Source organism: Silene latifolia, chromosome 7 (genome assembly GCF_048544455.1).
Source record: "Silene latifolia isolate original U9 population chromosome 7, ASM4854445v1, whole genome shotgun sequence".
NCBI lineage: Eukaryota > Viridiplantae > Streptophyta > Magnoliopsida > Caryophyllales > Caryophyllaceae > Silene > Silene latifolia.
This window is the reverse complement of record NC_133532.1, coordinates 55041428-55113516: the sequence shown is the minus strand read 5'-3', so window position 1 is coordinate 55113516 and position 72089 is coordinate 55041428. Positions and strand designations below refer to the sequence as shown.

General features: G+C 39.6%; 1 protein-coding gene across 1 annotated transcript; it reads left to right on the top strand.

Moving 5' to 3' along the window:
* The first annotated feature begins 31446 nt into the window (after positions 1–31446).
* Positions 31447–32274, top strand: LOC141590100 (uncharacterized). The gene has a single exon (XM_074410712.1). It carries the CDS (start codon positions 31447–31449, stop codon positions 32272–32274), a length of 828 nt encoding a protein of 275 aa, XP_074266813.1.
* Positions 32275–72089: the final 39815 nt, after the last annotated feature.

The window sequence follows — 72089 nt, the reverse complement described above, 5'->3', positions numbered from 1 at the left end:
ACCTGTCTTAGATGAAAATTTATATATTCATTCAGTCCCTGTAAGAATTTGGCAAGATGATTTTGGCAGTTCGATTGGAAAATGCGGAAGTTGGACAAGTTAGGAGATTTCTGGTATATTATTTGGATTCTAAATTATTATTGCTATGATCCCGTTAACTATTGAATTTACTATCTTTATTGATGTTGCGGATGATGATTTTTGTGTCCAACCATGTTGGATGAAGTCACTGCCCTTACCAAAACTCAAACTTGGACTCTGGTCCCACTTAAACGTGACCGAAATTTGATTGGAAATAAATGGGTGTTTCGGATTAAATACAATCCCGACAACACAATTCATAAGTATAAGGCTCGTCTTGTTACCAAGGGTATTCTTCAAAGGCATGGTCCCGATTATTTAGAAACATTTAGTCTTGTGGTTAAACCCGCTACCGTCCGTCTTCTTTTGTCCCTCGCCGCCAGTAGTGGCTGGCCGCTTCGTCAATTGGATATCAACAACGCCTTTTTGCAAGGCACTCTTAACGATACTGTTTATATGTCAACCTCATGGTTTCCTTGATGCTACTAATCTTTCTCATGTTTGTCTCTTATCTAAAGCTATCTATGGTCTCAAGCAGGCTCCTCGTGCATGGTACACGGAACTCAAAACGACATTGGTCTAATATGGGTTTCGAATTTTTCCCGCTGATCCATATTTTATTTGTGATGCTGCTCCATCTCCTATTTACGACTGGTTTATGTCGACGATATTATCGTCACATGTTCTTCATCCTCCTCTCTTGATTCATTCATCACCCATCTTGCGGCTCGCGCTTAAAGACTTCGGTCCATTATCATACTTTCTCGGGGTCAAAGGTACTTCTAATGCCCACGGTATGCTTCTTACTCAAACAAAGTATTTTCTTGCTCTCCTTGATCGCTTCAAAATGCATGAGTCGAAGCCTTTGCCTACGCCAATTGCTACTCATCCTCCTTTGTTTCGCACTCTTGGTACTCCCTTGTCTACTTTCTCTTCGTCTGATTATCCAGCAATCGGTTTCAATACTTGGCTCTTACTCGTACGGATATTTCTTTCACTGTGAACAAACTTGCTCAATTTATGTCCTGTCCTATTGACCTTCATTGGCTTGGAGTTAAGCGACTTCTTCGATATCTCCATAGCACCTTGATTGTCAGCATTCAGCTCTATAGTGATACTCCATTGCGTCTCCATGCCTTTTGTGATGCTGATTGGCTGGGGATAAAGATGATTATATCTCCACTACGGGTTACATCTTATATCTTGGTCCTCCCGCAAACAAAGTACTCTTGCGAAGTCCTCTACGGAGGCTGAATTTCGTGCTATTGCGGACACCAATTCTGAGCTCGAATGGGTTTAAGCTCTTCTTGTTGATCTTGGTATTTCTTCGATCGGCATAGGCACCCGTTATTTATTGTGATAATCTTGGTGCTACTCATTACTCGGCATGTAATACCCCAAGATTTTAACAATCTTTTATAATTTCGTCCATTTTACGTTATATTTTAATGCATTTTTAAAGCATCCAGACCCCTTTCCGCGGAATGGACAAATGTTTCACATTTTTATTTTTTCAAAAATCATCGTATTTTGACCCTCTTCTAAATTCAAACATGTCATTTTGATTAATTATTTTAACTATAATATTTTTCACCCCAACTCAAGACAGACATAATTCTCTTACTACCTATTATAATCGTGCGCATTTCTAACCCAATGTCAGTACGACTATAATAAGTCGATCTAACTTCTAAAATAATATTGTTCGTATTATACTAAATCTTCAAGGATATTATTTTAAAACATAATATCTTATTTAACGGTAGATAACACGTAACTTTCTAAGTACGTTGTTTAAGTAATTTATGTATAATACTTTCTAACACCGTCTATTAATCCGGTTTAATTTATATAATATCCATAGTGTCGTTAATATTATGATTATTATTATTTGTAGTAATAGTATTAGATTGGTAGATAATAATAATGTATGTGAAACCATAATTAAATGAAAACCAAAATCGAACTTAGATTATTTTGTTAAGTGATTCAACCCGTTAATGAAAGTTTCGTCACCCCAAAACTTGTAAAATAAAAACTTGTTTTGTATTTCGTTTTTAATTTTAAATTATTTTGAAATTCTATGTATTAAATTTAATCCGTCTCAAAACCGTTATTTTCAACACGTTTATTAAAAACTGAGTCAACACTCGGCTCAATTATGTCCGATCGAGTTGATCACCTTCAGCATAAAACACATGGAACCATGCATGTGTAGTATTTGCATCCATTTAAACAAGTGTCCTATAAATCCTTCCCACCAATTAAAACACATGAAATTACCCCCCTCATTATTACTCCAATTAAGACAAAATTTGATCACAAAATTTCTCCATTTTGGCTCCTCTTTGCCGTGTGTTTTGTGTGGATTTTGCGCAAGGCGAAATCAGGTCAGGGTGAAACTGTGTAGGGGTAACTAGCTCTAGGTAGTCTGTTGGTCAGGTCGTCAGGGTACAATAACAAGACGTGAATGAAATAACAATAATAACAAGATAAACAATTTTGTACGTGGAAAACCCTTGAATGGGAAAAAACCACGGGCACCAAGCCAGGAGAGGATTTCCCTATGTAAATTGAGAGAATAATTATCTGATAATAACAATCTTTGTATTTCTCTAAGTATTGCGTATACTTATTCTTGCGTGTATGTGAGATGCCTTCTGAAATCTTCAAAGTGTTCCTTATATAGTCTTCTTCCCTGAACGGCTGCTTGATCTGGTATTAAAGGCAGAATATTCTCCATAATTGCCAGTAATAATCACCGAATATTTCTCCCTTAATTATCGTATTTACTGCATAATCTTCATACTTAATGCTGCGCATTTAATTCCTTTAATATACGCGAATATGGTCTGATATCGTCCTGATATTTTGACCGTTGTCCTCTCCATGACTTGGCGCCTATATTCATGTGCCCTGATAGCCTGGCACCCTGATAGCCTGGCAGTCAGGTTCGGTGAGATACTTATCAGGAAGGTCTGCGGATTTCCAGGCCTAACAATTGCCCCTTATCTGCTCATTTGCAGTGTGTCAGGACGAAAAAATGAGGAGATAACTTTATTATTGGTAAGATTACCCAACGGTAAAGTTTTTCCTGATTAGTTTCCTATAACGGCTCTTTTAATGCAATTGCTGACGCGTGGTTATTTACTGCAACTTGCCTTAATGATTTTGCGGCTGAAAGCCTAATCTTTTCCACTATAAATACTTGTGTGCTTCATTAAGTTGAACTCATCAACGCAATTTCTTCTTATCTTCTTTCTTTAACAATCTTTTTCTTCCGTTTTCTTAATTCCCAACTTCCTTAATCTTTAATCAATCTTCCATAATCCTTTAAATAATGGCTCCGAAGAAAAAATCTACTAGGACAGCGGTTCCTGCAACTCATCCTCCTCAGAATCCTGAGGAAATTTCTTCTGAAACCTTGCCTGCTTCTTCTGTTGCTCCATCTCCCATAGTAAGTAAGCCGAGTGATCCTCCATTGGAGATGATCTCAATATCTCATGGTGCTTTCCAGTTCAAGCCTACGAAGGCTTTAAATGAGGATCAGTCTCCTGCAAACCGTTTGAAGCCTGAGTTCGAGAAGATTTTGAAGGAAAAGGGGATAATCCTGATCGATTGAAGTCCGGATCCCCGAGGATTCTCCTATCGTGGCCGACCGGGCTTGTCTGGTTGGTTTCGCATTCATGACTAGGCCTTCAGGGCAGGCTGTAAGCTTCTTTTTTCTCCTCTTATGGTTGAGGTTATTAAGAAAATCAGTGTTCCATCTTATCAATTAATGCCAATGGTGTGGAAGGTTGTATGTTCTATTGAGAACCTCCGTAAAAAACACAATATTTCTTTTTCTCTTGACGATTTGAAGACTGTTATCTTTGTTAAAACAAACGATCCGGGCGTATAAGTTTTAAGGTCGAGCGTCTACTACTCCTCTTCCGAGTAACTTGGACAAAGTGACCATGATAAGGGTGGGTCTGCTGGCTATATGTTTGTCGGGACCAATTTTGTGGGTCCCGACCGGCGTATTTAAATCATGAGGCTGCGTGGTGGTGAGTTTTTTGGTTTCTTTCTTTGCCCTGCATGTTTTATCTGTTAGTAAAAAATGAAATGAAATTTATAATAAATCATACCTCCTATGTGTGCAGTTGATGACTGGGTTACCGAAACTGAGTATCCCACTCCTAATGTTTCTGCTTTCCTCGCTATTCCTCCTTTGGAGAGGTCCTGGCCTCTCTGTTGTGAGGTTGATCACCTTCCACGCTGTTTGAAGGCTGATGGTGCTCCCAGGGCGGCTAAAGTTTCAGGGGCTGCTAGTGCCACTACTTCAGGCAGTAAGTCCATTTTAATCTTTCCTTTATTTTTACCTGGGTTTCCTGATAATGTTTGGTTTATATTGCTAATACAGTATTTCGTGTTGCAGCTACTAGGTCATCTGTTCGCCTTGCTAGGTTTGGCATGGCTGACCTTTTAGCCAGGCTGGCTAAGATCAAGGAGGAAGGTCCCCAGGGAAGCGGGGATACTGAGCCTGTTATTGACTTGACTGAGTAGTCTGATGCTGCCAAGGTCACTACTATAGCTGCCGCCCCTGCTGAAACAAGTTCAGCAGCCCAAAAAAGGAGAATATAAGATGTCGATGTTTCTGCCCCGGTCAGGGAGGTGAGAGCCAGGTTGGATAATATGGAGGCTGCTAGGGTGAAGATCAGGGACTATGCAGCTTCTAAATCGGATGTCATGCTTACCCTTGACCTGTTGAGACTGCTACTCGGGTAGTTGCTTGATGGATCATTGATCGACCTCTTGGCCGGTGCCTGGTCTTTGTGAGGGAGGTAGGTTGGCATGGTTTCTAAATGTGTTTTGTTTTGGTAGTTTTCTATTGTTGGTATAAATTACTCATATTTTTCTCTGTTTTTGATCAGGGTGCTGCAACCTGTCTCCATAATGCCTATCAGGCTACTTCTTTGGTAGCCAGAATCGATTTGATGAGATCAGATTATGATAGGCTAAAATCGAGATTTGGATTTTTTGCGTCGACTCGGGTCGCTAAAGCCGACTTGACCAGGGTGCAGGTGAGAGGGATCTTTGCTAAGGCGAGGCGGTTTCAAGCAAGCGGTACATTGCAGGAGGCCTTGGATAGGAATGAGGAGCTCACCCAAGAGAGGGATGACTTGGAGTTTAAGCTGGATTATGCTTCCCTCTACTTTTATATCAAGGGAAGGGCGGCTGCTATGTCGGAGCCTATCGAGGCTAGGGCAAAATGGGACCCTACCGCTGAGATGGCTTTCGCTGTTTCAAAGTATCCTGACCTGCACAATTTGGAGAATGAACAGGAGGTCGACTCCCCAGGAGAGTAGGACGTTGAGGCTGAGCCGGCTAAGAGTGGGGAGCAGGTTGTTGATGTTGCAGTAATATATTTTATTTCTCAGTTGGTATTTTGGCCCATCCAGGGGGGATGTCCCTGGACAAACATTATTTTTATTTTCCTGTTTTGGGTCAGGGGGACTCTCCTTGGCCTTTATGAATATTTTGGCGCCTTTGCCCCAGGGGGTAAAGGTTTTTTATTGATATAGATATGGTGGCCTTCTTTTGGCTGATTTCACTTTTGACTTTGCTTGATTTGTGAGTTTCATCCTGTTGGGCCTGTCAAATATTTCGTTTGAATGACCTGCACATTATTTTCGTTTTAATTTGTCATGAGTATTTCAACCAAGTATAGTTTTTTGCTATAATGGTTGAAGGGGTGGGAAATCCGACCTGTTAGGAGGGCTTATGTCCCCTGCCTAGCTGGAGGGCTTGGTATTCGGCCTGTCAAGAGGGCAATTAGACTGATGGTCGGGATAAAACACCCTTGCACCTGTCTTGCTGCGTCCAGCCGGTTGTAATCCGTGGCAGTAAACCTAGTTAGGTCAGGCAATTATTTCATGCCTGATTGGTCCTGACACTTTACTGTATCTGGTGGTGGTTACCAACTCGTCAGGCACAGTTAAGTGTAGAATTTTTGTTTCAGGAATGTACAGTAGAGTAGCCCTCAATCCTGAATATTTATGCATATAATCTTTTATTGTGTATAATTGTTCAGGATTCAAAGAGTAAATAGATGGGTTAGTTGAACAGGTATAAAATACAGACAAGGCATGTAAAACACGTAGTTCATCACATAACATGTTGGGTTGAGTAGTGATTGAATTTATACCTGATTGCAGCCTGATCTTTACATATGGAATAATTTTAAATGAGTTACATTCCAGGATCTTGGGATCATTTCCCCTTCTATTTGGAGCCTGCATGCTCCTTGTCAAACAATTGAATCAATTAAGTAAGGGCCTTCCCATGTGGGAGCCAGTTTGCCTGCTGACGTTTCTTTTTTATTTGGAAATACTTTACGTAAGACCAGGTCTCCTTCTTTAAAGACCCTGATCCTGACGTTTTTATTGTAAGTCCTGGCGACTGCTTGTTGATATGATGCCATCCACGATTTTGGCGGCGTCTCTTAATTCTTTCCGTCGAACCAGGTTATCTTGCATCGGTCTTTGTTTGCTTCAACGTTGTTCAGCCGCATCCGGATGTTGGTACTCGTACTTCAGCAGGATGACGACTTTCTGACCATACACCAGGGAATAAGGTGTTTGGCCTGTTGCGATTTTGGAGTTGTCTTGTCGCCCATAGAACTAATGGAAGTTCTTGACCCCATCCGCCTCGTCTTCTTTTCGACTTCTTTTTTAGGCAGCTTATGACTACCTTGTTGCTTGACTCCGCCTGGCCATTAGCTTCTGGATATCCAGGGGTTGATGTTACCAGGTTGATATTCCATTCTTGGCAAAATGCTTGGGTTCTTTTCCCCACGAACTGAGTTCCGTTGTCACATACTATTTCTGATGGGACTCCATATCTGCAAATAATGTTCGTCCTGATAAAAGATATTACTTCTTTTTCGGTTACTTGCCTGAAAGAATCAGCCTCAATCCATTTGGAGAAATAATCAGTCACAGCTAGCAAGAAGACTTTTTGTCCTGGAGCTACAAGTAATTTTCCCACAATATCCATGCCCCACTTTATAAATGGCCAGGGTGCGGAAATTGAATGAAGGAGTTCAGATGGCTGATGTTTGATTGGTGCATGAATTTGGCAGGCTTCGCATTTTGAAGAGTATTCAGCGATCACCCTCGGTGTGGGCCGAAGAGTAGCTGTTTCGAGAACTTTGCTTGCCAGGCTCTTTCCTCCTTTGTGGTTGCCATAATGTCCATCATGTACTTCTTGAAGTACCAGTTTAGCTTCGTCAGGCTCCAAGCATCTCAGGTAGGGTCCAGCCTGCGATCTCTTGAACAGGGTGTTATTAATGATAGCATAAGATGAAGCTCTAATTTTAAAAGCCCTTGCCTCATGTCTTCCCTGAGTTAGTATTCCTCGGAGAAACCAATCATAATAGGGTTTAGTCCAAGAGTTATTGTCCTGATTGACAGGGTTGACCTGTTCAGGTTTGCTGATGGTTGACTCTAATAAGTGCACAATTGGTATTTTATCGAAAACAGTGGGGGTAAAATTTGAACCTAGGCTGGCCAGAGCATCAGCCTGGGTATTCAGGTCTCTTGATATTTGATCTATGTCAAATAAAGCAAATTTAGCGGTAAGGTTTTTTGCATATTCTAAATACGAAATCATTTTTGCATCCTTAGCCGTATAAATTCCCTATATTTGATTGGCGATTAAGAGTGAATCACTTTTTACCATTAGGTTTTGAACACCGAGGTCTAGACATACCTTTAAGCCTGCTATTAGGGCTTCATATTCTCCTTCATTGTTGGTAGCTTTGAACTCACAGCTTACAGCCTGAGCTATCACATCTCCTTGTGGTGATTTAAGTACTAGTCCTAACCCTGTCCCTCTGGCGTTGGATGCCCCATCTATGAATAGGGTCCATTCTTGGTCTAGGGTTTTATTTTCTAATTGATTAACCTCTTTTATTAGGTCCGGTTCCAAGTTAGGGCTAAAATCAGCCACAAAGTCTGCTAGGGCCTGCGATTTGATCGCTGCCCTGGGTTCAAAAGAGATGTCATATGTGCTAATCTGTACTGACCATTTGGCCATCCTGCCTGAAAGTTCAGGCTTACGCAGGACAAATTTTATGGGTAGGTTGGTCCTGACTATAATGGGTGACTTTCAAAATAAGGTCTCAACTTGGTACATGACATAATTAAAGCTAGAACGTATTTTTCAAGTAGTCCATACCTTAGCTCAGCATCTAGCAGGCTTTTACTTACATAGTAGACTGGATGTTGCTGTCCGTCCTATTCTTTCACCAGATCATGGCTGATCTTTGTGTCGATGACATATAGGTATCTTGTGACAGAGGTTCTCCTTTTTCGGCTTAGCCGATAAGGGTGGAGATGACAAATAGGATTTTAGATCCTGAAAAGCCGCTTCATGCTCATCCGTCCCACTTTGGAATTGTTTATTTTTCCGAGGAGGTTATAGAATGTTTTGCATCTCTCGGAGGATCTCGATATGAAGTCGTTCAGGGCAGCTACCCGACTGTCAATTTTGAATATCCTTGTGAGACTTGGGTGATTGTAGTTCCAGGATAGCCTTTATCTGTTCAGGGCTGATTTCTATGCCTCTCTTTGTGACCATATATCCAAGAAATTTGCCTGCAGAGACTCCAAAGTGGCACTTTTCAGGGTTTAACTTCATGTTATACTTTTCTAATATCTCAAATGCTATTTCTAGATGCTTCACATGATCTTCTGCATTCTTGGATTTCACCACCATGTCATCTATGTATACTTCCATGATGTCACCTATTTGGTCTTTAAACATCATGTTGACCGGGCACAGATACGTTGCCCCCGCATTCTTCAGGCCGAAAGGCATGGGCGGTAAAGATATATACCTCGATGGCCTCGTAATGAATGCAGATACTCTCCTGGTCGGCAGGTGCATCTTTATCCGATTGAATCCGCTGGAAACATCCATGAATGTTAGCATTTCGTGGCCTCTTTGTGGCGTCTACCATGGCATCAATATGAGGGGGGAATGGATCTTTAGGACAAGGCTTTGTTCAGTCGGTGTAGTCTATACGGACTCTCCACTTCCCGTTCTTTTTCGCACAACAACTACGTTAGCCACCATTCAGGTACATGACTTCCCGATCATCCCCATATCCAAGAGTTTTTCTACTTCCTCATTTAATATGGTGTTTCTTTGTTTGCAAACTTGCGCCTTTTTCATTGTACATGCTTAAAAGATGGGTCAACATTGAGCTTATGAGTAATTATATCAGCACTAATTCCAGTCATATCAAAATGTGACCAAGCAAACCAAGATGATTTATTTTTAAGGAATTTTACCGATTCAGTCGACACTATCTGGTGCGTCGAGATCCTATCAAAACATACCCGTCAGGGTACTCGTGGTCTAGGATTACGATCTGTTTTCATTCCGGGAGGTGCTACATAAGTGCTCCCGACAGGCATCTGTAATTGCTATGCCAGGGACTTACCCGCCTTGGAAGGCTTCAAGGCTCTTTGTGTGTAGCATTCCTGGGCTGTCTTGTGATCCCCTTTGATTGTGGCTATGCCCCAGTCTGTTGGTATCTTGATACACTGGTGATAGGTTGATGGTACGGCCTTGACATTGTGAATCCAGGGTCCGCCTAGGATAGCATTGTAGGATGACAGGCAGTCAAGGACTCCAAACTTCTCATAGGATGAGACTCCTTCCACGTAGGTTGGGAGGTGGATTTCTCCTAAGGTTTTCCTGGTTTCACCGCTGAATCCTACTAGGACACTGGATTTCTTGATGATTTGATCCTCGTTTATCTTCATGGCTTTCAGTACGTCAAGCATGATTAGGTTCACTGAGCTGCCTCCATCTACCAAGATCCTTCTTACCGTGGCTGTTCCAATCTGCATAGAAATGACCAGGCCATCATGATGAACATCAGGGATGCCCACCAGGTCACAATCATTGAAAGTGATTATAGGGACAAGATCCGGCTTGCAGGGTGACACGGTCCTTGGTGCCCTGACTATCTTCTTTGCTGCTGAACTTGTCAGGCCGCAAATCTCCGAACCTCCAGATATGAATTTTACTTCATAGATTGGTGGTGGTGGAGGGAGACTACGCTCGTGCTTGTGCTCCTGATTTTCCTTATCCAGGTTTGCGTTCCTGCCCTTCGTCTTGATCAGGTCCTTTAAGTACCCTGACTTTAACAGGTAGGCTACCTCCTTCCTCAGAGTGAAACAATCATCCGTGGTGTGTCCAATATCCATGTGAAATTCGCACCATTTTGAATTGTCTCTTCTGGGATTTGGATTTTTGACTTCAAGGGCCATCTAACGGTGATCCCATGTTGTCAAGTCTCTGGATTAATCCTGCAATATCAACACTGAAGTTATGTTCGGAAATAGGTGGATAAACTTTAACCTTACCTTGATACTCATGAGCCAGGTTAACTTCTGACTGGCCTGGCCTGGAATATGGGGTAGTTCTATAATTGTTCCCTCTGTTGCTTTTCCTATTGCTTCTTTCATGGTCCTTTGATCTAATGGGTGATCCAAGTTTGTAGCTTTTATCTTCTTCCAGCCTGATGAAAGCAAGAGTCTTGGCCTGAACATCTTTGAAGGTGTGGCAGGGATACTTAGTGAGTTATTTGTATAGGTCACCGTATGGTAGTAACCCCGTCTCGAATGCCTCCACCTTTGTTCCAACGTCACACGGGTATAGATACTTTCTCTTTGTTGAATCTTGCAAGAAATGTCCTGAGAGTTTCATCGGCTTCGTGTAACTCAAGAAAGATCATGGATCGTTTCTCCAACTCCCTGCTTTGCAAACTGCTGCTTGGTTGAAACTATTAATCAAGTTGGCAAAGAAATGGATGCCAGTTGACAAAGTTGATATACCATTGCAGTGCGGGGCGGTCGGGTCGTTCCAAATCCCTTGCACATGCAAACTTGTCTGAACTCGCTGGGAATAGATGCAGCCAGCATTTTCTGCTTGTAAAGAGCCACGTGATTTTGTGGATTCGTGGTCCCATCATAGACTCTCATGGATGGAATTGTGAACTTTTTTGGTAGGTCTACTTTTGCTATTTCGTCTATGAAAGGCTTAATCAAAGATAGCTGTCGGGCGACTTCTTCCATCTTTGGCGGTACTCCGGTATCTTATCGAATTTTTCGTTGAGTTTCTTGATCTCCTGAACTACTGTCATCATGATGGCTGCTGCAGATTCATCAGGTTTCTCTTTATCATCATTTTTTGGTTCATCATCACCATCTACGTTAACAACTTTAGGAATACTTGGGCTCCCAAAGCTGGAAAAATCAATGTTCTTAATGATTGATGAAAACGGGGTTCCTGGTTGGAATCTAGAGCCTGCCCCTTGGGTTTTTTCCAATTTTTGCTTCAGGGCCGACTCAGATTCTTTCAATTGCAGAATTTCTGATTCAGTTTGGGCTACTTTTTCTTTCAGGCTTTCCAACTCAGCGATTTTTTGGAGAGCTGCGTTCAATTGTTCTTGAACGGTGGGTTGGACCATTTTTATGGGATTTTTGAGTTTTTGTAAGATAAAAAAAGGATTTAAAGAGCTAGATGCCTCACGGTGGGCGCCAATTGTTTTGTGTAGATTTTGCGCAAGACGAAATCAGGTCAGGGTGAACCTGTTTAGGGTTAACTAGCTCTAGGTAGTCTGTTGGCCAGGTCGTCAGGGTACAATAACAAGACGTGAATGAAATAACAATAATAACAAGATAAACAATTTTGGTACGTGGAAAACCCTTGAATGGGAAAAAACCACGGGCACCAAGCCAGGAGAGGATTTCACTATGTAAATTGAGAGAATAATTATCTGATAATAACAATCTTTGTATTTCTCTAAGTATTGTGTATACTTATTCTTGCGTGTATGTGAGATGCCTTCTGAAATCTTCAAAGTGTTCCTTATATAGTCTTCTTCCCTGAACGGCTGCTTGATCTGGTATTAAAGGCAGAATATTCTCCATAATTGCCAGTAATAATCACCGAATATTTCTCCCTTAATTATCGTATTTACTGCATAATCTTCATACTTAATGCTGCGCATTTAATTCCTTTAATATACGCGAATATGGTCTGATATTGTCCTGATATTTTGACCGTTGTCCTCTCCATGGCCTGACGCCTATCTTCATGTGCCCTGATAGCCTGGCACCCTGACAGCCTGACAGTCAGGTTCAAGTGAGATACTTATCAGGAAGGTCTGCGGATTTCCAGGCCTAACACCGTGAAAACCAAAAAAAAAAACTCTCTTCAATCTTCATTAATTGAGAAAGTAATTACTCATAAAACCCAATCAAGCCATTTATACATATTATTAAGGGTAATTACTCATCTTTTCCTCTTTATTATTTCAAGTTTATTTCTTTGAATTTTTATTAGATTCTTTTACCATTCACAAGTAAGTATTATATTTTACCACTTTAAAACTAATTTTTCTAAATAAGTATATTTTAAAGGTGGAAAAATTTAAATTCTTTTTAGTTGTGACTCTCTTGGCCGAAAAAGAAGAAGAAGGGGGAGATGGTAATGACATTTTGGACACGCAAAACGCCGGATTTGATAATTTGCACTAGCTAATTTAAGTGAATGATGACTAACCCTTGAAGGTTTTTTTTGCAAAAATAAGATCTTCATTGTATTGTTTGAAAATCTTGCATGCATGATATGTTGGGTGAATATTTGATTTTATTATAATGAAAACTTATTACTAGAAAAATTTTTGAGATAAGAATGTGAATATTATGTTGCATGTTAATTTATGAGTTTAAAGATCTTTATTTTGTTGTATAAGGTTATAGTAGGATAAATTATAAGACTATTGACTTAAAACAATTCATATTGCACTAGTATTAATTAATTATAAATCCTTGCATCCATGTTAAAAATGATTATGGACATATTATTAACTTAAATAAAAATTGTGCTTTTGAGTTTGTAAATGTTCACTTTTATTGTATAGAGTTAGATCCACTAAAACTAATTAGGCCCTATTCTTTTTGACTTCTATTTGTCCTTTTAAGTTCAGTTTATTTCCTATAAGTTCAATTAAGTTCTTATAAGTTCAGTTCAATTCCTATAAGTTCAGTTCAGTTCAGCTCTTATAAGTTCAGTTTAGTTCCTATAAGTTCAGTTCAGTTCAGTTCCGTTCCTAAGAGTTCAGTTCAGCTTCTATAAGTTCAGTTTAGACAAGTTCATACAACGTATAATAACTATAAATTCATACCCGTTTTTTAATATTGACGAATTGAAAAAAAAATAGTACCATTTTCATTAAAATCAATGCAAAAAAAACCAATATTAAAATTATCCTATACACATTATTCTTAAAAAAAATACTTCCTCCCATCCAAACCAAAGGTAACACTTGCTTTTTGGCAATATTCATGGTCGTAGGGAATCTTTGATATTATTCTTAATCTATAAGACAAAATATAGTCATGAGAGATCTTGTTTGATTTATCGTCATGAATACTAAAAGAATATCAAATTTTTATAATTTTTAATAATGTGTAACTAAAGACATTCACGTTACAAAACGTATCTCGGCAAGTGTGATAAAGCGACTGTTACCTTTGGTTTGGATGGGAAGGAGTAGATGGTTAGAAAAAAAATAGATGGATTTGATGATGTCAGTGAAAACGAAGATGAAGATGAAAGTGACGAGTAGGATGATAATATGGAAATAGATGCTTAGAAAAAAAATGTAAAATGTAATTTATTTTTTATTGTAATGTATTGAAGTAATTGTAAGAAAAATTAATATATATATATATATATATATATATATATATATATATATATATATATATATATATATATATATATATATATATATATATATAAAGCATAAAAGTTTTATAAGTTCAGTTTGACTTCTATAAGTTCAGCTCTATAAGTTCAGTTCAGTTCCTATAAGTTCGGTTCAATTCAGCTCCTATAAGTTTAGTTCAGTTCTGCTTAGCTCTTATAAGTTTAGTTCAGCTTCTATAAGTTCAGTTCGGTTCCTATAAGTTCAGTTTAGTAAATAGAAGTCCAAAAGAACAAGGCCTCAATGGCTTAATATAACTTAAAACCATTTAATTTAGACTAATAAAAATTAAAATATGGGAAAATTATGAGACTAAAACATGGGGCCATAATAATGATATTATTATTCTTAAAAATTAAATTTGGGTCGAAAATTTAATAAAGGTTTGGCCAAAACCGAATTTAAATCACTAAAACCGATTTCCAGATTATAAATGAATCACTAAAAAATTAATTTATGGTGTTTTGACAATGAATAATTCTGAAATTTTATAAAATATTTGAGTATAATATGTTGAATATAAATATCAAAAATTAGTTTTATTAGAATTATAGAAATTTAAAAATGTATTTATTATTGAAAAACAAACCCTAAAATGAAAAACTGACTTAGAAAATTTATTTTGACATAAAATCTGGTTTGGGTTCCCTTTAGATAGCAGGGAAACCGCACAAAAACTTACATGAAAATTTAGTAATATTTGGGGATCATTTGTTGATTATTTCTCAAAATAGTAATTAAGACCGTTTTAAACAAAATTAAAAATGAAAAGCAGTAAAATACTTACTAAAATATGCTTAAATTCTGTTTTGGGACTTAAAATAATATATTTAATTTACACCTTAAGTGGTGTTCTAAAATTTTAAGTCTAGCTATAATTATTAATTAATAATAAAAAAACTTATTGATTACTAATTTACTATGGGTTTAAAACCGAGACTTGGTCAAAATGGTCAAGTTTAGCTAACTAAGTTCAAATGGGCCTATGACCCATCAGACCTAATGGTTAATTTTAGGGGCCAAATCCCGGCTTATAAATAAGGACAAAATCGACTTTAGAAAACCGTAAAAATTAAACTATTTGCTACGTGTCGGAACAAAAACTTTTGCCAAGGAAACGAAATTTATTTTACCAAGTAGAACTTGGTTATGGGAAATAAGAAAATGAAAACTTGTTTTCGAAAACAAAATGATATTTTGTTTTTTGGGCATTTTTATGAGGTAGTTCGGAATCTCTACGAGCGGGAAAGCATGTTTATACTATTGTAAACGTATAGACATGGATGAATAGCACTTAACTTAACCGTATAAAACTGTCCGTGGCGTGCGAAGGGTCTTTGGATGTATTTGATGTGTTTATTTTATATATATACTTTTACCCCTCATTTTAGCTCGGTTTTTATTGCATATCATACTTTAATTAGTATATTTGTGAGCTAATCTTGTGTTCTACGTGTATTGTTTGTATTTGTTACATTTTGTAGGAATCTAAGCATTTAGAGGTTTTATCCTATCACATTAGCAAGCACCAAGTTCACTAAGCTAAATGGAAGCAAGATGGGCCAAGCATGACCATCGAAGATGTGTTTCCAAGCCCAAGGAAGAAAGTATGGAGCAATGGATTGATAAATATAAATGATCATACAAAGAGCCCAATGAGAAGTCCAAATTCATGTGGAAAAGACCAAGTCAATTATCATTCTTAGGATACTCTTTGGATGCTAAATATCACATTTAACCGGATGATTAAGGAGGCTTAATGACATTGCATAGAATTCCTTGGAGCATTTAAGCAATAAATGAAGAAGAATAGCTGGAAACCCACGCCCCCGATCGGGGCTGGCAACCCCGATCGGGGTTGACCCACTCTTGGACTCTTATGTTATGCCCCAATTTTAATATAAATAGGGGCCTTAATCCGTCATTAGGGACATCTTTCATACACTATTACACTCTCATTTTAGCCTTAAGCAAAATTCTCTCATAGTTTTCATCTTTAGTTTTAATATTGTTAAGCATTTGGTTGTTAAACATTTGGTTCTAATTTATTGAAGCTTTTGGTTCTCATTTTGTTCTACCTTGCAAGTTCCATTTCTATTTCGGTAATCCTAATCTTAGTCTATTTATTTTACGTTTTCATAGTTTAGTCATTAGCATTTCAATTATATTACATAGTTTATTTTTACATTATATGATTCACCATTTAGTTTACATCATTTCTACAAACATGTCTAGCATTTCATACATCATAGTAGATAGTTTACAATTTAATATTTGTAGCTAAATTTCCTTAGTCTAGGTGTAGATACCCGTATCTGTCGATATTGGCATCTATAGAAATCCCGACCAACACCCGATGATGACAGGACGACATGTACACAACTGTTTGACTTAGTCATTATTCCGTGCTCATTTTCGACTTAGAATGGGCGTTATCGACGAGGAATTTAATTAATTTAAATAAAATTTGAATTAGTTTTCACATTTCAAATGAATTCATTTTACTTTACCTTAATCTTAGGACATATTTGTTGATGATGACATGCCCAATTTAATCGTCTTTCTAAGTGTACCATTTCAGGAATAATGCACCCTCCTCAAGCAAGAATTAATCAATGTCAACGTCAAGAATGGTTGATAATTTTCTACCCAAGATTTAGAGTCAATTGTGTCATCTAATGTACAAGTTAAGGAGTAGAGCATTTAAACGCAACAACAACAGTCAAGACTACTGTTACTCTTGCAAGTAACAATAGCCTGGACTGTTACCTTGATCCGTGACACTTGAAACTCGGTTTCACTTTTCAAAAATCCTTTTTATCACTTTAAATAGCTTGGATTTAAATGATAACTTTCAGATTCTTTTTTAAAGAGTTGGGTCTCTAAAAACAAAAGGCTTAAATAATTATCAATTCAAATTGTTTCCTTCTTTGTGCAAATTTGTTTCCTTGGTCTTTTGTAAAACAAAGTTTGCTTTATGCCATTTTTATATAAGCTTGTCATCTTATGACTTATTTTCCACTCTTTGTTTTCTGAAAAATCAAAGGCTTATTTGGATAAATTACAAACCTTCTTTTTTTTTTCTTTTGCTTTTTAAAAGAGTGCTCTCTTTTGTGTAAGTTTGGGAAAGAATTTGTCTTCATCACATGTGAAGACCTTTGACTCACAAACCCTAGCTTACCTACCTTGTTTACCCTCTCTATAAAAGGAACCCTTCTCCTCACTTTGAAAGCAAGACTTTTCAGAGAAATCAAAAGTATTTTTGCAAAATCAGTTTTTAAGAACGCGAAATTTTCTTTGCAAAAAATCTTCTAAGTCTTCAAGTGAGTCAGTCGAAATCACTGTTACTTCACAGTGTTGTACCCTCTCATCTAGAAATCGTTTGTACCAATAAGTTGTCCTTCTCAATTATTTTTAAGAATCAGTCTAAGGAAACTTGGTTTGAAAACATTCTAGTTAGAGTGCAGAGTTTGCAAAATTGTTTTCAAGTTTTCAAATCGTTTTGATATTTTGCAAAGCTTTCAAAGTCTTCAAGTGTTACAGTCATAACAACTGTTGCTTTAAATATTAAACTCTCTCACTTATGAACCGTTTGATCTTGTAAGTTGTCCATATCAATTCTTGTTAAAGAATCAATCTGTGGAAACTTGATCCTTGTAAATGTTCTAAGTTAGAGTGTTGAGTTCTAGGACGGAGTAGTCATTTAACTCTTGTGGCAACCGGAGTAGGTTGTGAGTTGTTGAGTTCTAGGACGGAGTAGTCCTCTAACTCTTGTGGCAACCGGAGTAGGTTGTGAGTTGTTGAGTTCTAGGACGGAGTAGTCCTTGAACTTATGTGGCAACCGGAGTAGGTTGCGAGTTCTTTTTATTGTACGGGTTTTTAGTAGTCGGAGTAGATCACTAAATCAATCAATAAAAAGTAGCTTGGACGTGGCACTTGAGTTCTTGCCGAACCAATTCAAAAATCATTGTGTTGATCTCACTTCGCTTTTAATTCCGCTGCAATTTATCTTATTTGTTCTTCATTCACGTTTTAGTTAGAAACAGTCCTGAATACTGTTACTTCTGGTCTGTAGCTTTTACTTCACTTGCTAAGACAAACAAGTAACAGTCAGAACAACTGTCGCTTCCTGATTTCGACAACTTACTTTGGGAATCGTGATACACTCTTAATCATTCGATTTATTTGATGTATCCATTTAACAATAATATTGTCAATCAACTTAATTTAAAACAATAAAGATTAAGTTGAAATTTTTAGTTAAATTCATTCATTGTTATTAAACACAATAGTCTGCGATACTGTCGGTTTGGTTTGTTGCTTACAACATTTGCAAAGCCAACTAGTAACAGTCTGTCTCACTGTTCCTCTAGTCAGGTCAACAAACGCCTTTTAACTTTCATTTAAAAGGGGTGTTTGTTAGATACTTGAGATATCATTTCATTTGACTAACTTAAATCAATTAAGATTAGTTAAAATTTTTAAATAGTACTTAATTCACCCCCTCCCTCTCTTAGGTACTTGAATCCATAAACTCTTCACTTAATTTGAATTTATTTACCCATATTTATTTTTTTTATTGAAAATAAAATAAATATTATCTTTCGTTATTTAGTTTATTTTGATTTGAAAAATCATTTTAAAGTGCATTTTAAATCTCGATTTGAAAAAATCGAGTTTCGTTACGTTTTCTAGCTCGAAGCAGCTCGATTTGGAGCTTGATTTGAGCTCATTTTGATCCGATGTTTAGAAAGATTTCTAACCCATTTTCATCTACAGAGAGTCTAGTGTTCAAATATTCTTGCCCGCAACCCAGCCTACCATTTTTAGCCCACCTTATACCTCCCATCGACACAACTACCCAAACCAAGCCCGAGCCTCGACCTTTGCTCACTTACGGTCGGATCGACCTACCCTGGGCCTTGAAGCTCGAGCTTAAACCAACAACTATCCAAAATAAACACTCAAGCCTATCCACTAAGCCTTATCCAGTTAAAAATACCAGTCAAATACTACTCCTAATTCGTTGCCAAAACCGTGAATTACAACTTCTAAGAAGTTGTTATTCTTCTTTCCATAAATCCAATCCAAATCTTCCAATTCTAGTAGGAAACCTATCTATGATATTAATAAGACTAATTAATATTACTTTAGGAGCTTCCAACTCAGAAAATAACCATAAAAAGCCTCCAAAATTTCGGACAACACAAACTGCCAAAAAAGAGTTTATTTCGCTTTCCTAATTGCAATCCAATCTTTCTTTAAGGTAAAATATTTGTCGGTATCTTTTTCATACCTGATAAGTTTATCTTTTAGGAAGTTACAACTCATTAAAATAAGCTCGTAAATCTCGTTCACACTGCTTATTCAAAACGTGTGAGAGTAAGACTTCCTTACTTTCCATAATTCAATCGATATCTTTTCTTTTGTTAAGAGAATGTATCTGAATCTGGAAGGAGTTTAAAAATTGGAAAATACTCTTTATTTTTTTTATGTGAACCGTCAAACCCACCTAAACCCTTCCTCAAGCAAGTCTTTCACTATAAATACCCTTCATTCATCCTTCATTCAAAAGGATTGAAAAACGAATACAATTCAAAGCTCAAACTCCCATCAAATCACTAGACACCGAGACACAAACCCTAAAATTTCGTGCCTCAAACCCTAAAACGACCTGACTTAAATCCCATATCTGAAAACTAGACTCTCTGAGGTTTTTAAAACATCTTTCGGATCTAAAATTGGATTAGTAACGGATTCACAAAGCTAAAAACAAAATCAACCTTTATTTTCTAAGAAGATTTCGGTTTTGCAAACAAACTCGTCGAAGGCGGCCCCTCAAGACAATAACTACAATCGATTAGGACACGAAGTCTTTGTTAACGATACATGTAGGTTGAAGATGCAATAATCCCTTTCTCTTTTTTCCTTCTTTATTTCGTTTTCTTCAATTATTATCATATATTGTTTATATCGTTAATTAAACTCGTTTGCATGTTGATTTCGATATTATTATAATATAATTTAGGGTTTTTCTATGGTGTACCCTCCAACTTTTAACTTTTCTACCGTGTACCCCTACCTTTTTCATAATCTATCATGTACCCTTAAACTTCATTAAGTAGTCCTAAACGTGCCCTTTTGTTAATAATCTGTTAACTTACCACTAATTCCGTCAGTTTAAGCTTACCTGGCATGATTTGCCTTTATTTTTGCTGAGTCACTTACACATATATGGCTGACTCACAAAAAGCTATTTTATTTTCTTTTTTTTTTATATAGAAAATGCTTTTGAAATAAAATCAAACCCTTAAACCCCCCCTGTTCTCATAATCTCAATTCCCAACCTCTTCACATTCACAAATCTTTTCAATAACCCTAACAAGCTTCTCAAGTTCATCGCTGACAATCTGCCTTTACCCATCCGCCTCCATCTTCAGGTAATGTATTGTTTATCAAATATTGGTGTTGGTGTTTTTCTATAACATGTGCACTGTTAAGACGATAAAGTTTCATGCTTTGTTATCATGAATTTCTTGATATTTCATTTGATTATTTGTTAGTTGATGAATTATAATTGATGATTATTTGCAGAATGGAGAGTGTTGTACTAAAAATGCGTTTCAGGGGTGATTGTGTCGATGTCAATATAGATGACACTGACAGATGTTTGTTAATTGATGTGGTCAATGACCTGCTTGATGAGGCTAAAGAGCATAATGTCGAACTACCTAGAAATCCATCATTAGGTTATAGTTATGATGAAAAATCATGTTTTAAAGGATGATAAGTCATTAATGGAAATGTTTAGTAGGCTAGAAGGGAAGAAAGAGATTGATATTTGGATTGGGTGTGATACTACACCATCAGCTGTTCTTAGTTTGGCTAGGAATTTAAGGGCAAGTCAAGAGGGTGGTTCAAATGGTAATGAAGTCACACAAAATGCAAATGCTATGGTGATGCCTACTGTTTTCAAGGAGAAATTACCTTTCAGAAGGCCACAAAAACCCTCTATTTCATTTGCAGATGAAATAGTCCCCTCTCATAATGTTGGTTCAAATGGTAATGAAGTGACCCAAAATTTTATATCTTTCACTCAAAATGAAATTCCTTCTATAAACCTGGTAACTCCCTCTCAAAATGAAACTGGTAGTTCATTATTGTCTCTTAGGAAAAGGCTAAGATCATGTCAAACCCAAGTCAGTGACTCAAGGTTTAAGATGCCAAAGGCTACAGCTAAGAAGATGGGCATTTTTGTTCCTAAGAATGTTTCTTCAGTAGTTGTTAAGAAGAGAAGAAGCTGTAGGAAGTCAGTAGCAAGGGGTAAGGGCCAGTTTATGGGAAATGAGGGTTCTGAAAGTGAAACTGATGATAGTTTTAATCCATCTGATGAGGATATGGAGGATGATGATGATGATATGACTGAATTAGAAGATGAGGATCACCTGATATTGTCTTCTCTTGATTATATTGATGATGGTTATAGTCTATATGAGAATATGGAATGGCATGCTGATGAGGGAGGATATTCTTCTAAACTCATGGAAAATGGTGAATTGTATGAAAAGCAGGAATTTGGTGGAATAAGACTCAGACCATGGATGTTGTTTATGGACCAAGATCACTTCAAGGATGTGTTAAAAGAGTATTGCATACAAGAGGGGTTTTATGTAATTGTGGTGAAGGCAGACAAGAAGAGGTACACAGCAGAATGCGCAACCTTAAAATGTGATTGGAGGATTCATGCTAGTGTACTCCCTGATGGTATAAGTTGGGCAATCAAAAATATAAGAAACCAAAGACATGGTTGTGCTGGTGTCAAAGATCACAATCCTATGGCCACTTCAGATTGGGTAGCCAAAAAATTATTGGGTGATATTAGGGCAAATCCTGACATATCAGGACAATCAATCCAAGATCTACTACTAGAGAGGTATGGTTTGAAAATGAAAACTTCAACTGTTTATAGGATGAAGGAGTTAGCCATGAAAGAGATCAATGGTGGTCATGATGAGTCATACAAAATGCTGCCAGCATATTGTGAAATGGTTAAAAGGACCAATCCAGGAAGCTATGCAATTTGTAGTTGGGTTAATGTGAATAGTCCAGAACATCCTCTACAATTTAAGAGCATATTCATTGCTTTTGATGCTCAAATTAAGGGGGTGATAGCTGGTTGTAGAAGTTTAATTGGTGTTGATGGAACACATTTGAAGGGTAATCATGGTGGTGTCTTACTAACAGCAGTTGCCATTGATGGCAACAATGAGATCTTACCTTTGGCAGTATCTGTGGTAGAGTCTGAGAACAAGGACAGCTGGTCCAATTTCTTTTGGCATTTGAAATACATCCTCAAGGACAGTGGCAGAAGCAATTGGACTATCATTTCTGACAGACAAAAGGGTGTTGAGCCTGCTTTGAATACTGTTTGGCCTGAAGCATACAGAAGATTTTGTGCCAGACATTTGTGCAAAAATTTCAAAGCTGATTACCCTGGTGTCCTAATGCATAACCTCTTTTGGAGAGTAGTTAATGCAACCTCTGAATTTACATTCAAGAAAGCTCTTGAATTGGTGGTCCAACATGGAGGAAGGGGTGCTGCTAAGTGGTTTCTGGACTTAGGAGAGAAGGAAATGTGGACCAAACACATGTTTAATCCTGACTTATCTGCTGAGGATAATACCTCAAATTTTGTTGAGAGTTTCAACAGTACTTTGGGAGTACATAGAACTAATCCAATATTGACTCTACTTGAAGGTAAGTCTAGTTTAATTTACATGAAGTTATTTATACATCTAATCCATATAAGTAATCCATTTATTTGTTGATGTAAATTAGGTATTAGGCGACTTGCTATGGTAAGACATGCTACAAGGCAACACATAGCTGAATCCTGGGATGAGAATAGAGTGTGTCCAAACATTCAAGAAAGGCTGAAAAAGCTAACCAAAGATTCAAGAGGGTGTCAAACATTGTTCTCTGGTCCTGGTGAATATGAGGTTAAGGATGGAAGGACTTATCTTCCAGTATCTCTAAACAAGAGAACTTGCACTTGTGGTTACTGGCAGATCAGTGGTATACCTTGTAGACATGCTATTAGAGCTATAATAGATGCTCACAAGGAGCCATCTGACTTTGGTAGTGAATGGTTTTCAGTGAGAAAGTATAGAGAAGCATATGGTTTCAACATTAACCCTATACCTGATACACAACAATGGCCAGTATTTGATGTTCCTTCTCTTGAGCCCCCTACACTAAGGAGATCCATTGGAAGACCATCAAGAAACAGGAAAAGAGAGCAAGGGGAGAAAAGGAAAGGCAAGAGATCAATTACTGTCAAGTGTAAGAAATGTAACTGCTTTGGACACAACTCCAAAACATGCAAAGGAGGTTATACAGCCAAGGAGAAGGATGAAATGCAAGGAAAAATTCGCAACAGTAGATCAAAGAAAGGGCTGATAGAAGACTCACACACCTCGGCGTATCCATCACTAAGTCAGTTAGAAAGAGATATAGTAAGACCTTCACAAGCTACTGAACTGGGCACTCAAGAAGAGGCAACAACATCAACTCAAGCACAGAAAAAGAGGAGGAAGACCACCTAATTATCAGACAAATCAAAGAGCAGCATTATATTTTGAAGAGGAGCATCAGACAGATTCCAAATAGCTGTTTTTTTTGTATAAGGCAAACTTTACATAGTTGCTCTTTATTTTGGTGTTAGGCAAACTTTAAATAGTTGCTCTTTATTTTGGTGTTAGGCAGACTTGTATGCAAACTAAGTTGGTTGATTGATTGCTGATGATAGTTAAGAGAAACTATAATGTACTTTTTTGCAAAAGCCAAGCTATAAAAAAACCTCCAACTTTATTGCTCCATAATATCTCCATTACATCTTCACAACAATAACTAGCACAAGTACAAATAATATGAGACCATACAATTTCATAACAAGCTTTGTGCACCTAGATAATTCATACATATCAGTTTTCATACTTCTAATTTCATCAATAACTTCAAATGAGGATGAAAAACAATCATCTGCATTGATATTTCTCATCTTGAAAGCAGGTGTTATGATGATATGCTTTTCAGACAGCCACATAACAAAAACATTGCATTCTTGACATTTGAAATAAGCCTTCCTTGGATTACTAACCGACCCAGAAATTTTGAGAACTGCATTTCTTCGGCATCGATTGCAAGCTTCATTTTTAAATTCGAGGCCTTCAATTGGGTTATTTCTCATCCATGAAGAAGAGGATGACATAATGGCAGAAAGAAGAAGGAATTTTTTTTTTCAGAAAGTAGAAAGAGGGAGGAGTCAGAGGAGAAGAAATGAGGGATGTAAGGTAAATAAATACAAAGAAAAGGAGGGGTACGTTTTAGGAGGGAAATTGGAGGGGATTTGGAGGGAAATACATGTGTAGGGGTGAGTCAGCAAAAATAAAAGCAAATCATGCCAAGTAAGCTTAAACTGACGGAATTAGTGGTAAGTTAACAGATTATTAACAAAAGGGCACGTTTAGGACTACTTAATGAAGTTTAAGGGTACATGATAGATTATGAAAAAGGTAGGGGTACACGGTAGAAAAGTTAAAAGTTGGAGGGTACACCATAGAAAAACCCATTCTATAATTTTATGTATGAAGGAGGATGGGATATCATGTGTTGTTTTTAATGCTGATGGATGGCTTATATTACATGTGGATTTGTTTTTTTGTTAGGAATTAGAACGATTTCTGACAATCTTGTTGCACATATCGCATGTTTATTTCAATTAGGCATAGAACTTGTTTAATTATGTTCTTTAATTAGATCTATCTTAGAATTTGTTTAGATCCGATATTTTTTTGGCATGTTAACATATAAAGATGAAATCTTTTTTATTAACTCACATGTCTAATTTAGTTATGAAATAATTAAAGTGAAGGTTGCATGTTTATTTTAATCAGATTAATTATGAAATAACTTAATCTAATTTGATTGTTTATCACATGTCACATGAATGACACCCGACTTGACTTAGAATAGGTCTTGTACGATCCCAAATTGACCGAATAGGTCTCGGACAACCTCGTTATGCGTGCCCTCCTTGGTTTGCTCTTTTGCATTCGTTTGTTTTTTGATTTGCAATTGTTATTGTAATTTGTTATGCAACTAATGTTTGCTAATCTATCTTATGCTAAAGATAAGTAAACTTTCTTCTCTATCTCCTTTTTGTTTGTTTACTAGAATAGTTAATGAACTTCACATGCTAAATAACTCGATGAAGTTTAATTGCATTAAATCGACATAGAATTGATTTCACATGCTAGGGTTTTAAAACAACGATTGCATATATGAACTCGTAGCCAATATAGCCATTGTTTTCTATTAGTAGAGACCGTTATTGCAACGGACGGGCTTAAGTGTTAATTAAAGAATTTAATCAAACTTCCTAACACGTAAACTCAAACGAACCTAAATCTCTACTTGGTTTCTAAATTTCATTAAAAAATTTAGTAGCGACTTTAAATCACATATTCTCGCGTGGATGTTAATTTCCCTTGTCCACAATTTGGCGACTCCGCTGGGGACTTGAAGCTTGAAAATAGAAAATAATGGCTATTAGGTTTACCTAGTTCATATTTTTGTTTTGTTTATCATGCATAAACCCTAATTGAGACTTTAGGAGGACCATCAAGCCCATGTATCGATTGCATTGTTACTTGATGACATCCACTATGTCCGGTTTAAAGACCAAGGTGGTTTCGTGGAGGTTAGAAAGTGGATTCCCGACCATTTTGTACAATACTTATGGCGGGTCTACTCTTCCCTAATGAAGCGGAATCATTGACATAGACCCACTTTAGAAGACCGACCGAGACTTAGAAGAGTCTAGGCCATGCATAGCATCCATAATATGTGAATGACTACGTGATTGCTTGATCCCGAGTCATGTTTTTCAAACCAATTTTCGAAAATCCCGTGTCTAGAATAGACTTCTATTTTCGAAAATTCAATTAATTTCAATCAATCAAACTCAAAATTTTGGTCCGTCTTTCTTACCCAAATTTCCGAAAATTACATACCCTATTTCAATCCCGAGTCTTTAAACTCATCATCTTTTGAAAGAAAAAAGATTCATTTTCCAAGGCGAAATAATGCCTAAGTAGGGTTAAGATTTCATCCATATTTTAACTCTATTTACCAATCCCGAACTTTCGAAAGACTATTTACCAATCCCGAACTTTCGAAAGGATCACTTCCTAAGCGAAGTAACAGAGTTAAGATTTTTACCCATATTTTAACTCTATTTTCGATCCGAACTTTTGAAAATAGCATTTTCAATATTTCAATTTTCAAAAACGATCTAAAAAGGACATTTTTAGGCTGTTATAATGCCCATTTTGATTTGAAAATTCAATACAAATTTTTTTCAAATTAATCCAACTCATTTAAATTCCCGATTCTTAATCAAGCATGAGATTGAGTCGAGTTTAAGGTAGTGTCTTAACTATATAAGGTCATCTACCCCGCATCCCAAAAAATCTAGGATATGACACATTTGGATCACAAAAGTTAAAATCTTGGGTCCAAATCACACGAGTCCAAGTCAAACCACAAGGAACACCTCAACTAGCCCACATAGGCGTCCCTCCATCGAACCCATGGGCCATACATGGTCCAATCACGGGTTTGGTGATACCAAGCCCAGTCTAAAATCGAGTCGTTAGATCGTCGAATCTCTGTAAAATCCCAAGTTTGGGTCAAACCGATGTCTAAAGTCAACCATATGTCTAACCCATGTCAAAATGAACCTAGGGGTCGAACCTATAGTCTTGTTCAAGTCTGAGTCTTCTCATATGGGTCAATTTTTTGGGTTAAATTCAAGGTGTGCAGGTTTTATCCAAAATATTGATTGGTGCGGGTTTTCTTGTAGAAAGGCCGCCGAATACCCGACTTAAAGTAATGGAAGAAGCAATCAACAAGCTTAGTGCGACAATGAAATGTATGATGGATCGGATGGAGAATATCGAGTCCAAGCTCACCAACTCATCCGTCCCACCTCAGTCCGATTTGGAGAAGCGGTTTCAGGTTTTTGAAGATAGATTGAAATTAGCCCAAGGGAAAAGTATCAATTTCGAAAATGCAAGGACCTATACCCCAGTTCTAGACAAACTATCCGCAAACTTTGCACTTACTGATATTCCAAAGTTTTAGGATACTGAGGATCCGGTCCATCATGTTAAATCCTACAAGGATTACCTAGCTTTGAAGGGAGTACCTGCTGAAATGCTCTCTAAAATATTTGCTCAATCCTTGGGTACTCACCCAAAAGCATGGTTCTACAACTTAGACCTAAAGAATTTTCCCACTTTTGAAGACATCACAGTGGAATTCTGCAGACACTATGCTGATAATGTGGAAATCCAAACCTCTATGAGAACATTAGAGGTGATGACCCAAAAAGAAAAAGAAGGTTTCACCGAGTTCTATTCAAGATGGCGTGGTGAAAGTGTGAAGCTAGCTAATAAGCCCGATGAGGTTGAAATGGTGGATAGGTTCATAAAGAATTTACGACCCATCTACCGAGATGCTCTCAAGTACCATAATTTCAATTCTTTAAAAGAATTGGCCTGAAGTGGAAGGAAAGTCGAAGACGATCTTAGAGCCACTGAAGTCGAAAAACCTAAGGGATACCCGAGATCATCTTCTAAGAGTAAGGCTCTCACAACTACTAACTTTGTGGAAGCTATTAATGCACTCGAAAATGGGTCCAAAAGGCCACAACGCCAAAGCCCAAGAGTATTTACTGATATTGGGTGTACCTATGCTTATGCTCTTCAAAGACTAATGGCCCAAGGAAAGCTAAAGCCCATTGGTCCAATCCCTGTTATACCGGTTGAACAACGAAAGAAATGGTACAAACCCGATGCTTATTGTGCCTACCATCAAGGAAAGGGTCATGACATCGAGAATTGCTTTAAGCTAAAGCATGAAATCCAAGATATGATTGAGAACGGAATGCTTCCAATCCCGTATACTAAGCCCAACAACGTCACTAACCCATTTGAAGACCATGTCAATTTCATCACTGTCGAAGACAATGTTGATCATTTCCGTCCCACTCGCTTGTGTTATCCAAAGGGAGTATACATCGGGAGTATGTGGATTACTCTAAGTACCTATCAAGCCCAAATAATGAAATTCAAATTGGGAATTTTGCTATAGATTGTACTCCTTATCCCTCCGGAAATACCAACGAAGTTAACGGTATTTGGGCCGATAATGAGGATGATATATACCTTACTAAGGTTGCTACTGTTCCTCACACACAAGTAGAAATCCAACGATTAAGGAAAGAAGCCCATGAGTCTAATCATTTGACTGGATCTGGGCGCCCATTTCGCATCGAGAAGGCAAGCCATGCCTTTAGTCCTAAGGACATCCTTGAAAAAGTGTCCTCCAAAGAGCCTGCAACAGTCGAGGTTCTTGGTGAAGGGACGACCTCTGAGGCTCCCCTAATCAAGCAACTCCAAAATACTAAGGCCGATGTATCCATTTGGTAACTCATGTTGAGTTCATTTGAACACCGACAAGCTTTACTTCAAGCCCTTATGAATATGACCGTGTCACAAAATGTCACTCCCGACAACATGGTTACTTCCATCGTCCAACCAAGGCTCACCAATGCCGTGACATTTTCAGATGAAGATCTTCCTCCGTTTGGGCCTCAACACAACTTGGCCCTTTATATTGCTATTATATGTTGGAACAAACACATTCCGATGACTTTAGTGGATGACGGGTCCGCTGTAAATGTCCTTCCTTTGAAGACCGCTCACATTTTGCGCCTTGAAAAGAATGACTTCATACCGACCAATCAAACGGTTCGGGCTTTCGATGGTACAGTACGTCGAGTGTCCGGACTAGTCAACATAATGATTCGGATTGGATTCACGGAACGAGAAATAACATGTCAAGTGATAGATGTTGCTTCATCCTTCAATTTGCTATTGGGTAGGCCCTGGATCCATGAGATAGGGTCCGTATCTTCAACATTACATCGAAAAATCAAAATCCCGTTCAAGGGTGAGGTCATTACCATCAATGCTTCTCCAATTGTAGTGGCCAGAGGGGATATCACTTCCGAAGTGAGGGACGATCCCTCCAACGATCCGTGTGGGTTCGAAGTAGCCAACACCATCGAGCTCAATCCCGAGTTGGAGAATATGGACCTATACACAAATAGTCGCGTTTGCGAGGTCGTTTTCAAAACCGGAAAATACTTTGGTTTATAATTATACCCTCGAAGAGAAAATAAATTCGAAGTCAAACTACCCATGGACAAAGGGATGACATTTGGGCTTGGATATAGACCCACCGAGAAAGATTATCTCAAGAAGAGTAAGAAACCGATCGAAGACCGGGAAATCGAAATGGAACCGTATCTTTTTACTTTAAATGGATACTTTACGAGGGCCGGCGAAGCCGAGCCTTGTTTGGATTTTCCCGAACCCATTTATGATTGGAAGCATAAGAGACTACTTCCCGGGATTGAAATATTCCATAATTGTTACTACATCCCCGAGGACATCCTAACCGTGATGTCGGCTAAGACAAAACCGGCCCCAATCACTGATAATAGGGCTTTGGGCCTTCTCTTCTAAGGATCATGTTTGGTAAACATGATCCTTAGAAGTGAAAGGTTCGATCCATCTACCCTCATTTCCGTGGTAGATCCTCAGAGGACTAGCTCGGTATGGCGGAAAACCATTAAATGGACCGACAACAAAGGGCCTTTATTCAAATTGACAGCTGGAGAAGGCAAGATATTCAACCCAGATGTTGAAACTGATTCCGAGTCTGAGTCCGAGTCGAGTCCTGAGTCTGAGTCTAAGGAGTCAAGTGTTGAAAACACCCCCTCCCCAATCTTTTCTTCTCATGCTGGTATTCCGGGGCCTGTCCCGAATACCCCTATTCCACAACTGAATTCTTATCAGTTGGCCCAAATATTATCGCATTTCGTGAATTTTCAAATTAATAATAAAATGAACCAGTTTGCTTATGACTTGTTTTATTTACATTGCAATTCAATTTTTGAAAATGATTGTTTTAGTAATGACATTGAGAATGAGGTCGAAGGCGAATTGATTGAAGATGACGATGAGGTAGAACCGCCTCCACAATTGGTTAAAAGGTTAGAAGAATATGACCAAATAAGCTCGGTAATCGAAGATACCGAAACCATTAATATGGGAACCTTAGTTAAACCGAAGGAACTTAAGATAGAAACTACCTTAGATCCCGAAGAAAGACGAGGGTTTATCAATCTACTGGGGGCTTTCAAAGATGTATTTGCATGGTCCTACAAGGACATGCCGGGAATTGACCGGGAAATCGCATAACATAAAATCCCGATCAAGCCGGGTTTTAAGCCAGTAAAATAGAAGCTACGTAGAATGCGTACCGAGTGGTCCGTAAAGGTAAAGGAAGAAATCGACAAACAATTCAAAGCCGGGTTTATCAAAGTCTCGGAATATTCAGATTGGGTTGCTAACGTCGTTCCAGTACCAAAGAAAGACGGGAAACTCCGAGTTTGTGTGGATTTTCGTGATCAAAATAAGGCAAGTCCGAAGGATGATTTTTCACTTCCTCATATCGACATGTTGGTCGACAATACCGCTAATCACGCTCTTCTATCATTCATGGATGGGTATGCCGGATATAACCAAATAAAAATGGCCGAGGAAGATATGCACAAAACCGCCTTCACAACGCAATGGGGAACCTTTTGTTATACCGTGATGCCTTTCGGTTTGATCAATGCCGGGGCAACATATCGAAGGACAGCAACGATGTTGCTACATGACATGATGCACAAAGAAGTAGAAGTTTATGTCGATGACATGATCGTGAAATCCAAAAAACGAAGTGGTCATCTCGAAGCACTTCAAAAGTTATTCGAAAGATTGCGAATATACAACATGAGATTAAATCCACAGAAATGTGCATTTGGAGTCACTTCGGGTAAACTATTGGGTCAAATCGTTAGCCACAGTGGCATTGAAATGGACCCGTCCAAAATCAAGGCTATCGTAGAAATGGCTCCTCGCAGGACTGAGAAAAAAATGCGAGGTTTTTTGTGCCGAGTCTAATATATAAGCCGATTTGTCGTGAAGCTAACAATGATATGCGAGCTGATCTTTAAGAAACTAATGGTTGGAGAACATGAAATCTGGGATGAACAATGCCAAGCTTCTTTTGACAAAGTCAAAGAAGTGTTATCGTCACCTCCAGTTCTAAGCGCACATGTATCTTGGTTGCCCTTATCACTGTACCTTACAGTTACGGATACTGCAATGGGGGCTATGCTAGCCCAAACTATTGACAAAGAAGAAAGAGCAATTTACTACTTTAGTAAAAAGTTCTTAGAATATGAAGTGAAATATACTCCACTTGAAAACACATGCTTAGCTTTGGTTTGCGCCATATAGAAGTTAAGGCACTACATGCTTAGCTACAGTATTAACATTTATTCAAAAATGGATCCGATCAAGTACTTGTTTGAAAAACCTGTACTAAGTGGTAGAATGTCAAGATGGACCCTTATGCTATCCGAATTCGACGTCAAATACGTACCCTTAAAATCTATAAAAGGAAAGGTAGTGGCTTATTTCCTTGCCAAAAATCCAATTGAAGAAACCGAGGCAATCGACACTTGGTCATTTCCCGATGAGAACGTAATCCATATCGAAGATGATGTGTGGGACCTATATTTTGATGGAGCATCCAACTACATGGGATATGGAGTCGGAATCCTCCTCATTTCCCCAACAGGTGAACATCTGCCAGTCTCAATCAAATTGGACTTCAATGTCACCAACAATGCCGCCGAATACGAAGCATGTTTGCTCGGTTTGCGTAGCACTCTAAACCTAGGCGTGGAACGACTTCTATTGCACGGGGACTCATCTTTGGTAATCAATCAATTAACCGGGTCCTGGAAAATCAAAAGTGAAAGTTTGGCTCCTTATCAAATGAGGATCGAGGAATTGGAACGATTCTTTGATGATGTCAAATATGTTCATCTTCTGAGAGATGAAAATCAATTTGCCGATGCATTATCAAAATTGGCAGCCTTAATCAATATTCCCGAGCATATGGATAGTATGCCCATTTGTGTGGAAAGGAGATCCGCACCATCATATGTGAATGCAATCGAAAATCCCGAGGAAAGTGAAACCGATCTTTGGTATACCGCCATCTTGAAATACAAAGAGACGGGAGAATACCCTTCAGACCTCGACACACGAGGAAAGCGGGCCCTTCGAATGTTGACAGCCCAATTTATCAAGACCGATGATTGGTAGTTATACAAAAGGACCGCCCAAGGAGTTCTTTTACGATGTATCGATAAATCAACTTCCGAGAAGGTTATGGAAGAAGTCCATGATGGAGAATGTGGGCCACAGATGAATGCACACATGTTAGCCCGGAAATTCATGAGATTGGGTTACTATTGGACCACGATGGAAGCAGACTGTTGGAAATATGTTAGGCACTATCATAATTGCCAAATTTTCGCGAATGTCCAACATGTACCTCCTTCGATGTTGTACACTATGACATCTCCCTGGCCATTTTCAACCTGGGGAATCGACACAATTGGAAAGGTAAACCCTTCCGGAACGGGATGACATTGCTACATTCTAGTTGCCATTGACTAGTTCACGAAGTGGGTAGAAGCTAAATCCTATAAGGTTCTCAATGCAAAACAAGTGGCAAAGTTCATTCAGAATAACATTATTTGCCAATATGGGGGTCCCACACGAGTTCATAAGTTACCATGGTACCCATTTTCAAGCTGAAACCAAACTTATACTTCAGAAGTATAAGATCAAACATCACAAATCATCACCTTATCGCCCACAAACAAATGGTGCTGTAGAAGCTGCCAACAAAACTGTTTCAACTATTCTAAGGAAAATGACCGATAATTATCGGGAATGGCCTGAGAAGATACCCTTTGCATTATGGGGGTATAGGACTACAATAAGGGCAGCAACCGGGGGCAACCCCATATTATTTGGTGTACGAGATAGAAGTGGTCAACCAGCCGAGTTAGAAATACAGTCTCTAAGAATCCTACTTGAAAGTGAGGTCCCAGAAGCGGATTGGGTCCAAGCCCGATATGATTCTCTAGTAATGCTCGATGAGCGCCGTTTAACTGCCTTATATCATGTACAACTCTACCAGAAGAGGATAGAGAGGGCCTTTAACAAAAAGGTCAAACCCCGAGTAATAAAAGAAGGAGATTTGGTCTTGAAATCCATGCGTGCATTGTTGCCGGTAGACCCGAGGGGTAAATTCAAACCAAATTGGGCCGGCCCATATTTGGTCAAGAAGATTTTGTCGGGTAGAGCCGTTCGATTGACAGATCTGGATGGGAACGACTTTGCAAACCCAACAAACTTAGATCAACTGAAGAATTACTACCTTTGAAAAGGGACCTCATTCTCAAATGTTATGACATAATATTTGAAATTGCAATGCATTTAGAATAAATCATAAATTGTCGGTATTTGCTAACACTGCATTAAATACCTTTGTAACTGGAACTACGAACTCGGTTTGATTCTGCACAAGCAGATACGTAGGCAACTCCTGAAAAGAGTACAACCGAAACATCAATTTTGTAATACGAAAATGAAATTTTTTGAATGCAGAAATTGGGGATTCTTTATAAATTATAGTTTTTATTTCTTTCTAATTCCGGGCGAAGCCCATGACAACTTTTATTTCCGAGCGAAGCTCATCACATAAATGAGAAGGAAAACACACAACATAATATAAATAATAATAGTAAAATAGCCAAGACTAAGTCTTAAGCCTAGCTACAACCCGGGGCGCACGGCCCATCACCGCGAGATGATGCATGTCTCACCCATCTTCACTTTGGCCCGTTTTGGCAGAGGACCCACATCTTCTTCCCGCGGGCCGAGTCGGTCTCTCACACTCAGTCGAGGGCCGAGCATGTCAGCTAGTGTCGGTGTGGACATCGGCCCACCTGCGCATGCCCAGCCCGATCTGTGAACAATGGCAGCGGTCTTTTGAAAGCCACGCTCGGCGGCGTAAAAATGCTTTCGACCGGATCGTTTTAGATCGGTCGGTTTCATCTCGGTAAGGGTCTCGAAACGATTAGAGATGTTCGGAGTCGCCACCAAGAATTTGTGGGATGCTTGGAACCCGTTCGAATCCACTTTATACCTCGGTCAAATGAAGCACAAAGCAGGGTTCGACATAGGTACTAAAGATAAGGAATCATCGCTCTTTAGCATCCTATCTCTAGAATGACTCTCGTACGCCCTGGATAAGGTCGTCCACTATCCAAAATTTATGAGTAAGAGGCGAAGGTACGTATTGGGAAGCCCTTTAATCAGATACCCAATCCTGCCCGCGGTAGTGGTCTCTACAGATCGATCTTGGTTGGTTGAATGCAAAAGTTGATAAAACGGTTTAAATGCATGAATGCGCATCCAATAATTTAAACCTAACATGTGAGAGCTTTCTAAGTCGGTTGATTTAATCCAAGTATCAAGTATAAGATGTCGAGTTGGATTTATGATTGATTTGCATACAAGAAGGAAATTAAACATCCATTTACCAAATTAGGTTTATGGTGCATAACGTGATCCATTTGTCTTAGTAAGGCATTTTGCAAATAAGATTTTGAATGAGCAAATAGTCATCTGATCCGTCCTATATCCGGGCTAACCGGAGTTGGGATCGTCCTAGACTAATGCTGGAAAGAAAATATGCCCTGTACCAGGCGGCTACATGAGGCGCGAGCCAGCCGGCGGTGTAAGGGGACCTCCCCTGGTTTTGAAAATGAGAATTGAAAGGCCTGTTTTAGGCGCGGGTCAACCTACGGTTATATGCCGTATTCTGACCATTTAGAAAACGTTGTAAAACGTGTTGAGAAATGGGTATTTGAACCCGATTTGGTTTGAAAGGTTCGTTTAGACCGCATTTGTTGATTTGAAGAACTAGACTCGAATAATCATCATTATTTTGATAATATTAGGTGTCGGGTTCGACTTGACAAGCTTGACATGAATAGTTTTGAAAATAATTATGAACTAATTACTTTAAGTTCATTTGAATATAATTAGTCGATACTCATCATCGTATCCAGGTTAAAATCCGGCATGGTATGTAGAACCAAGGATGACTTAGTGTTGGTGACTAATATGTTTGCTTTGAAAATATAAAGAAATGATGAAAGTGATGGGTGAAGTCATCGGGTCACATCCAATCAAACACATTTATAATTCTCAACAAATAGTTAGCGGTAAGTCGAGGTCGATCCATGGGATGGTGGTTACTCAAATTATTCAATATAATTATGGTTGTGCTTGGGGTTGTCACAATTATAATGGGTTGATGATTCTAATCTAATAAAAGCAATAAACAAGCAACAAAAGGAAAGATGTAAACAAATGACTAAAAATGCTAGGATATCATGGGTTCATAAGGAAATCATGGGAGTTGATCATACAAAAATGTTCTCAATTATAAGCAAGCAATTATTGTTGTAAAGGAACCGAGTTGGTTTATGTCTTACGGTTCTTAGGAAGAGTTGGGTCCCGGAGCCGAATCGATTAGATTGTATAACACCTACAAGTAGACTTACTTTCCCCCTAATCACTTCTATGCATGGTCTAACAAGACTCGAGTTGGTTTATATCTTACAAGTCAAGTTGAATAGATAAGAGATGGTTGTAAATGCAAGGATTCATAGGCTTAGCATTTCATCAAACATAACATGTGCATAGGTTGACATCACAACAAGCAAGCAAATAAACTATGTGAACATATTAGATTAAGTATGAATCAATCTCCATGTTGGTTTCCTTAATTACCCATTAATCCTAGCTAAAAGACTACTCACTCATTATCAAGTTTGACATGCTAATAAGGTTGTCAATCATATTAACAAGGCAAAACATGATGAACAAGTAAGAAAGATTAACAATAATTAAAACAAAGATTAAGAGAATTATACCTATGGAGATTCCAAAATAATAATGCAAAGAATAATAGAAGTACTTGATGATTGATGGAAGGTTGTCAATCTCCCAATAAACCCAAATGATCTTCTAATTACCCAATAATAAACTTGAATTACTCAATAATAAACTTGAATAATAATTAAAGGAAAGATTAATGTGTGATTTGTGGAAAGATTAAAGAGTAATTTATTCTAATCTACTCCTAATGAAAGCTTAACCTAATCTAAAGAAAGATTGATTTAATCTAATGAAAACTTGATGGTTTGATTATTACAAATGGGGTATATATAGTAGAGCATCATTAGGTTGAGCAAGGGTAAAATAGTAAATAACAATGCTAAATGTTAGGTAAGGAATCGCTCCTCTCAAAAGAGATGCCGGTCTCCTTTTAGCTAGTCTTTGACAAAATATGCGCGGATCATGGTTCACGTAGAAAGGAAGAACTTCCTGTCCAGGAATATGCTCGTTCCGAGCTGAAAACGAGCATCCAGAGCTTCAACCCGAGCGGGTTGAAATTGACCCGAGCTGGTTCATCATTATCCTGCTCCAGATAGGCTTGACCCGCGCGGGTTGAGCTGCTATTCCCTTTCTTTTTGCTTTTAAGCCTAAGATGCCTCTATATACTCTTTATTTCTTCTTCCTTGGTCATCATTCTTGCCTCCTCTTCATACTTAGTCCATCAAATATCGTTAACAAGCTTCCAAATATGCACGAAAGACGGTAATTTTCGCCTTATTATCTTCTTTCCTACAAAACATATAGAATGCACTAGGAAAGCAAATAGGAAGGATTTGACGGATAAAATGGTCATGAAATGTTATAAAAGTATGCAAAATAAGTTCAATTAGGGGACTAAATGTGCGCAAATAATGTTCACATCAAATATCCCCAAACCGAACCTTTACTCGTCCCGAGTAAAGAGGTGACTAAAACTAGACCTTTATTTAAACTATCCTAATAATATAACCGATATGAGACAATTAGCGGGTCTCACTCCGCCCCTTCAACTCACAACAAGACAACCATGAGGTAGGATGCCTTCTTGCAAGGCAAGGTGGGTCTTGCCAAAATGGCGACACATCCAAGCATTAAAGCACACAAAACAAGTAATGGATGCATCTACAAAAGAATAGCCACTTTCCTCATATAAGTGGCGGAAATTATATAAAGGGGAAGCAATTCAAGGGTACACACTCCTTCATAGATACAATTTCTTCAAACTACTAAACCTAGAAGGATACCAATAAATCACCTCCAAGTTGTGTCAAGCTAGGGTACCTTTGTCCTCAATCGCTAAGTGCTTTTGTCAAGAGTAGACTCCCTATGGTGTTAGAAACACTGGAGGATCGCGGAATTCCCCTTCTTACCTAGACAAGAAGAAGGGTCGTCCCCTCTCTACCATGCACAAAAATAGATACGATGGATATAGGGATCAATATTATTTGAGTTTCATGTGGGAGTTTGCTTTTTTGTCCCCCCCCCCCCCAATTTCTTGTGGCATAAAACATTTGAGAACATTTTCTTTTTGCCATTTCTTTTGATGTTTGGCATTTCAATACTTGACAACTTTCAACTCTTGCATTTTATTTTGAACATTTTCAAAGTCACCCCAATTAGTAACGAGGGTGCCTTATATTTGAAGCATAGGAGTTTTTATTTTTGTTACTCCTCTTTTCATTTGATGCAATTTGTGCAAACTTTTTGACTTTTCATTTCATTTCTTGAACTCAAATTTTTGAACAATTTTTTTTGTGCCCATTCCCTTTGATGACAAAATGGGGTAGAACATGGATGAATGATGGTTGGATGGTTTCAAGGGTCACCTTGGAATAAACGGTAGCCAAGGAGTTATCACATCACAAGGTACTCTTGACTAGGCCTTAATCCATGGGTCAAAGGAGACTAGCATGACACATCCTAGGGTGTTTTACAAGTATTCTAACAAGCAAAGTCTTAAGAAGAAAAAGTATCTACTAGGGCCTATATACACTTGTCAAGCTTCCCAAGTAGACGGTTTCACAAAATTTTTCTAACATGCAAACTACATGCCATGATGCAACTAACATTTATACATCCTAATGCATATGCTTCTACCAACTACTATGCCAAATAGTCTAAATGCAAGTCCTAAATTCACATTGTATTTATCGCATCAATCAAAATAAAGCCACATAGTTGATACTGTCGTTTCGTACCAAAAATAAATACCTAAGTTACTACTAACAGAAGTCAGCGGTAAGTAGGGTCGATCTCCACAGGGAGGCTAAGTTGCTATCTATCTGTTTAATTCGGTCTGTCAGGGTGTCACGGAAATGGGGGTTTTGATTGTATTGACTAAAACTATTACGAGGTTAAGGAAGGAGAGGTAAAAATAGAAGGATTTAACAATAAAGAGAAGGGAATATGCTAGGAGTCGGTCCACCGTGGCAACTATACTATCGGGTATACTAAGACGATTAAACTATTGATAAGAAGAGCTATGGTCATCACCTTTCGGTCCTTAAACCGCCCTAGAGCGTAAAAAGCTTAGCTTTCGCCCTCACTACAATACCCTATTGTAATTAAGCAAGCCTTCCCTTCCAATCTTTCGATCCAGGTCGGGGTTAACTAGATTTATTGGTCTCCTGCACACATTCATTCCTCCTGATAACAATTAAATTGCCTAATACAATTCTTATCGCAAGGCTAATCTATTCAAGTCAATTAAAACATGTTGCTACCACGGCTTCCCTAATCCTAACATACTAAGGAGAATTAGCTAGTCATGGAAATAAGAGAAACAAGAACAAAAGAAATAAGAACAATAAACATTAAATTAAAAAGAGAGAAGGGAAGAAAGAATTACTAGAATAATCCGGAAATGAAGAACAAAAGTAACAGTGTATCGAACAGTAACCAAGTAAGGGGGAGAAGAGAAGAGAATGAGAGAGAGTGTAAATGTCGTCCTCAGCTTCCTATTTATAAGAAACTAGGATTAGCTAAACCTAATTGACGGAAATAAAGCAAAAAGCCCAGCCCGTAGCAAAATCCACTCGATCGAGTGGAATAAAACCACTCGATCGAGTAAACCGAGCCAAAAACCAGTCGATCGACCAGATTAGTTACTCGATCGACTGAATCACACATAAGGGATCGGGTCGATCGACGAAAAACGCTTTCGGCGACTAATTATTAGACCTAAAACCACTCGATCGACTAGGAAAGCACTCGATCGAGTGGATCTTGACTTCAGCAGCTTAGAATTCACGTTAGTTTGACCTTGACTTGTCCTTTTAGCTCCCGAAACAACTTCACGCATCCCAAGACAGCTATAATTCCCGCTCCAAATCTACTCTTCCTACAAATGCATGCAAAACGGACGGCAAATGGCTTGATTTCACTACTTTTGGTTCCATTCCTGCAAATAAGACAAAATACACCAAAGTAGCATATTCGGGGCATTTCGTAGCATAAAACCACGATAAAAGCATAAAGATACGCGCATAAATTAGGCTAAAAAGATTATATAAAATGCACGTATCAAATCTCCCCAAACCAAACCTTTACTCGTCCTCGAGTAAACTAAAATGCAACTAATGGAACGGAAAAAGATTTCTCAAAGCTAGCTACAAATGCCCACTTAAGCCAATTTAATGCAGACGAACTAACACTTATAGAAAACAGTCAAATGTAAACGAGTTATAAGATGTTTATAAAAGTAGCTGAACCGTCGACCTTGCAAGACCTTTAATACTGGACTCTCACGGGTCAATCTTCTCTCATGAAGCAAAGGGTGAACATATATATGTAAGAGAGAAAGAAAAATAGCCGCTCACCTAAACTACGACCCACATAAACATGCTGTTGGAATATGTGTCCTCCGACAATAATGCGATCACGACTGTTGATCATGATGATCACATGTTTAAGTCTCATTATATAGAATACAATTGGGAAGTAATATTGTTACTGTCAACTGGTCAACATATATCGGTAATGATTGGTCGACTAGAGTTTGACATTTCTTGTCGTGTGACGGCGGTGATCGTTGACCCCTAGGTCATACCTATAGGGCGATACTCTTAATTGATCATTTAATTAATCGTATAATGTTACGAGTTAATTAAATTACTTGAAAAATTGACGGACGATTTTGGAAGTAAAATTTGCGTATCAAATTGAAATGTGGTTAAATGAGATACGGTCTGAGTAATCAAATTGTATCATTACTCGGATGAAATTATTATTTAAAGAAACAATTGGATTTGAATGAATTATTATAAATGCGATTTATAAACGGTAAAATATTTTGGTACGAGTAATTATGAATTACTAAGTCGATTTTTGTATATGACGTATTTTTATTAATACGTTGATTTTTAATATGTTAAAAATACATAAACAATTTATGTTACATGTGACATGTGACATATTGACATTTGACAAAAATAATATGGAATCCATATTACAATGTGGACCGAAATATTGGGAATAATTAACATATTATGTTAATTTAGATTAGTGGAATTAATCATCATTTCTCTAATATAGGCATGCATACCTAGTGCCTTTTGTGTAAGAGCACAAAGGCCATGCATAGGCCATTTCCCTCCACCCTACCCGGTTCTCCCTTGGAAAGAACAAGGGTTCTTTTTCATTTTATTTTATCTTTCACTATATGGCATAGTGTGTTAGATAATTCATTCATTCACTCAACATAATTATTTTTAGAGAGATAAAAATAATTCCTCTTCCTCTCCTCTTCTCTCAACCGGTTTTGAGAACTCAAATACCAAATTTTTGGTTCAATTTTTCACAAGATTAATATTATACTAGATCAAATAATATTAATTAGATTAAGTGTTAAGCCTTGGGTATAAAGCTTAGGGAGAGATATTATACTTAGATCTTGTTCATCCATAAGGAAAAGCTCAAGATCAAAAGAGAAAGGTGATCTCTTTTGTGCCCTAATAACCGAAAATCTCCAATGTAAGGACATGTTTTCTCCTCTATTTTATTATTGTTTGCATGCATAAAATCCGTTTTAATTTTATGACAAATTAATTTAGACATATATGAGTATGTTAATATGTATATGAATCTACATTTCCTTCAATCGGTATCAAGAGCCTCGGTTGTTTGCATGCAAATTGGTTAAAAGTTTTTCCGAGTTATAAGAATAACAAATAAAACTTGTAAAATTTGTGTTATTATGATATATCACGAAATTATTACATGCATGTTAATATTTCTGGTCCTAAAATGTTTTAGGATATTTTGGTTAATTTTTCGGATTTTTATTGTTCATAATTTACAATAATGGCATTTAAATATGATTTTATGAGTAAAAATGTCATTTTTGGTCTAAAATTAGCTATACTTCGAATTTTAAGTTGATTTTTGGATATGTTGTCACATATATTATTTTGAGATAACCTGTAAATTTTCATAATTTTTGGACTTGTTATGCTCGAAAAATGATTTTTTCATTATTAAATTCGGATTTAAGTGAAAAATAGGTTAATATGAGTTAAATTTCGAATCTGGTCATAGAAAATTAATATGTTGTCACATGAAATTTTACAAGATGTGTGTCAAATAATTGGCTATAAAGAAGTCTTTTTGCATGATTTATGAATTTTTGAAGAAAAATAGCATAAATAGTGACATTATTAGTGGAAAATTAATAAAACATAATCTATGACTTAGGAAAAACGTGTAATGTTGCATTTTATTATCTTTTTCAGATCTAAAATTGAAAAGTTAGTGAAAATAATTTTTCCATGTATTTTTATGATTATTTATTAAAAATCGATAAACCGCAACATTGTTTTTCCGGAAAAATTTCAAAATTTTTAACCTAAGATATTGAACATTATGAGTGTCATGGAATTTTTCCAGAATGTTCATGAGTTTAAATTTCAAATTTCAAATTTATTTGAAATTTTGTGATTTATTTGAAGTTTAATAGCTTATTTTTGTAATTTTGGTCCATTTATGAACAATTTTATAAAATATGGGTTAATTGTGGTCAAATTATTAGTGAAGACTAAATCTTGAGTCCTAAGAGGTTAGGGTAATTAACTTATGCATAAATATGAGTTTATGTATTTTTGTGATTATAAAATGTTGAAATCACGCAAATCCGTAAAAACCAAGTAATATACGATATTGGCAATTTAAAGGCGATTTAGCATAAAATTGAGCATGTTCATACATATTATAATGCTGCATTTTCTTTATGATTGTCATAATTTTAATTTATGTAATTTTTGAATTATGTAATTTTACTTAGTATGGCCTTAGATTTAATTGGTATTTCCCGAAATGTATGGGAATATCGATTCGGTTGTAATTTTTATTGTGATCTCGTATCACCGTTTTGTAATTTAATAGATTTATTTTATTTTAGTTACAAATGTATAATAGGAAATTATGTAATTTATTATGTAATTTTATTCATTCCGGAGTTCCCAAAGACGGATTTCTTCAAGAATGACGATACATAAAGACGGTGTTACCTCGAGATGCATGCCACAACCGAAGTTCAAGGGACCAATGTAGTTGGTTTCCGAATATGTAATAGTTAAATAGTTTTTCTATTTTAGGAAAGGCCATACTAGGATTTATTTATCTTTATGCTTGCATTTTATTTTATGTCACATGCATCGCTAAATCGCCATAACTAAACATGCATCCTTATTTTATCGAGTTTATCGACCGTGTCAAATATAATTATCGTAGTTCACCGCTTTAGTTCACTTAAAACGTGATAGATAATAATTTGACATGACCTCTCGCTAAAACAATTAATTGAGACATAGCCTTACCAAAGAGTAGAAACCATGAAAACCTATTTCGTGAGGGAGTGCACTCGGCCACACCGGGGTACAAACCTTGTTACGTAGGGGAAGTGGGTGATGAATGTTAATCCACCGAATTCATGTTGATGAGGGATGTATCGGCCCCACCGTGCCCAAGTTAATGTGGGTTTGGATCATGGACACATTTATTCGAAATTTGGATTGAACTCAACAAAAGTATTTGATAAGGGATGTATCGGCCCCACCGTGCCCTTGTCGATGTGTTTTGGGCTATAGATAATTGTTAATGTAATATTATCGACCAAGAGTTCTAAAAGTAGAATCGATTAAACGTTAATCCACCGAGTTATATTGATAAAGGATGTATCGGCCCCACCGTGCCTAAGTCGATATGAATTTGGGTCTTGGAATCATTTATTATAGTTGGGTAGAGGTCACTATATAAATGTTCATATCTTGTTAAATTTGCAAGTATGATTTAAAAAAGACAAATGTTAATATTTCCTTTCCTCCATATTTGTAGTGCATTACAATGAATCCAACAAATGCTACCGCACCAATAACTATTGAGTCATATCACCATGTTCTTGACGACGTATGCTCCAACAATAATTTCGATACAACTAGAGAACTTCATTTCGGGATAGGTTCGGATGGAAACCTTAACTTCATCACCTCTTCTAAACCACCCACTTCTACTAGACCTTGTGTGAGTTCGTCTCAGGAAGACTACCTCATAAGGTCTATAGGGTCTTTATCTCTAGAAGATAAGGATGCCAAAGCTAGTGGGAGCTCTAGCAATCAAGCTCTTGCTTCAAAGGGCAAGAGGTTCAAGAAGAAAGGAAAGAAAATCAAAAACTTCAAGCAAGTTAATGATGAATGCCATTATTGCTATGGCATGGGACATTGGCTTAGGAATTGTCCCATGTATTTGCGAAATATAAGGGAAGGACTCATTACTCCAAAAGGTACAATTCCTAAAGAAATTTATGTTATTGATATAAATTATACTTCCACTACGACATGGGTACTAGATACCGGTTGTGGTTCTCACCTTTGTAATCATTTACAGGGTTTAAGAGATGTGGAGAGGCTTAGCAAGGGAGATGTGGATCTACGCCTTGGAAATGGAGCTCGGGTAGCGGTCGAATCCAAGGGAACTTATGTTTTAGCTTTGCCAAATAGATTTGAGTTGTATTTGCATAATTGTTTTTATGTACCTACACTCTCTAAAAACATTATTTCAATCGCCATGCTAGACGTGGACGGTTTTTGTTTTGCCATTAAGAACAATTGTTGTACTATTTCTAGGAATGATTTGGTTATTGGCCAAGCTACTTCCATCAATGGCATTTACATTTTAGAGACCTCAAATCCGACAAGAGATATTTATAACATTCAATCAAAGAAACTCAAAACAAGTGACCCAAGTGAAGCGTTCATTTGGCATTGTCGATTAGGTCACATAAACGAGAATCGCATCGAAAGATTAATTTCAACTAATGTGATTACACCATTTGATTATCAATCATATGGTACATGCGAATATTGCCTAATTGGCAAAATGACTCGTAATCCTTTTAGTGGTAAAGGGACACGAGCTAGTGAGCTATTGGGACTCATACACACCGATGTATGTGGACCATTGACTATCACCGCTCGTGGTAATTATGACTACTTCATAACCTTCACCGATGATTTAAGTAGATATGGGTATATCTATTTAATTAAACATAAGAGTGAAGCGTTTGAGAAATTCAAGGAATTTCAAAATGAAGTAGAGAACCAATTGAATAAAAGGATTAAGGTACTACGATCCGATCGTGGTGGAGAATACCTTAGCCTTGAATTTGATTCACACTTGAAAAGTCGTGGTATTATATCACAACTCTCTCCACCCGGAACACCTCAACTTAATGGTGTTGCCGAAAGGAGAAATCGAACCTTACTTGATATGGTTCGATCCATGATGAGTCAAACCGAGTTACCGAACTCGTTTTGGGGATTTGCGATACAAACCGCAATTCGATCTTTGAATAATAGTCCCACAAAGTCCACCGAAAAGACTCCATGTGAGATGTGGACGGGTAAGATCCCAAATATATCCTATATGAAGATTTGGGGATGTGATGCTTACGTCAAAACTAAGAACGACAACAAGCTTGCCCCAAGATCCGAAAAATGCACCTTTGTAGGTTACCCTTCGACCTCTCGAGGATATTACTTCTACAAACCTCAAGATCATAAAGTGTTTGTGTCTTGCGAGGTTGTCTTCTTAGAAAAGGAATTTATTTCTAAGAGACATAGTGGGAGAAATTTTGAACTTGATGAAGTTCAAGAGCCACAAACCGAAATAGAGACGCAAGAAGATGTTCCTTCGTCGTCTAACGCGGTTGTACCTCCTCCTCTAAGAAGGACGGGCCGAGTTATTCGCCATCCCGATCGATATGTGGGACTTATCGAGGAAGATGGAACACTCGATGTGTTGCTTATGGAAAGTGACGAGCCCGCCACCTACAAGGCCGCAATCTCTAGTCCTAATTCCACCTTATGGCTTGAAGCCATGAAGTCCGAAATGGATTCTATGCTTGAAAACCAAGTTTGGGACTTGGTAGATTTGCCTAAAGGGGCAAGACCCTCCAATGCAAATGGATATTCAAGGTCAAAAATGGCATAGAAGGACATGACGATGTCTACAAAGCTAGGCTAGTGGCAAAAGGATTTACCCAAGTCCAAGGTCTCCATTATGATGAGACCTTCGCCCCCGTAGCCATGCTAAGATCCATACGGATTTTGTTAGCGATCGCCGCATTTCATGATTATGAAATTTGGCAAATGGATGTCAAAACCGCTTTTCTAAATGGGCATTTAGAAGAGGAGGTGTACATGATACAACCCGAAGGTTTTGTTGATTCTAAAAATCCTAACAAAGTGTGCAAGCTTAAGAGATCCATTTATGGTCTTAAGCAAGCATCAAGAAGTTGGAATCATCGATTCAATGATGTAATAAAGGAAAATGGTTTCACTCGAAATGTTGAGGAACCATGTTTATACATGAAATTTAGTGGGAGCAATGTTGTGTTCCTAATCTTGTATGTCGATGACATACTACTCATTGGAAATGATATTCCAATGTTGTCTTCTGTTAATAAGTGGTTAGGTAACCACTTTGATCGAGTCCATTTCGTTTCACAAATTAAGCATATGTGGTCGTTGGTCAATGGTCGATACAAAACACAATTTATACTTCACAAACAACTCTACAATTAGTAAAGAGGCAAGTAAAGGTCGGATCCCAAGGGACGGGTATTGAAATGAGAATTCTATTGTAACTAGTAGTGTCTAAGGGGTGTCACAAATTGGGTTGATGTAGAAGGTTACTAAACTAAAATAGCAATGAAAATAAACTAACAAGGTAAATAAAATAAGGGGTGTAAACAATTGATTAAAGGCACTAGGGTGTCATGGGTTCATAGGGGATTCATGGGATATGATCATACAAACATGTTCTCAAATTATAAGCAAGCAATTATTGTTGTGATGGATTGAGTTGGGTTATATCTTACAATCCTAGGAAAGTTTGGGTCCCGGAGCCGAATCGATTAGATTGTACAACACCTACAAGTCGACTTAATCTTTCCTACTCAACACATGCATGGTCTAACAAGACTCGAGTTGGGTTATGTCTTACAAGTCAAGTTGAAAGGATAGAAGATGATAGTAAATGCAAGGATTCATAGGCTTAGCATTTCATCAAATATAACATGTGCATGTATTAAGATCAAAACAAGCAAGCAAATAAGATATGAAAGCATATTAATTTAAGCATGAATCATTCCCCATGTTGGTTTCCCTAATCACCCATTAAACCCTAGCTAAGAGACTACTCACTCATTATCATATTGATCATGCTAGAAAGGTTGTCAATCATACTAACATAATGAAACATGATGAATAAATGAAAGTAATTAGCAATAATTAAAAAGGGATTAAGAGATTATACCTACTAATGATTCCAATAATAAAGCAAGAATAATAGAAGTACTTGAATCCTAGATTGAGAGGTTGTCAATCTCCCAATAATAACCCAAATAATCTTCAATTACCCAAAATAAAGTAAGAACAAGAGAGAGATTAAAGAACTAAAACTTGGATTAAAACTTGATTAATATTTGATTACAATATTGAAGAGAGATTTGATTAATATTAACTACACTAATTATTGATAAGAAGAACATGCTCCTCTAATTAGACTAATGGGGTATTTATAGTGAAAATTACGGAGGATGCATTAGGGTTAACTAAGGGCTAAACTAGTAATTACACTTTTTAAGTTGAGCAAGGAGACTCGGTATTCTCCGAGAGAAGGGCTTCTCTTATCGTGGCTTGAAGAATGAAAACGTCTTTGCATCAAATCCGTGCGGATGGGAGTCGGGACGGCCGGATCTGGCCTGGAGAATCCGAGCGGATTCTTGGGCAAGACGCTCGGATTGGCGAGGGGAATCCGAGCGGATTCCTTTGAGGGACGCTCGGATTGGGCTTGGGCGGACGGACGGATTGTGTACAATCCGTTCGGATTGTCCGCAAAGATCTTTTCTTCTTCTTCTCTTCCCTTTTCTTCATGAATTCCTTGGGGATTTCCTTGGGGACTCAAGGATCCTTTTCTCAACTATGCTCTTCTACTATGCTATGTACAAAGGCCTTCTAGTCTTGTCTCTCCTTGATGCTTGGTCATTGAATATGATCAATTTAGCCTTATTTTGCCATGAAAATGCAAGATTCTTACTCCTTTCCTACCAAGGGATCAAAATCTCAAAGAATATGCAAAACAAAGAACTAAAGATAAGAAATGACCCAAATAGGCACTAAAAAGCATGGAAACAATGGTAATTCGGGGGCTAAATATGCGCCAATTATGGTCACATCACACTTCCAAATGAAGGATTTAGGAGAGGCACAACGCATATTAGGTATCCGGATCTATAGAGATAGATCCAAGAGGATATTGGCACTAAGTCAAGAGTCTTATGTTGATAAGATTCTTCGACGATTCAGCATGGACAAATCCAAAAGGGGTTTGGTACCTATGGTAACCGGAACGATATTGAGCAAGACTCAATGTCCCTCCGAACCCCATGATGTTGAACGCATGAAGTTGATCCCTTACGCTTCCGCTGTTGGATCAATCATGTATGCCATGATATGCACACGTCCTGATGTCTCGTATGCCTTGAGCATGACGAGTAGATATCAAGGAAATCCAGGTGAGAGTCACTGGATTGCTGTCAAGAACATCCTTAAGTACTTGAGAAGAACTAAGGACTCTATCCTTGTGTTTGGAGGAGACACTGAGTTGCGTGTTAATGGATACACGGACTCAAGTTTTCAAACAGATAGAGATGACATGAAATCACAAGCTGGTTTTGTTTTCATGCTCAATGGTGGTGCCGTAAGTTGGAGAAGCTTCAAGGAAGCAGAACAATGATTCGACAACGGAGGTGAGTACATAGCAAGATCGAAGTCGCCAAGGAAGCTATGTGGATCAAGCAATTCACGGAAGGACTAAAAGTAGTACCTACCGCCAATGATCCCATCACTCTCTATTGTGATAATAGTGGGACGATCTTCCAAGCTAAGGAGCCGAAGTCTAGTAATAGATCTAGACATGTACTTAGAAAATATCATGTAATAAGAGATTTCATTGAAAGAAAGGAAATTGCGATTTGTAAGGTTGGGACGGATGACAACATAGCCGATCCGCTCACCAAGCCTTTATCGCAGCTAAGCATGATGGGCATGTTACGTCCATGGGACTTAAACGTGTACCAAATTTCTGTTAGATTTTGAAATGAAATAAAAGTGTTGTTTTTGTTCATGTTCATAATCACATTTGTCTTTTATCTTTAATTTATACCTTGTTACATCCATACGGGTTGTAGAGACAATTGAACCCCGTTAAAGTGAACACGGATTAACATAGTATTTGCCCATAGTCACTTGTATGAGGTGACGTCTCGAAGTGACTAGAGTGTGAGGCGATTGATGGCAAGTTCAAGTGCCATAGAGTCATGTGAGATGACTAGTCGATCACATAGGCAGATGTTAGGAACACCTTGTCGGGCCTTATGACCGCTTATAGAGTTCTGGCAAATTTATATAGCCTGGTCGTGGCGAGAGTCGCTATAGTATTCAAATGAGTCGATTCTTTTGACTAAAGACTATTCTCCTAAGATGGCACAGATTTGATTAACTTTGATTTGTGTTACTACGACCTTCGTAAATGGGGTCAAATGGGCATATTTTGGGTTATGATGGCTGTGGCTAGTCAAAGGGAATGAGTGCGATAGGAATTGTCCACCCCTAGTCAGGGTTAAAACAATATCTCAGGGCCACTCGAGGAGTAATGAACTGGAAATGCGTGGCCACGCTCGGAAAGTATCTATGATAGATAAGTCCGGTCAATCAGTTATTCTCCAGATCGAGGAAACCACTCTCGATATGATCACTTGCAAGTACGACCTGAAAGACACCTTGCATTGAGTGGGAGATAGTAATAGGACAAGAGAATTGGTGACGCACACTTGTCGAGGACAAGTGGGAGATTGTTGGAATATGTGTCCTCCGATAATAATGCGATCACGACTGTTGATCATGATGATCACATGTTTAAGTCTCATTATATAGAATACAATTGGGAAGTAATATTATTCTTGTCAACCGGTCAACATATATCGGTAATGATTGGTGACTAGAGTTTGACATTCTTTGTCGTGTGACGGTGGTGATCGATTGACCCCCTAGGTCATACCTATAGGGCGATACTCTTAATTGATCATTTAATTAATCGTATAATGTTACGAGTTAATTAAATTACTTGAAAAATTGACGGACGATTTTGGAAGTAAAATTTGCGTATCAAATTGAAATGTGATTAAATGAGATACGGTCTGAGTAATCAAATTGTATCATTACTCGGATGAAATTATTGTTTAAAGAAACAATTGGATTTGAATGAATTATTATAAATGCGATTTATAAACGGTAAAATATTTTGGTACGAGTAATTATGAATTACTAAGTCGATTTTTGTATATGACGTATTTTTATTAATACGTTGATTTTTAATATGTTAAAAATACATAAACAATTTATGTTACATGTGACATGTGACATATTGACATTTGACAAAAATAATATGGAATCCATATTACAATGTGGACCGAAATATTGGGAATAATTAACATATTATGTTAATTTAGATTAGTGGAATTAATCATCATTTCTCTAATATAGGCATGCATACCTAGTGCCTTTTGTGTAAGAGCACAAAGGCCATGCATAGGCCATTTCCCTCCACCCTACCCGGTTCTCCCTTGGAAAGAACAAGGGTTCTTTTTCATTTTATTTTATCTTTCACTATATGGCATAGTGTGTTAGATAATTCATTCATTCACTCAACATAATTATTTTTAGAGAGATAAAAATAATTCCTCTTCCTCTCCTCTTCTCTCAACCGGTTTTGAGAACTCAAATACCAAATTTTTGGTTCAATTTTTCACAAGATTAATATTATACTAGATCAAATAATATTAATTAGATTAAGTGTTAAGCCTTGGGTATAAAGCTTAGGGAGAGATCTTATACTTAGATCTTGTTCATCCATAAGGAAAAGCTCAAGATCAAAAGAGAAAGGTGATCTCTTTTGTGCCCTAATAACCGAAAATCTCCAATGTAAGGACATGTTTTATCCTCTATTTTATTATTGTTTGCATGCATAAAATCCGTTTTAATTTTATGACAAATTAATTTAGACATATATGAGTATGTTAATATGTATATGAATCTACATTTCCTTCACATGCATGCAACTAATATGATAGACAATTCTAGCTACCGTACACACATTCCAACCAAACAAGGTCCGTCACAGCCGAGGGCTTACAAAAATATGGTAAAGTGAGGCAATGGGTAAGAAAAGGCAAAACATGTTATGGGAATGTGGAGGTATAGGTGATCAAGCTAGTACCTAAACAGAACCATATGACAACAACCATTTCCAACTCAATTATGAAATAAGCACAATGCCCTTCATTTGGCATAAAATCTCACCAAACCAAACTGAACTAACTCCTCAAAAGATATAGATAAAGCATAGGAGTGAAACCGACTAACAAACAACATCTTTTCTTTTTCTTTCTTTTTTCTGTTTTTTTTCTCTTTTTTTTTCGAATTCTTCTTTTCCATTTCGAATTCCTTTTTTTTTCAACTTCTTTTTTTTTTCTATTTCCTCCTTTTCTTCATAAATACCAACTCCAAAACAATAGATATAAGCCAAACTTGATACAATAGACGATATACCGCAAAAACAATCTAAACTGGCTTGACAAGGCAGGCTAAATTTGGAATGTAGCTAAGGGTCAATAGGCAAATTTGGCTAATGTGGAGTTTAATGGGTAATAATGAAAGAAAGGGAAAATGTAAGCACCTCCCTGCATGTGACACCAACCACTAACCCGAATGTATGTAGGCAAAAAAGTAATTGAATTTCATATATGTGCAAATTAATGAACATGCTATGCAAGGAGTAACTACTCACAATCCTACATGAAACTGGTCACAAATGACACCAGTTTATAAGGCTCTAAATTCCTTAGAAATTATAAGTAGGTTGCCAAAATCTCAGGTCAAGTCTATATGTTCAGCTAAATTAAACATTAACTCGTAGATATGCAATAAGACAAAGCTAATAAGATAATTAATTCAATGCAAGGCTTAAGCAAAAAGACAAAAAAAATAGTGCAATTTCATCACTGAAATCTACCGTTCCGACTCAACCTATATGCAAAAATAAACGTGATTTTTTTGAATTTTAACAATTTTTCAATTTTTATGGAATTTTTGAATTTTTAACAAAAATAAACAACAATGGAAACATAAATTAAACGTGATAACTGAAATGCAATGAAAACAAAATGCAGACACAGATATGGATGCATAACCTCCCCAAACCAAACCGTACAATGCCCCCATTGTACCAAAACATGGAAAGGAAATGCAAACTAAAAGAGAAAGAGAGTAAATACGGAAAACTCACAAGATGGCGCGAATAAAGGGACTCCCCAAACCGACCATGAACATGGGAGGTTGCTAAAGGTCCGGAAAACCGTCTCAGGAAGCTAATCCAAGTCAACACGTGAAAGGGCATCCAAAAACTACTCGATCGAAGGGAATTGTGGTCGATCGAGTAGTTTCTCATCTTGCAGGTGGTCGATCGAGTAGATAATCCACTCGATCGAGTGAAATTGACAGCAACAGTGCTCGATCGAGTAGAAAATCCACTCGATCGAGTGATCCTCAATGTAATTCCTGCAAAACGCAATTAAAACAGACCGCAAACTAACAAGACAAGCATACTGAGAAAGTCCTTGGTATAAAAAACCATTTATTACAACTGAAATAAAATAAAAATGCAAAATAAAATCGTCGGGTTGCCTCCCGGGTAGCGCTAGCTTCAGTCAGGTCCCATCTCGACCTATTTTTCTTTGAGGCTCTCGAATTAGTTGCAATCAAAACAGCTCAAAGCGCGCAGCATTAGATCATACATCTGCGCATGTGCTACACAGAAGCATAAGTAGCACAAAAGTGTATTACAGAAATAGGAAATAAAAATGTTAAAACTTTTTAAGCCGAACAAATTTCCTATGAGCGCTCCTAAATTTATCCACAAAATAGAGGAGCGCGGGAGCAATCATCAATAAAGTAGGGATTCGTTTTAGATTAACAAAATTGAGACGACAAGGATGGTGAATAATTGCTAATTTATTCGTCTACATGGGAGGGGGTATAGCATTAAAAGAAATAGCATGAGTCAAACGAGGTAGCATATTTTGATTAATAACAATAATAAAATTATCGCTAATTACCTCAGGTAGGTTGCTCTCGATGGAATCATTGACAAAAGAATGTAATACCTCATCCGTGCTAGGAGCAAATACCGACTCAGCTGTCCTTTCGTCGCCCTCAGTGGAATTCGTCCCGTAAATCTCAGCCTCAAGTGCATCTAACTCGGCTTTGAATAAGGGGGATTCACCGTAACCGTTATCATCGTCAAAATCGTCATCTAAATCAAACCCACATGACGAATCATATCTCCCAATGGCCAACTCACTCGATCGAGTATAATTATTACTCGATCGAGCACTTCCCTCTTGATTTTCACTCGATCGAGTGAAAATATCACTCGATCGAGCACTTTCTCCTGGCAAATCACTCGATCGACTTATATTAGTCACTCGATCGAGTGATTCCTCCTGTACAGCACTAAAATCCTCGTGTGGGGTGGTGAAATGTGATAGAAACTCATCGTCTGAGTCATAAAAGTCATCCTCAGCATTGGGCAACACGGTTTCTTCATGGGAAAAACCGCTCTCAGCAAGGTATACCTCTTCTGGTTGCCCATTATCCGAATCAGTTGCTAACTGAGCTATTTGTGACTCCAGCTCAAGGATTCGAGCGTCCATATGTCTGTCACTCTCTTGCACTTGGGATACAAGCGTCCCCATTAAATATGTCAGCTCCGCGATCTCTTCTATCTGTATCTCAGCTGCTAACTGAGCAATTACAGACTCGAGCTTATCAACTCGCGAGACATATTCTTGCGCTTGGAATGCAAGTGTCTCCATCAAGGATTTCAGCTCCGCAAATTCTTCTTCTCGTATATCGGGAGGATCTTGTTGCGGTGGCCATTGATAGGGTGGATGTGGCGGCACAACTACAGCTGCATTGTGCTCAGCAGTACCACATCCCCAAGATTTCTTCCTTTCCCAACTAGCAGGTTTTTCAGCTTGGGCTTCAAACTGAGCAATTAGTCGGGAGACAGATGTCATCTTGGCAAGAGGGATCGAAGGTACTCAAGCCTTCCCTTCGATAATCTCCCTCATTAGCTTGTCTAATAAACCTGTAGGCCTATCAAAACAGCACTAAAGAAAAAGATAAGAACGGCCTCAAGGTACTTAGTCTTCCCTTGAGACGAAATGACAAACAAAATAAAACAGATAAAAAGCGTCGCCTCCCCGGCAACGGCGTCAAAATTTGATACTGTCGTTTCGTACCAAAAATAAATACCTAAGTTACTACTAACAGAAGTCAGCGGTAAGTAGGGTCGATCTCCACAGGGAGGCTAAGTTGCTATCTATCTATTTAATTCGGTCTGTCAGGGTGTCACGGAAATGGGGGTTTTGATTGTATTGACTAAAACTATTAAGAGGTTAAGGAAGGAGAGGTAAAAATAGAAGGATTTAACAATAAAGAGAAGGGAATATGCTAGGAGTCGGTCCACCGTGGCAACTATACTATCGGGTATACTGAGACGATTAAACTATTGATAAGAAGAGCTATGGTCGTCACCTTTCGGTCCTTAAACCGCCCTAGAGCGTAAATAGCTTAGCTTTCGCCCTACAATACCCTATTGTAATTAAGCAAGCCTTCCCTTCCAATATTTCGATCGAGGTCGGGGTTAACTAGATTTATTGGTCTCCTGCATGCATTCATTCGTCCTGATAACAATTAAATTGCCTAATACAATTCTTATCGCAAAGCTAATCTATTCAAGTCAATTAAAACATGTTGCTACCACGGCTTCCCTAATCCTAACATACTAAGGAGAATTAGCTAGTCATGGAAATAAGGGAAACAAGAATAAAAGAAATAAGAACAATAAACATTAAATTAAAAAGAGAGAAAGGAAGAAAGAATTACTAGAATAATCCGGAAATGAAGAACAAAAGTAACAGTGTATCGAACAGTAACCAAGTAAGGGGGAGAAGAGAAGAGAATGAGAGAGAGTGCAAATGTCGTCCTCAGCTTCCTATTTATAAGAAACTAGGATTAGCTAAACCTAATTGACGGAAATAAAGCAAAAAGCCCAGCCCGTAGCAAAATCCACTCGATCGAGTGGAATAAAACCACTCGATCGAGTAAACCGAAAGCAAAAACCGGTCGATCGACCAGATTAGTTACTCGATCGATCAATCACACATAAGGATGGTCGATCGACCAGAAAAACTGCTCGAGCGACTAATTATTAGACCTAAAACCACTCGATCGACTAGGAAAGCACTCGATCGAGTGGATCTTGACTTCAGCAGCTTAGAATTCACGTTAGTTTGACCTTGACTTGTCCTTTTAGCTCCCGAAACAACTTCACGCATCCCAAGACAGCTATAATTCCCGCTCCAAATCTACTCTTCCTACAAATGCATGCAAAACGGACGACAAATGGCTTGATTTCACTACTTTTTGTTCCATTCCTGCAAATAAGACAAAATACACCAAAGTAGCATATTCGGGGCATTTCGTAGCATAAAACCACGATAAAAGCATAAAGATACGCGCATAAATTAGGCTAAAAAGACTATATAAAATGCACGTATCAATAGTCATTAACATAAAGAGGAAAAAAGAGATTGGAAAGATCATACCATGCGGTGTTCAATATCCTCATGTCTCGGATGTGGCGTAGTCAATCAATGTGAACAAGGATGAACAACCACAATTTATACAAGACTACACCAAAAAGGAAATGAACTTGTTTTTGGATTTTTAATTTTTTCAAATTTTTATGGTTTTTATTTTAATGAAATAAAAAGTGTTCCGGGTGTAATTCCGGAGCAGGATTATGACCAATTAAGCTTGTAGAATGACGTCGTTTGCTTGTCTCTTCCTTTCACTCTCTCTTGTAAAGATGAACAAACTGAGGGCTCGGCTTGGTACCGAGCGTACTCACTCCGACGCTCAAGTCAGTAAACTTAAAGAGATAAGTTGTGTGTTAACTTGGCAAAGTATATTGTAGAGAGATAAGTGAGTTTATACCAGATTAAGATGATATTCGGATCCTTTTCTCAATGAGAGAAGTGGAGTATTTATAGACTTTCACCTTTTGTCACGTAGTGGCCAAATGGCTAGCAGGTGGAAAGACTATCTTACCCTCGGCCGAGGGACCCATGGCAGGCCGGCAGGCCTGGTGGACTCCATGCCGAGGGGACTGGATGTGAATACGCGGATATGCCTCTCGGCCGGCTAGTTGCCGAGCCGAGACCCAAGTGACAGGCCTTGCTCAATATGTTGACTCGGTCAGCGGGTGCAGAATATGCCCCATCAATTTGCCCCCAGCGTAGTCTATGCCGTGGTATGGACGTTCGATGAGTGTTGAGCGTATTCTGCGCATGTCGATCTTCTTCCTCGGCTTGGTTCTGTTCAGGCCGTACCATATCCCCCCTTCACATGGTTGTGTAATGGACATCCAATGTGGAAAAGAAAATGGCGCTGGCCGAGACCAAGGTTGAGAGTGCCGTGTGCTTTTGATTGCCCCCGGCCGGTGCTGCCAAACTTGGTTGATCAGCTGGCCGCTAGCAAGTAGATACCAAGGAGCGTGTCGAAGAAGATTTGTCACTGTGTGTCGATTGACATTTCGTGGCTGCATGCTTGACACGTGGCCTGGTGCTGATTGGTGGACGCTTCATGGGCTTTGCTCTGATTGGTCCACTGAATGGGTTTTGCTCTATAAATAAAGCAGTATGCCCCTCATTTTGACCTACAAACTTCTTTTTCTCAAAAAATTTCCTCTCTTAGTTTTTTTTCGAAGAAACTTCTCTTTAGTTTTCGAAGCGTTACTCGGCGTAACACTTTCTTCCAAGGTAAACAAACAAATTTCCTCTCTCTAGTTTTTTTTCGAAGAAACTTCTCTCTAGTTTTAAGTTGCACCCTAAGGCCGCGCCACGTGATCGCAGACCGGCCCCTCACGAACTCATGGAGCAGGCGATGAAGGCAATGGATGTGGCGGCGACTCAAGCGGAGATTGGCGGTAACGTGCCGCGCCGGAGACCAAAAACAATGTCTATGACGGCTACGACGCCAACCCCCACTCGATCTCCAATCCCCGCAGTCCAAAAGGATGAGGTGGTCGTCAATGTAGACGAGGACGTCACCGTTCTGGAGGGTCCTCCTACTTCAAATAAGAGGAAGGAAGCAACGCCTCTTCGCCGTTGCATTACGAGGCAGGGAAAGAAAAGGGGTCACCGCCCTCCGTCCTAGAAGGCTAAGACTGGTACGGATCTAACCCATGGCTCGGATTTAGCAGGTTCTTTAGGCGTTCCTGAAGACAGGCTTTCTGATATGTCAATGAATGTTGACATGGATGCTTTGTCTGGGTTTTTATAGATCAGCCGTCGCCGGCTGTCGTTCTCACTAAACGGCAATTGGAGAAGCAGCCTGTGCAGACGGGCGATAAAAATGTCACCGCCGACTCCTCATCCGAGAAGGTTTCCCCCGTTCAGCTCAGGGCGGAAGGCATAAAGTTGGCCAAGAGGCTGGTGAAGTGGGCTGAACTAGCCGGCACTCATCTCGTCGAGCAAGAAAAGCTCATGGCTCAAACTGCCCCTGCGCTTGAACGGCTTAGGCTCGAGCTTGCCGCTGCTAAGAAGGAAGCCGAGAGGACGAAGAGGGACTTCCTGGCCACCATGAAAGACTTCCTCGCTGAGCGAAAGCTTAAGGAGGAGGCCGAGAAGGCGGTCCTGGCCGAGAGAGCCAAGGTTGAGGCTGCGTTGGATCGATGCCGCTAAGTCGCGGGAGGAGAGAAACAAATTTGAGGGCGGCTATCAGGCTATGGTTGAGCAGAGGGAAAGATGGAAGTCCCTGCATTCGGCCGAGGCGAAGAAGCACAAGGGCACAAAGGCTATCCTTGCTCAGAGGGAGAAGGATATTGAGATGCTGAAAACCGTCATCATCTCTGACATGTGTGCCCGGTACTGGGACCAAGCTGAAGATGCTACCAGGGATGCGATTAAAGAGCTCCTTCCTGAAGGCACCTTCCCGTGGCAAGATTTTGACAGGCTTCTGGATGAGAAGGCTGCTGCTACGGAGGCCAAGGCCGTGACCAAGGCGAAGGCGGCGAAGGCCGCTCAGGAGGCTGCGGAGAAGGCGGCCTGGGATGCTAAGGTGAAGGAGGCCAGAGAGGAGGCTTAGAGGGCAAAGGCAAGTGAAGCTGCCAAGCCGTCCTCTAGGCCGCCCACCGTTGGTGATGCTGCTACTGCTGCCGGTGGCGAGCAGCAACAAGCATAGGGAGACGGGCGGTCGTCACCAGATGTTGTACTTACCCTGAGTGGCTAGCAAATGTTGTAATGGTGAGGAAGTCATCAGGGGCGTGGAGGATGTGTGTTGATTTTACCAATCTTAATAAAGCGTGCCCTAAAGATTGTTATCCCTTGCCTCGAATAGATAGTTTAATTGACGCCACGACAGGCTACACTATGCTAAGCCTGCTAGACGCCTTCTCAGGGTACCATCAGGTATTCATGGCCGAGGAAGACATGCCTAAGTGCGCATTCATCACCATTCACGGCACATACATGTATAAAATGATGCCGTTCGGTTTGAAGAACGCTAGCGCAACTTACACTAGGCTGGTGGACAAAGTGTTCCAAAATCAGAAAGGGCGAAACATCGAGGCTTACATCGACGACGCTATTGTAAAAAGCAAGTCTGACAGCGAGCACTTGGCCGATTTGAGCGAGACATTTTGTTCACTAAGGAAATATAAAACGAAGCTTAACCAAAAGAAATGCAACTTCGGTGTCCGGGCTGGCAAGTTCCTCGGCGTGCTTGTCAGCGCCAGGGGAATTGATGCCAATCCAGAGAAAGTCAAAGCGATACTAGACCTACCGGAGCCGAGAAATCGAAAAGAGGTTATGATGCTGACCGGAAGGATGGCGGCTCTCGCCCGCTTCATTTCTCGGTCGGCCGACAAGAGCACTCCGTTCTTTAAAGTGCTGAAGGGGAATAAAGACTTTAGCTGGGGGGAGGAACAGAGCACGGCTTTCAAGCAACTGAAAGTCCACCTTCTAACACTCCCGACCCTATCCAGGCCGACGCTGGGGGAGACGCTATATCTATACCTAGCAGTTACCTCGGCCACGGTCAGTGCCGTAATCGTCAGGGAAGAAAATAAGCAGCAACACCCAATTTACTTTATCAGCCATACACTTCTGGCCGCCGAAAGAAACTACCCACTAATCGAAAAGGCAGCCCTCGCCGTCGTCGTTGCCGCAAGGAAACTGAAACCTTACTTCGACGCACATCCCGTGACGGTCTTAACCGACTAGCCATTGGAGAAAGCGTTAGAAAAATTCGAAAAATCCGGCAGACTTATCAAATGGGCAGTGGAGCTCTCCGGCTTCGGCATTCAGTACAAGCCGAGGTATTCGATAAAGGGGCAAGCGCTTGCAGACTTCCTGGCTGAGTGCACATATCAAGATGAATCACATCCCGGTGTGTGGGAAGTATATACCGACGGGTCCTCTACGGCAAACTGCTCAGGAGCCGGCATCCTTATCATCAGCCCTAACGGAGACGAGTTTGAGTACGCCTTGAAGTTTACCTTCTCGGCCTCAAATAACGAATCCGAATATGAGGCGGTGATAACTGGAGTCGAGTTAGCTAGAGCTGCCGGGGCGGAGCATATTGTGTTGAAAACAGACTCGCTCTTAGTGGCAAATCAAATCCAAGGAGAGTATGAGACTCGAGACGACGGGATGGTAAGGTACTTGGAGAGGGTAAAAGCTGACACCTCAAAATTGAAATCTTTCCAAATACAGTGCATCCCCTGGTCTGAGAACAACCGAGCCGACGCTCTCTCAAAACTTGCCAGTTCAAGCATCAAGAATGTCAGTCGAACCGTGCTGGTGGATATCAGAAATGCTAAAAGCATCACTGAGACCGTCGGCATGGTGGGCGACATCGAAGCCGAGACGACGTGGATGACTCCGATAATGAAATACAAGCTGAAAAAGAGTTGCCGGAGGACCGCGGTCTGTCTCAGAAGATAAGAAGGATCGCCGCAAGATACTTGGTGTTCGAAGGAGAATTGTACAGAAGGTCCGTAATAAGACCACTCTTGAAATGTGTCGGCCCAGCCGACGCAGAGCTAATACTGACAGAGATTCACGAAGGCATCTGCGGACACCACATGGGGGCGAGAACGCTAGCCCACAAAGCTCTCCGAGCCGGCTACTTCCGGCCTACCATGCTGAAAGATTCTAGAGCAAAAACCAAGAAGTGCAAGAATTGTCAGATGCATGCTCCGGTGATACATGCACCTTTCCGAGACCTGCAACCAGTACTTAGTCCCCTACCATTTGCACAGTGGGGGATGGATTTATTAGGACCATTTCCGACGGCCTCCGGAGAAAGGAAGTACATGATTGTCGCCGTTGACTACTTCACCAAATGGGTCGAGGCTGTCGCGGTACCTGCCAAAACCACGGCGGCCGTAAGAAAGGTGATTTGGGAGAACATCATAACTCGTTTTGGGTTACCCCAAGTCATTGTATTTGACCACGACCGAGAGTTTTGGAGCGACATGGTGATGAATTGGTTGGAAGAGCTCGGTATCAAATTTGCATACTCCTCCGTCTGCCACCCTCAGAGCAACGGGCCGGCGAAGGCAGCTAACAAAACAATACTGAACGGGTTGAAGAAGAAGGTTGAAGATCTAAAGGGAAGATGGGCTGATGAACTACCCGGCGTCCTGTGGTCCCTTCGAACCACGGAGAAAGAAGCAACAGGGTACAGTCCATTCCACCTAGTCTATGGGTCTGAGGCCGTCCTACCAATTGAAGCAGCGGTGCCAACATTCAGAACGCAAACCTTTAACCCAGTCGAAAATGAGGAAGGCCTGAGAGCCTCCCTAGACCTGGTCGAAGAAAGTCGAGATACGGCACGGCTCAACTTGGCAGTTTATCAAAACCGAATGAGAAGAGCATACAACCATAGGGTCCACAAAAGGGACTTAAGAGTAGGAGATCTAGTCCTAAGAAAGTCGGCCGCAACCAACAAAGGAAACATCCATGGTAAGATGACGGCCAACTGGGAAGGACCCTACAGGGTGGTTGAAGAAATGAGGCCGGGGACATACCGGCTGACAGACATGGAGGGTGTGCCTCTAATGAGCCACTGGAACACAGACAATCTGAGGAAATATTTCGTATAGCGGCGGAGGTGTCCGAGACCGTTGTGGGCACCCCAACGCGTGATTATACCTTATGAAGAGTGATCCAAGTCTTCCATCGAAATGCTTGTCCCCTCCGTAGTCATACCAAAGTAGACGCCACGGCCAAAGCCGGGCAGTCACTAGTAGACGCCACGGCCAAAGCCGGGCAGTCACTACAATGGCAGTTGATACTCGCGAAAGCGATCAACATGCTTAGTAGACGCCAGCCGGGCAGTCACTACCAATGCAGTTCATACTCGCGAAAGCGACCAACATGCTTAAGAACGTATAAGTACAGTTGAGAAACGCAAACTGTCATCGCCTCGCCAATCCGGAGTGGCAGAGGAAGCGATCAATATGTCTATAGATACGAACGCTGTCGAGCTGTAACCTCGATTGCCTCGGCCAAAGCCGGGAGTGACGGGGAAACGACCGATACGCTAACATGTTCACAACGGCAGTTGGGAAGCGCAAATCTGACCGCCTCGGCTAAGACCGGGAGTGGAAGAGGAAGAGACCGACATGCCAACATGTTTAAAAACGTTTAAGTGCAGTTTAGATACGCAATCTAACTACCTCGGCCAAGCCGAAGGTAAAAACGAAAAAGCGCTCAATATGTTTAAAAACGTAAGAAGACAACTTAATGGAGGATGAGATCAAAAGCCTCGGCCAAGCCGAAGGCAAATAAACAAACTTTATTGAAAAATGTTTACAAGGCAAAACAAAGTCTCCTCTCTGGCCTCCTTCACCTTAGCATCTCGGGCCGCCTTCTCCGCAGCCTCCTGAGCGGCCTTCGCCGCCTTCGCCTCGGTCACGGCCTTGGCCTCCGCAGCAGCAGCCTTCTCATCCAGAAGCCTGTCAAAATCTTGCCACAGGAAGGTGCCTTCAGGAAGGAGCTCTTTAATCGCATCCCTGGTAGCATCTTCAGCTTGGTCCCGGTACCGGGCACACATGTCAGGGATGATGACGGTTTTCAGCATCTCAATATCCTTCTCCCTCTGAGCAAGGATAGCCTTTGTGCCCTTGTGCTCCTTCGCCTCGGCCGAATGCAGGGACTTCCATCTTTCCTCTCGCTCAACCATAGCCCGATAGCCGCCCTCAAATTTGTTTCTCTCCTCCCGCAGCCTTAGCAAAGATCGGCCAATGCAGCCTCAACCTTGGCTCTCTCGGCCAGGACCGCCTTCTCGGCCTCCTCCTTAAGCTTTCGCTCAGCGAGGAAGTCTTTCATGGTGGCCAGGAAGTCCCTCTTCGTCCTCTCGGCCTCCTTCTTAGCAGCGGCAAGCTCGAGCCTAAGCCGTTCAAGCGCAGGGGCAGTTTGAGCCATGAGCTTTTCTTGCTCGACGAGATGAGTGCCGGCTAGTTCAGCCCACTTCACCAGCCTCTTGGCCAACCTTATGCCTTCCGCCCTGAGCTGAACGGGGGAAACCTTCTCGGATGAGGAGTCGGCGGTGACATTTTTATCGCCCGTCTGCACAGGCTGCTTCTCCAATTGCCGTTCAGTAAGAACGACAGCCGGCGACGGCTGATCTATAAAAAACCCAGACAAAGCATCCATGTCAACATTCATTGACATATCAGAAAGCCTGTCATCAGGAACGCCTAAAGATCCTGCTAAATCCGAGCCATGGGTTAGATCTGTACCAGTCTTAGCCTTCTTGGACAGAGGGCCGGCTGACCCCTTTTCTTTCCCTGCCTCGGTAACCGCAGCAGCAGGCGTTGCTTCCTTCCTCTTATGTGAAGTAGGAGGACCCTCCAGAACGGTGACGTCCTCATCAACATTGACGACCACCTCATCCTTTTGGACTGAGGGGATTGGAGATCGAGTGGGGGTTGGCGTCGTAGCCGCCGTAGACGTTGTTTTTGGTCTCCGGCGCGGCACGTTACCGCCAATCTCCGCTTGAGTCGCCGCCACATCCATTGCCTTCATCGCCTGCTCCATGAGTTCGTGAGGGGCAGGTCTGCGATCACGTGGCGCGGCCTTAGGGTGCAGCTCAACAACTCTCCCGTTCTGGTCAAGTCCCAACTTGTTTAGAATGGAGACGGAGAGATCCCGGCCAAATCGATCTGCAAGAAACAAAGCCAACAGTTAAGCAAAAGAAGTAAACCAAGGCTCAAATACATAAGCATAAAAGCAAAGGTGGGCCTCATACCGACCCCACTCACCCTGGCCGAGGGCCGGTATGAGGCCGACGTGGCAAAGCGGCTCGTCTTGAAGGACGATCTGCGTCGGGGGCATCCATCCCTTCGGTGTGCCATCCTTCTCAGCCTCAAACATGCTCATTGCTCGCATTTCGTCCTCCTTAAGATAGACCTTCTTGGCGTCCATCTTAATCTTATTCCGGGAGATATATCTATCATGCTCCCCCTGACTCTCACACCGCAAATTGACGCGGCGCTGGAAGGACCGGGGTAGTGGATAGTCCTCCGGAACCTCAACATATACCCACCGCCCCTTCCAGTCCTTGCAAGATGTCAGCTTGGAAACGGTAACATAACCCGGCTCGTACTGTATGCTGTACCATCCCGTGCCGCCTAGGGTACTCTGCCGAAGATGGTGGAGCCGACGGAAGAGGTTCACCGTTGGGGCCTCCCCTTTAAAAATACATAACCATACAAAGCCAATAATAGTCCTAATGGCCAACGGATGCAGTTGTGCCACGGCGACATTCATGGCTTTGATTATGGCGGCGTCGTGTTCATTAGGAGGAAATCGGATCCCATACTACAGATGTCTGATATACACGCCGATACAGCCTTCGGGAGGGCAACAGACCGCCTGATCACCCTCAGGGACAATGATTCTATACCCCCTGCCGAAGGAGTAATGGTCTTCAAAAAGTTCAGGCCCGGAACAACTAGCGAACTTGTTCGTCCAAACACGATCGGGTTTAATCGAACAGGCGTCGCCGTGCCACAAGAAATGCGGCCTCTCTACATCAGAATGGGTCTTTTCCTCATCATCATCATCGAAATCCTCCAAAAATTTCTCATCAATTTCAGGAGAAGGAGACAAGCGCCCCCCGAACCCTATCGGGGTGACAACCAGTGGCTCCTGTTCATCAGGATGTGGCGGTTCACCCCCCGGAGTAGAGGTACTGGGCAGAGCATCAGCAGCAGATATGGTGGCAATAATTAATTAACAAATAAAAGTTGGGGAAGAATTTGTTTGTTTACCTTGGAAGAAAGTGTTACGCCGAGTAACGCTTCGAAAACTAGAGAGAAGTTTCTTCGAAAAAAAACTAGAGAGAGGAAATTTTTTGAGAAAAAGAAGTTTGTAGGTCAAAATGAGGGGCATACTGCTCTATTTATAGAGCAAAGCCCATTCACTGGACCAATCAGAGCAAAGCCCATGAAGCGTCCACCAATCAGCACCAGGCCACGTGTCAAGCATGCAGCCACGGAATGTCAATCGACACACAGTGACAAATCTTCTTCGACACGCTCCTTGGTATCTACTTGCTAGCGGCCAGCTGATCAACCAAGCATGGCAGCACCGGCCGGGGGCGATCAAAAGCACACGACACTCTCAACCTTGGTCTCGGCCAGCGCCATTTTCTTTTCCACATTGGATGTCCATTACACAACCATGTGGAGGGGGGATATGGTACGGCCTGAGCAGAACCAAGCCGAGGAAGAAGATCGACATGAGCAGAATACGCTCAACACTCATCGAAGGTCTATACCACGGCATAGACTACGCTGGGGGCAAATTGATGGGGCATATTCTGCACCCGCTGACCGAGTCAACATATTGAGCAAGGCCTGTCACTTGGGTCTCGGCTCGGCAACTAGCCGGCCGAGAGGCATATCCGCGTATTCACATCCAGTCCCCTCGGCATGGAGTCCACCAGGCCTGCCGGCCTGCCATGGGTCCCTCGGCCGAGGGTAAGATAGTCTTTCCACCTGCTAGCCACTTGGCCACTACGTGACAAAAGGTGAAAGTCTATAAATACTCCACTTCTCTCATTGAGAAAAGGATCCGAATATCATCTTAATCAAGTATAAACTCACTTATCTCTCTACAATATACTTTGCCAAGTTAACACACAACTTATCTCTTTAAGTTTACTGACTTGAGCGTCGGAGTGAGTACGGTCGGTACCAGGCCGAGCCCTCAGTTTGTTCATCTTTACAGGAGAGAGTGAAAGGAAGAGACAAGCAAACGACGTCATTCTACAAGCTTAATTGGTCATAATCCTGCTCCGGAATTACACCCGGAACAAGCCTAAATGACTCCATATGAGGTATGGATAGGGAGAGTCTCTAACTTGTCTTTTTATACATTTGGGATCATAAATGTTTATGTTCAGAACCAATTTGTGTATTGTGAGGGTTATCCAAAATTGAACCACTTGATTTTTACTCCTCCAAAACGAGAACAAAGAGTTTGTGGCTCACAATACTGTCTTTCCAGAAAGATTTTCATATTCTGGAAGACAGAGTGGGAGAAATTTTGAACTTACGGAAGTCCAAGACCCACAAACTGAGTATAATGCAAGAAGACGTTCTTTATTGTGGCTCAGTGGTTATAAGGAGATAATTTTGCGATAATATTGCGTTACTTTTCAAAAGTGATGAATCTTAAACCTTCATCAAAGGCGTTTCTATAGTATGAACTCTATGTGATGGCGTGTCACCATGCAATTCGAATTGATCTCCTTGCACACGATGCGATAAGGAAGGAAACACGAGATGTTTTCGAGACTTGATTTAAGGTGAATACTTTGGTTGGTTACCTTGATCTTGTCGTAAAGGTTACATAAGATGTTTTAAAATTTGGGCTTGTTATAGAGAGTTTGTGACAACCCAAATGCCTTTATTAATTCGTATGGTCTTAGCAATATAGCCTCTCATGAGGATGATTTTAGGCAAAAGGATAACGAAACTTTATCCTTGAATGTATCTTATGAAGGGAGAAGTTTTGTTGATGTTGTCAATGCTAAGAAGCCTAGCATGCTTGAAAGATCCCTTTTGTGATCTATATACGTCAAAGAGTTGGAACTTTGGGTTCAATCATGTAGTCTATCAAAATGGTATTACTCGAGTGTCGAGGTACCATGATGATACATGGAGTTTAGTGGGAGCTAAAGTGAGTTTCTTAGTCTAAATATGTGCTTGACATATTAGTGACTAGAAATGTAGCTAAGGTGATGTTTCTTAGTCTAAATATGTGTTTGACATATTAGTGACTAGAAATATTCTCGGGTGAATATTTGAGAGTAGCATGGCGCATCTTAAACATCCGGATCTAATGAGATAGATCTCTATGGATATTATCATTTTAGTCAAGAGACTTATGTGATAAGATTCTTGACTCGTTCAAGTTGTTGAACAATTAATATGATCTCTTGTGCTTCCGCTGCAGGATCTATTAAATATGCTAAAAGCTTCTCTCGTCGGGACTTATCATATTGGGAATATGAGAAGTAATTACAAATCATTTCCTAGTGAGTGTCACTAGATGATTATCAAGAGCATCCTTGAGTACTTGAGAAGCACTGAGGATTAACTCTCGTAGTTTGGAAGAATTTATGAATTTTGTGTAAAAGGATTACACGGAAACATTCCTATGCTTACAAGATGTTATGGGCCTCGTTAAGGAATGGTTAGCATGTAAGAGTGCTATGTGCATAAAGAATAATATGTATAAGAAGTTATACATATGTGTATAAGAAGTTATACATAAAGCAAACATGTATGAGGAGTCATACATAAAAGATGTCATATTAAGCATGTGTATGTATAAGTATTATACGTACAAATCATGAACGAAAGCTAAGTACATTACAACATCCGATGTTGTAAGAGAGATAGTTGATAAATGGAATTTAATGGGACAAGAGTAGTTCTGTTAGCCGAATATCGTATCCCAAGAGACTGTGAAAACAGTGGGAGTGTTTGACTGGCTTTAGAACCAGAGTCTAAAAAACATGTTTAGACGTGTACTTAGAAATGCTCTATGTGATGAAAAGATTGCATAGAACAAAGGAAAATAGCAATGGAAATTAGAGTGATGCAATTGTTGCTTATCCTCTAACCAAAGCCGTAGGCATAAGGTAGACATGATGGTTATGTCATCTCAATGTGAATTGAGGAGTATACCTTAATTGCTAAAGATCTTATGTAAATATTGGATAGAGTATTGATAATTACATAAGTGATGATCGCATTCATTGTTAGAGTTTCTTTAAGAACTCAATTATTCAGTTTGACTGAAAACATTGAATACCTTGTTTATCTGAATAAGTTGTGGAGACAATGTTGAACACTATTCAAGTGAATAAGATGAACATTGTATTTTGTCCCTAGTCACTTAATGAGGTGACATCTCGGAGTGACTAGATTGTAAGTCGATTGATGCTTGTTCAACACCATAAGGTCATACGTGATGACTAGTCGATTACATAGGCAGAGTGTGTGACACTTTGCCGGACAGGGACCATTTAGAGAGTCCCTATGTTCTATTATAGACGCCTGATCATGGCAGGGATCTCTAAGATGTTCTAATGAGTCGATTCTTTTGACTGGAGACTATTATTTGAGCAAGTGCAGTTTCCGAGTGACTTTGGTTTTTGTCCTAGGTCGTGCCGTGAAAGGAGGCCAAAAGGGCATTTACTAGGTCATGGTGAGCTGTATTGTGCAATAGGATAGATAGGGCATACAGGAATTGTCCACCCACATTGGGTAACTATATCTCAAGGCCACTCGAGGAGTTAATGACTACAAATGCGTGGCCACGCTCGGAAGTAATCTGTGAGAGATTTTTCCGGTCAGGTAGTCACACTCCCGATCGAGAAAACCACTCGCGATATGTTCGTGTGCAAGTGCGACCTGAAAGACACCTTGCATTGAGTGGGAGATTAAAACGGACAAGAGAATTGGTAGCGCACACCTTGTGTCGGACAAGTGGGAGATTGTTGGAGTTAGTGTCCTCCACAATAGTGCGTTAACATAATAAATCTCATTAATGGAATATCATCAGATATTTAATTATTTGATCCTCGTTAGTTGATTAACGTAAACCGATAGCGGTTGGCTGACTAGAGTTTGACGTTATTGTCGTGAGATGGCGGTGATCAACTGACCCCTTTCGGTCACACCTATAGGAACGAATCTCAATTGATAACTAATTAAATGTATGAGATACAATTTATTTAGTCCCTTGATTTGAAGACTAAAAAGTTAGTCGATTATTTTTAGAGAGATTTCGAGTTGCGAACTCGAGGAGCGGCAGTTATTATTTAATTATGTGATAATTGAATAATAAATTTTGGGAGACGGGTTTTAGTTAATTAATTGTTAATTCACTAAAATTGTACTAATTGATTAATGCGATTAATATTGGTACGTAAATAATATGTGTAGCGGTACACGTATATTTACGGAGTGATTTGGACGAAATTAATTGGAAGTATTTAAACATGAAGCGATGTTTAAATAATATTTACACGTATTTGGGCGAAATATAAGAAACAATATGGACTCGTAAATGGGTAATTGGACCGTGTAAAATAAGAGTGTAGTGGATGATCATTACACTTTGCTTATTTTTCTTCCATAATTGTCATATGATCATTATGTGTCATAATGCATTGGACAATTAAAAAATAAGAAAAACTACTCCCTCACTCCACCTCCACCTACCCGGCCCTATTCCTCCTTTATACTCCATCTATTGTTCACAATTTTAGACTACCTCACTTTACACTTTGCATGTGAACAATTTTTGTACATCTCTCTAAAAATAATTATTCATCACTACTAAGATTGTTAGTATACATAAATTTTATTACTAAGACTTGTTATTAATATTACAAATAATATCAAGGGTACAATATTAACAAGTTCTAGTTCAATACTTGTTATTATTTTGGGTAAGTTCTTGGGTGCAACAAGAAGGAGATCTTCTCTTTGAAGATTAGTAAGGAGGATCATCCATTTAGAATAAGCTCAAGAACAAGCTAGTAAGGTGAACTAGTTTGTGCCCTTTTTACCACAAAATCAATGTAAGGAAATTGTTTTTCCTTATACTTTCATTTTTATGCTTTCATATTAGCATGCATGTTACATAGATCACCTAAATGACAAATTATGAGATAATTTAATTTTTATTAGAGAGTCTAATATGGATCTATGATCTTTCAAGACATGGGGGTATGGAGGTATCTCCGCATAAGAGGATCGAACACCATGAAGGAATGGTGGAAATCCAAGGCTTGGACCTTGGGACGGTGGTGGTGCATGGGAAGGAGTAGAAGGTGCCTCCTCACGTCTCCTAGGTGGTGGAACCCTAATCCTCTCAATGGGGAGGAGGTAGCTCGGCATAGGTGCAAGGTAACTCGACCTAGGTGTGATAAGAGGAAGGTCCCAATAAGGAAGGGTGAATGTAGTGCTTCCCTTGGTGTACCAATCAATGCCTCCCAAATCATTATATTTGCACCATTTGTGATGCCTAAAGATGACCTTCTCATCAAGTAAAGTATCTCCGGGTAGAGCCACATACCTCCCATCATCATTAAACCCCGGGCATAAAACATCGGCCATCCTAGTCACAAGACCACCCATCACAATTCCCTTTGATTTTGTCGCACCCCTTGATAGATTTCGAAATCGGACAAGTAATTCAAGAGCGGGATTAAAGTTGTACTTTGGCAAACCTTGGACATTCAAATATGACTCAAGAAAAGTCATGTCAAGTTGACTCACACATCCCGTGTCACTTCTACCATGAATAGTCCCCGCTATAAATTGATGCCACATCCTAATAACCGGGTGATGAATGCAAAAGGCATGACACCTCTTAAAACCCTCTAATTCCAACCCGGTGATTGCTTTCCACAAATGTGACTCCGTGAATCCCACGGGCTTTTCAAGGTCGGTCTCGGGTATCGCAAGCCCAAAGATTTCACCAAAGGTACCCAAATGAAGTTGATGGGTCTCATTACACAACCTAAATTCCAAAGACACCCCATATCTCTCTCCTTCAAATACTTTGAGACTAGACAAGAATTCCAGGGTGAGGCTATGATATGTTTCCTCATGCATATTAAATAAAGTCTCAAGACCCATTTCTCTAAATAAGGACTCGGTTTGTCCTTCAATACCAAGTTTATCCAAAGTTTGACGACAAATGAAACAAGTGGGTTCGAACTCCTTACCAAGTAGTTTCAAAAATCGCCTCCTATGCTCATTTTTGATGAATACTACCTCCGGGAAATTATCAAGTTGCTCAATCTCCGGTACTAGCTCCTCTTCTTGCATTTGGAACTCCGGTGGAGCATTAGAATTGCTTCCTTTCCTTCTTTTTGATCCCTTAGAAGTAGTAGCCTTACTCTTACCCCAAAAATTCATTGTTGTAGTCTTGGAATCCACCAAGTATCACTACCCAAGAATGCTTCAAATTTCCACAAATAAGAGCCAAACAACCTTAAAAATGCCCTACTAGAACATTAAAAGCAATGTAGTGAAGCTAGAAGGCAAAAATCAAACCCGAAAATTAATTATTGCTCACGGATTTTTGGAGCTCCAATTTTTGAAATGATAAAAATAGGTGATTTTGAGCAAATCAAAGGTTGGAAAGTTGGTTTTTATTATGTAGAAATGGATTAGAATGATTTTTAGAGTAATTTGATGGTGATTTGGTTGGATTTTATGGTTATTTGGGTGAGTTTTGTGAGTTGAGGTTGAGCTTGAAGGTAGAAGATGAAGATGGTAGGTGAGTGTAGAGTGTAGAGTGAAATTTATGGCTGAAAAACATGGCATACACGGGCTAGTAGCTGGACACGAGTGGGGTAGGATTATTCTGCCCGTGATAAAAAGCATCTTCTGCATTCTGAGGGTGGACCCGCTCGGGTAGACTGTGAACCCGCTCCAGATAAGATCAACCCGCTCGGGTTGACAGTAAAGATGAGCGTCTTTCTTAAAATCTGCTCGGATTCTTTGTCAGGAACTTTTCTTTCTTTTCTTGTCCTTCAACCCGCTTGGATTTGTCTCGGGATGTGCATCTTTTTTGAAATTTCGACCCAACACCTTTCTCATGATATCAAACTTACTCACAAGCCCAAATTCTCCATTTTCTTCATTTCTTTACATTTTTCATCTTCTCATTTTCATTAATTTCCTTCAAAAACTCAATTAAAATATGAGATCCCTTCCTTTCATCTCTCATGCAATTAAATAAATGCGAAACTACACTAAATGCATATATACAAATTAATGGTTATTAAGGAACTCCATCAAACCAAAGATTATCAATAAACAATTTCATGGAAGATTATCACTACCACTCAAAGCACGTAGAAGTCGGTCAAATTCTTGGGAGTGAGAAATGAATAGGCATGGATAACAACACAAAATTATGCAATGAAATAATGCCCAAGTAAAAGACCGAACAAGCATGTCAAGAACATTATGACAAAAATCATAAGAGAAATGATAGATGGTAGGAACATGAAATGGGTAGTTGGTTGGCAATTCACTCAACTCATCCTCCAAATAGTCAAAATCACCACACTCAATGCAAATACTTTCATTATCTTCTAAGGTGATTTCAAGGGTGTCTATTTGGGGTTCCCAAATGTCCTCATCATATTCCTCATCCCAACAAGGTCCATTATCAAAGGGGTTGTCATAACAAGGCTCACCAAGTTCAACAAAATTGTCTCCCTCAAATATGTCATCCTAAAAGAGTGAGTTTTCACTCAAGCTCACATCCATATCATTCTCACTTTGCCCATTAACATCAAATCCCATGGAGGTTGATTTCATTGAAACACAAGAAGAGTAGGATGACGGCATCCAAGCATTAGTTTCACAATCAAGAATGTACTCCTCCTCATCATCACTCTCCTCATCTAGCACTCCATCTTCCCAAGGTGGGGTAATTTTGTGGACATAGTAGGTTGACTCAAGGTTATAGGAAGGTTTTCCTCAATGAAGTTTTGAAATGTGGCTTTTATCGCTTCCATACCTTCCTTGGCACTTTCAAATATGTCATGTATAGTTTGCTTGAGACAATGAATGGTCATGAACTCAACAAATTCCCAAAATTCCTCACAACTCATCTCACATATCCTACCACCACTCAAGTGAAATGCCAAGTTGCGGGTTTCAAGGTTCATGCCATTATAAACAACACAACATGCTTCATAATTTGAAAGAGTAAAACCATGATGCCAAGCATGAGTCATATAATCTTCAAATCTTGCAACATATTTATCAAATGATTCATTTTCATATTGCCAAAAATTGAATGTAGACATGTTGAG

Bases quoted from the DNA above. Each gene is read 5' to 3' on its own strand.
- LOC141590100 (XM_074410712.1), top strand. From the start codon at position 31,447: ATGGATCCGATCAAGTACTTGTTTGAAAAACCTGTACTAAGTGGTAGA.